This window comes from Gavia stellata, chromosome 16, assembly GCF_030936135.1.
Source record: "Gavia stellata isolate bGavSte3 chromosome 16, bGavSte3.hap2, whole genome shotgun sequence".
In the NCBI taxonomy this organism is placed as follows: domain Eukaryota; kingdom Metazoa; phylum Chordata; class Aves; order Gaviiformes; family Gaviidae; genus Gavia; species Gavia stellata.
In genome coordinates, this window is record NC_082609.1 from 20,357,778 (window position 1) to 20,428,514 (window position 70,737).

At 54.4% G+C, this 70,737-nt stretch overlaps 1 protein-coding gene across 1 annotated transcript; it reads right to left on the bottom strand.

Annotated features, from left to right (window-relative positions):
• Positions 1 to 4,260: 4,260 nt before the first annotated feature.
• PCDH1 (protocadherin 1) lies at positions 4,261 to 57,026 on the bottom strand. Its single transcript, XM_059825289.1, has 5 exons — positions 56,963 to 57,026; positions 50,133 to 50,947; positions 46,351 to 48,543; positions 29,105 to 29,324; positions 4,261 to 4,646 (listed from the first exon to the last, which is right to left on the bottom strand). Exons 1-5 carry the CDS (start codon positions 57,024 to 57,026, stop codon positions 4,261 to 4,263), a joined length of 3,678 nt encoding a protein of 1,225 aa, XP_059681272.1.
• Positions 57,027 to 70,737: the final 13,711 nt, after the last annotated feature.

Here is a 70,737-nt window from a genome sequence, read left to right on the forward strand (position 1 = left end):
CCGCAAATGTGCCCTGGTTTGAAGTAGCCCAGCTGTTTCCAAAGGGTCTAAACTACCTAAAAAAATTCAACCATGCATGGTAAAGGAGATGGCGAAATGGTGGGAAATGGCATCAGGTCTCCAAGGAGCAGTGATAGAGGTGGGGAGTCTGGAGCTGGTTTGGTGGGGCTTTCCCTGGTTCCCACCTTAGGTGGTACCAGGCAAAAGTGCAGGCAGCCATGGGGCTGAAGATGTCTTTTCACCAAAACATTTTGGTTTTAAATAAAGGAGACTGGTCTGTGGCAAACTGCTTTGTGGGATTATCTTACTCATACCTGTGCAGAAACATCCTTAAGCTGGAAAACAGGAGCAGGGAGACAAAAGCAGCATGCCAGGGCTCCTTGCACCTGGAGGAGGGCAGCAGGAGAAGGTATCTCCCCTCACAGCCACCAAGGCTCTTCACTGCCTCCATGCTCTTTCTTCCCTGAAGATGCCCCGGGCCGCCCCCAAGGATGCAACATGTGGGAAGAATCGGTCAGGTACAGGCACCCAGGTTTTCACACTTTTATTGTAAAGCTTTAGGAAGGGCTAATTACAATGGAGTTGGTCATCTGACAGCTTAGCAAACAAACAGAACAGGAGAGAACAGAAAGGGGATCACGACGGTGTCATGCTCACTGCTCTGAACAGAAAGAATTACAAGGGAATCAATTGTGCTCACAGCGCCCGGGGAAAACCAAACCCAAGGCCCAAAGCCTTCCCCGCACAGGGAAATGCATCACACATTGAGAGCAATACAACCTTAGCAAGAGGCATTGCTTTAGACATAGGTCACCATCTGAAAAATAGTTGGGTACTTTACTCTGCCATAGGATTTCTCCTTTAGAAAAGCTACACCTGCATGTACATAAAACTGTACAAAAAACAAGGCATCACAAGCAAGGAAATGAAATCTTGTATAAATAGAACCAACACTGAAGAGCTACAAAGGGGTCGCTTAGATCCTTCCCACGCAGCCCGCCTGCTCCCTGGCTCCCACCTTTGGTTTTACCCCTGGCTTGTCCTAGTGCAGTGTGAGATACAGTGAACCCCTCCACAGAGGCGTCGAACCCCCCTCCTCTTCCCTGTGCTTGTCTAGACTGGAGCCCGTGGGGAGCTTCCCCCCCCCTCCCCCCATGTGCACAGAGGCTTTATCCTTCTGGCTTATAATTGTGCAAATGAGCTTCTTTCCAACAGCACCTCTTCTTCGCCTTCCCCCAGGACTGATCCCCAGTGACACTGTCAACTTCACCCCGGGACAAATCCCCAGTGCCCCCTCTCCCAAAACTGATGTCCAGCGCCTTTTCCTCCCCAGGGACCCATTCCCGCTGCACCCCACATAGCCTCCCACCCCTTGGCACCCCACCGAGGACCCACACCCACTGCCCCCTCTGTTCTTCCCCACAGACCCACCCTCACCCCCGCCATGCTCCCCCTAGACACTCATCCCATCCCCCAGATACCCATGCCCTCTCCCCACTGTGCTCCCCTCCAAAGAACCAGCCCCACCATCCCTCTGTACACCCCCATGAGATTCATCCCCCCCACCCCCCTCCCCATGGCACGCATCCCCAGCACCCATCCCTCCCACCCCTCGGGGACCCCCTCTGCACTCACCCCCCCCTTGCACCATGTTCGCACTGAGAACACCGCCAAGTGCTCCAGGAGACAAGACAGTAATTCCAGCCACAGGGCTTCGAGCTTCAGGGTCCCTCTGGTGACCCCAAACAGAAGGTAGGGAGCCCACCCACAGGTGAGGGACCGGGGAAAGCTGGTCTTGGACAAGCACCCCTCAGATGTGGCTACGTCACTCTCCCAGGGGGTCCCCAAGAAGGGCACTGGACACTGCCACTGCCTGAGCCGAGGGGAGGCGTGAGCAGTCGAGTTGGCAGTGGAGTCAAAGATCCTGGCCAGCGCGGCCAAATTGCACATTCTGCCCAGTTTGGCCCTGAAACTACAGAGCTACAATAAAAACAAGTTCAGGAGCGTGACCTGCTCAGGCAGCCAGGCCAGGGGAACGTGGGCCCTACCGGGCAGCCGCTGTGGGCAGGGGTAGAGCAGGGATGCCCGGACGGGCGGGCAGACAGATATCCACCAAGAGCATCGCACCTGCCTCGAGGGACCCCCGGCCAGTTGGCCGGGAGCAGCAGCAGGAGGCTGGGAGGAGGGTCCTGCCTCCTCCGGGTGGCACCCCGAGGTGGTGGGGCCACGGGCGATGCGGTGTGGCACGGTGCCGCCCGGGGAAGGTGAGGAACAAGGCTGGGGCATGAGGAAGCGGGTGCAAGCAGGCGCCTTCTGCTGCCCTTCCCTTGTCACCCAGGCTCAGTTTGCACTGCGTCCCCTCAGGTCAACCGGAGCCACACCAGAGCCGCACCGGGGAGCTGGCCACATCTTGCCACCACCGCCGATGCAAAGGGAGAGGAGCTGCTCAGAGAGAGGGATGCTGGAGGGTGGAGGAGGCTGGGCAGGGGGGGCCCTGGCACGCTGCACCCCGACAGGCACTACAGCTATGGCAGGGCAGTCTCTGACCCGCAGCGGCTGGGGTGCCCTGTCCCTGCGGTGTCCCCGTGCCAGTCAAGCCTGGCAGAGCCATCCGCGAGCCCCGCAGTGATGGACCGCGTGGACCGAAGATGAGCCGCGGGGGGAACCGTCCTGCAGTTACCGCTGGCCTCGCTCCCTAAAGATCCCAGAGATGAAGACGATCGATGCATGCGCGAGTACGGGAAGAACAACGGTGCAGCACAGCCCCGCCCCATGTCCTGGCAGGGGAGGACCAGGAAGGGCTACCCAGGAATGAGGCGCAAGTCCCCTGGACCCCTCCTGCCAGGGGTGCATGTGGAGCCCCCAAAACAGGACTGTGCCCCGGCTCCCAAGGGAGCAGAGAGGCTCAGGAAGGCGCCCAGGCATCCCCCTCCAGGGAGTCCCTTGAGGGGCAAGGGGGTCCTCTCCCCGCCGTATGCGCAGCATTGCCCCGCTTGGGTACCCTGCAAGGGAGCCAAGGATGCTGGGGCAGCGGGGACCTGCCGGGGAGACCGGTCGACCTTTGACAATGGAAGAGAAAGCTGGATCCCGTGAGAGTGGCCCTGTGGCCTAAGGGCAGCGGGAGTCCAGCGGGCAGGGGCTCGGTGGCCCCCAGTGTGACCCTGAGACAAAGCTCCTCCTCACAAAGGCAATGGTGGCTTACAGGCGGACGGGACGGAGGTCGAAGGCATGGCACAGCCGGCCTCATGGGCACCCCCTGTCCCGGAGGAGGCACAAGGCGATGGGCTGAGATGCCACAGCCGATGACGACCTCCCTGCCAGCAGAGTCGGACTGAGGGCTTCTCCGGACCCAGCCGGTCCCTTGACTGGGGGCTTCCCCATCCTTCCTCCACCCGCCAGGCGCAGGACCACCACCAGGGAACCCCCCCGCAAAGCAGACCCCGCCTATGGCACCGGGCAGTCCCTAGGGACCCTGCAGCTTGTGGGCACAGTGACAACGTTCAGAAAGAGATCCAGGCTGAAAAATAGCAAAGTCCCTACAGTCCGGCTAGGATGCTGCCCCTCTCCTCCAGCTCCCCAGCTGCTGTTTCAGGGACTGGTCACATATCTATTTACAATATAGAACATGAGTGTGGGCCGGACGCTGCGCTCCCGCGGGCTCTTCCACGCAGCAAACCATTCAAAGCTGGAACTTGCTCCCTGTGGTTTGTTTATCTTTTTTTTTTTTTCTTTTCTTTTTGTGTTTTTTGTTTTTGTTTAAACGTCTTTTGTTTCAAGGACAATAAAAAGTTTCGATCAGGCAGGACTTGAATGTCATTCCTAAGATTCGTATTTACAGGAGTCTACAGCAAAGAGACAGGCAGCTCGCTCCCCGTGCACGGGGACACCCCTCGTCCTGTGCCCCAGGAACTCCACCAGCTCTGCGTGGACCTTTGGTACGTAAGCCCTTCTCCCCAGCTATGCCCTCCGCACCAGGAGCCTGCCCAGCCCTCCCCAGCGACGCAGCAGTTCGGAGACATGCACCCACAAGTGCTCGGAAATCAGGTTTCGGATGCTTTCATCCTTCCCACCCACCCCTGGCCCCAGGAGACAACGGGTTAAAAAGGCGCTCCTCTCATCCCTGCCTTGCCCTGCCCTGCTGTCCACCGAGCCCACTGCCTGGAGAACCGGCCGCCGGAGCGATAAAGCATTGAATTTTAAAATGTTCCTCTGGACACTGGCCTCAGAAGCGCGTCTGCTCCCTGCCCCTCACGCCCAGCCTCACAGGTATATCTCCCTCTTGGTGGTCTGGGATGAGGGGGTGGTGGCTGGCTGGAAGTCCGAGGTCTGGGTGAGAGGAATTTCCTCCATGGGAGAGTCCTTGCAGGGCTCATGGCTACTATTGGAGAAGGCACTGTACGTGGGGAGCAGGCGGAGGTTGGCCATTTTGGTGCTGCGCTCTTCTGAGAGTCTGGGGCTGCCATTCCCGACTTGCTCTTGACTCCCTCTGTCTTGGTAAGGCACAAAAGTAGAGAGTTTGAGGGCGTTCTTGGGCCTGCGGCTGGGGGAGGACTGGCCGGGCATCCAGCAGGTATCGGAGTGGCCGAACTCTGTGCACTCCCGGGTACAGGTCCCAGTCATGGCTACATCGGGCAGAGGCCGGAGATCTGCAGAGAAGCAAGCAAGAGCATCGTTAGACACAGCCAGGTACCACCAGCTCAGGACGTGAGGATGGAGCACAGGGACGAGCAGCAGAGCCTGGATGTCTCCATCCTACCCGCACCCTCCCACGGTGGGAGGGGACAGCCGCACCCACGGCCACCCAGGGAGCGAGGGCAGAGCTGGGAGGGGAACCCAAGGCTCCTGGCAGCCGATGCCTCCCGTCCAAGCTCACAGTCCCAGTTCCCCCTGGACAAGCATCCTCCCTGCAGCGGGTGCGTGCAGAGAAAAGGGAGGCAGAGCACGGGGCAGAGCTCACTGAGCCTACCCGCTTTGGAGACGAGCATTGCACAGGAGGGGCTCCACAGTCTGGATTTGCACAGCAGGAGACAGGCTGCCACCGGACCTGTCACCCCACAGCTGTGGGCACCACCTAGACCCTGCTAGGCTCCAGGAACTCCCTTGGTCCAGCACCTTTGGGCACCACTGACGGCTTCACCATGCAGAAACAGGGAACTGCCCTAAACACAGGCAGGCTCTTCACTGCCCTGAGGTACAACCATATTCCCTGAGCACCATCAGGCATGCCAGGCCACCTTCAAGCCTCCCCAGGCACCCATCAGTATGAGTCCCAAGCCCAGCCAGAAGTCCTCAGACATTGGCTGATCTCCCGCGGAGCCTGAAATCCTGCAGCACAGCAAAGCACACATGGGCAAACCCATGTCTACTCCCAGAGAGGCTGGACTTATTTGGTACTCATGAGTCCCTGCCCCAGGAGCACCCACGCCTCTCTGTGCACCAAACACCTGCCCCTGAGACAGCCAGGTATCTGAGGGCATCAACAGCTCCCTGCTCCTGGCATAGCCGGGAAACTCTGACCACCAGCTACACCAGTTTACGCTCTAGTGTCCTCACATACCAGCCACCCTCTACCCCAGACACTACAAGGCTTTCTTGAGCCTTGGCCATGCATCCTTTACACAGGGAGTACCTGTTACAAGTCTTCAGAGGCTGAAACTTGGCATTTCCATGCAGAGGTGAGTGTCCCTCCAAGAGCCATCCCAGACACAAGCCATTCCTTGCCATCTACTCCAACTTGGGGCAAAACATAGCCCCCTGCCACTGCCTGGGACACATCACTGCCCACTACCACAAGCACCTGCTGGCAGATCAAGCCTGGTGCTGATGCTGGGATGAAAGGGGGGGCTGCTCATGACCTTCAGACTGCTCTGACTTGCAGACGTCCCTCCTGGTTCCTCTCCATCTCTCCACCCAGGAGCTCATTCCACTGCATTGATGACAAACAGCCCTGCAGATTGATGGAGGGAGATACTAAGAAGCTCTGGGGACCTGAGACATATGGGTCTTTCACCAGCTCAGGGCATGCCCCTTCCCACCAGATACACACTGGTACACATAATCCCTTCCTCCCAAAAAAGGACAGAACCGCTGGCACTCTCTCAGCCCTGGAAAGAAGCAAACCAGAGCCATTCACACCATGCTAGGGGGTCTGCCCTCACCATCACATCACTCCTGCCACCAGTTTTGGGCTCTCGGACACAGGTGTCCCTGAGTCACCCTGGCACAGCTTTCACACATAGGCAACCCCCGGATGCGAGGAAGGTCTCTGGAGGAGAAGGCTCCATACAATGCCAGGAACGGTCGACAAGGGTCATAAGTGAGAACTAAAGAGATGGGCATGGAAGAAGGGGCAAAGTTAGCAGCAAACCAGTGCGTGGGCATATCTTAACCTAAAACAACCCCCAGTCACTGTATCCCAAATTCTCAGTTCCTCTGGGGGTTGAGGCACCCCAGTTTTTCCCTCTGGTTCCTGCGGAGGATCTGGCACCCACGCTGCTGCCCGTGCTGGGAGCCGCCTCCTGTGTCCCGTCCCCTGGTGCACACATAGGCTGTGATATCCTGGCAGAAGCCATAAGGACATACCTCAGCGCAGACCCCCTTCACAGCCTGCTCCGCTCAGGGGACTCTAATGAGGAGCAGAAAAAGGACGAGAGGGTCACATCATTGTACAGCCCCCAGTCTCTACACCCACCCTTAGGATCCTCCTGGACCCTTCAGCCTCTGCCAGCCCTCCCCACCACATTGCACGGAGCCCCACAGCATACTTCTGGTACCCACTGCCTTCAGGAGTCCCTTGGCCTCTCCTGGCCCTGCTCCAGCCTCCTTGAGGCTGCTTAGCCACCACTGCTGACCTCTCACTAGTTTCTCCAGCCTTATCCTAGCCTCCCTGGAGCCCACTGGCCCTTGCAGGACTCACATGGGAACCTGAGGCAAAGCTTGAAGCCACCTGGCTTGTGGCACCCCAAGCCCCTGTGTGCAGAGGGACTGGGGCTGTGCATCAGACGGCAATGTGCACACACACACACACACACACACGGAGACAGCCCAGCTGGATGCACGCTGACGTGCTCATGCGCTGCAAGCCGGCACATTCCAATGAACTCATGCGTGGGGGACAGCCATGCTCACGCTGCAGGGTGCAAAAGCAGGAGCCCAAGCATCACAGGGGACAAGATGCCTGCATAGGCCAGTGTGACAGCATAGCTTGCCAGTGCATGTCCTTGGGGTCATTCTCAGAGCTGGCCGCAGACCAACTGTCCTATTTCCTGAGCGTGTGGAAAGTTGCCTCGTTTCTCTCTCCTAGCTACAGATAGAAAGCAAGATACAAAACCAGAGGCAAGACAGCTCAGTTTTCATCTCTGCTCTGTGCCAATCAAAGCAGAGGATGGAGCCTGTGTCCTAGGTGATCCACCACATCTTCCTCTCAGGACAACAGGATGCCCCAGTGGCCACCGGCTTGGTCAGTTTGAGGACATGGTACATTGTCTTTCACTTCTTCTGTTCAACAGGCAATATTGCTGTCTATCTCTCATCTACTTTCCTACCGGTCAAATGAGATGGCTCATCATCATTTCCACTCCCAGAAATGCCTTGGTGCTGCGTGCTCCCAGGGTGGGGAGTGGATGAGTGCCATCATTTCTTGCTCTGGCAGAAGGTGCTTTGCTGAGTCTATGGAGGGTACTGGCAGGACTGAAATAAAAACTACCTCTCCAGTGAACAAAGCTATGGTGATTTCCTTGTGCCAATGGCAGCTTAGAAATCGCAGGATGAAGCAGGAACGCTGTGTTCAGGGTCTTTTATTCTGGTTTTCCTATTGTCTGTTTCTGGCACTAAAGTCTTTTTCCAGCATTGTCCCTTCGCTTGCAGTGAGATGCTGGCATCGGAGCTCTGCCGCTAAAGGAGCGTATTATGTGCCATGAGCACAACCCGCTCCGCTTTAAGAGTCCGGGAACAGGGCAGGGTGTAATTCCTGAATAGCTGTGATTTAGAGCAAACATGACCCTACGGCCTAATTCTCAGTGTATGCCGGTGGTTCAGAGACTTCGATGTGCCACTGCAGACAAGCAGAAATCTTTCTTTGGGGGTAAACACTGGTGGAAATTTTGCCCATAAAGTGCTAATTCTGGATGCCCTGCAGTTTGGTGAGGAGGCAGAGGCCAAACCTCACCTCGGGGCTGAGGTGCCTACTTCACCTTACGAAGTGTACTCGGGATTTCGGATCCCTCCTCCACCCCAGGAATGCAGTTTTGTGACTCTGAACCCCTGAAATTTGGTGAAGTTCCCAGGTGATGAAGAGGATGGCCATGCCCTCTCCAGAATCTCATTCCTCCACGGCATCCTGCCCATGCAAAGTAAAAGCTATGCCTGCGCAGCTGCCCTGTTTTCCTGAGCTTTGCCCTCTCCCTGTGCTCCTTTGGAGGGCTGGCTCATCCTGTTATCAGCATTTCCATGCCAGAAGGCTGTACTTCACAGCCAGGAAGGAGGGTTGCATGGTTGTTTGGGCATTCACAATCCTCAGAGTCTTCTGGCTCCCCTCATTCTATAGCTTTGCATTTCTCTGGTATCCTCTTGTTAGCTGCCTCAGGGCTGCTCTGCCTCAGCACATTGCATAGGAATGAATCGGGGTAGTAGAAGTCGCATCCCTTTGAACTTTTCAGATGAAAAGGGGGCACAGTTGGGGTTTTACACCGAGATGCATTCAGAGATGCATCTTAGGCCCTCTTTCTGGCTGGAGGAGGGGAAGCTCTCTCCAGTCGCCAGGGCTCTGTTCTCGATGCTGGCGTGGCTGTTCTCATCTCCTGACATACAGGGCACCTCTGCTCTTTGTGAAGGAGACTGTGCCAGGCTGTCTCCTCTGGGAAGAGGCACATATTGGTGCCGCTAATTATTTCTCTCTATATATCCCCATGCAGGGCAGGAACATATCCTGTTGCAGCCACTTGCAAGGGCTCCTCTAATAGTATTATTGCTCTTAGTGGGGGATTCAACAGTGCTCTCGAGTACTGTTAGACAGGAGACAAAAGCATGCAGCCTCATTCAGCAGGCACTTCCATCTCCTGCAGAGGTGCAGAGGTTCACTTGCCCACTGCAAGCCAGGTAGCTACAAGCAGAGGCTGAGAGCCAGCCTCAACCACTTTTTTTTTTGCCACCATCTGCAACGTCCGCAGCCTGGTTTGGTTCTCCCTGTCTTCCATTCATGTCAGACATCAGCACCATACACGTGGTGTGCCGTGCTGGGTGAGCAGGGATAATGCAGCACAGGAGGCCAGATCTTGCAGGTGAGGGGATGCAGTGGAGCAGCTCTGGGAGGGAAGACAATGGGAATGTGGGGACGTGACACAGCAGAGCAAGGCAGAGGATGCAGAGAAGCCCGGAAGGGAGGAGGAGGGAAGCACAGCATGCTAGGACGGACCAGAGAGGTTCAGTGGTACAGAGAAATGGGGAATATGACACTGTGGGAAGAGCAGCCTAGAGGCAAAGCAAGATGTTTTCCTGAAGCTTTGGATCAGAAAGACTCATCTTCCCTACCTGGCAGCACGGAGAACATCAGCCGCTAATTTCAACCAGCTACCCCCATTGAGAGCCCAAAAGCACAATACCTCTTCTAACCTCGCTTAGGGGATAGGAGGGTGGAGTACGCCCCACGCTGCAAACTGAGGACTGGTGTGCAGGGTATTTCTTTCAAAATGGCTGTCTTTCAGCCAGGGAAGGATGCAGTGTCTCCAGTACAGGCAGCTTTACCACCTCTACTGCCCTGGTGCGGACACCTGGAAATACCCCTTCTCCCACACTGAGCCCTCAGGGCTCTGCAGACCAATCCTGGGACATTCCTTATGGTGGTGACCTCCCATGACGTCATATCCCAGTAGCACTGTCCTCCCTGCCTGCCCCTACAGCATCTATGCAATGGAAACAGCCTTCCCGGTGCTGCTCTTTCCAATGACTCCCTTCCTACAGCACAGCTCCTGAGAGTGGGCACCATTCCTCTACTCTACCATAGCTTACTGGTGCTGTTCGTCTGCACCATCGCTCCCTTCAGGTACTGCTCCCTGGAGTGCTCACACCTACAGGTACTGTTGCCTACAGCGCTGTTCCCTACAGGCACCATTCCCCTACCATGGTACTACTGACAGGTACCATTCTCCCATGCCACTGTTCTCTATAGGTACCACTCCCCTACAGCGTGACTACCTACAGGTATCGTTCCCCTACAGCGCTGTTCCCTACAGGTACTGTCCCCCACGGCGCGGTTACCCAAGGTACCGCTCTCCCGCAGCGTTGCTCTCTACAGGTGCCGTTCCCCCGCAGCGCTGTTCCCAGGAAGCACCATTCCCCTACGGCGCTGCTGCCTACAGGTGCTGGTCCCCCACAGTGCCACGTCCTCCAGGTGCCATGTTCTGTGCTGCTGCTCCCTCTAGGTATTGCCTCCCCCCCCCACTGCTGTCTTCCCTCCAGGCTCTGCTGCTCTAATGGTGCCATTTCCGCCAGGTACCATGTTTTACAGTGCTGTTCCCTCCAGATACCACTCCCCTGGGGTGCTGCTTCCTCCAGGCACCATTGCTTTGTGGGCTGTTCCCTCTTCACTACACCCTAACAGTACAGCTATTTGGATAGTGTGCCCCAACATCCCATTTTCTTATACCAGCAGACCCATTGCTATTCTATTCCATTCTATTCCATTCTATTCCATTCTATTTCATTCTATTCTTCACATCTTTGGTGTACAGAAGCTTGCTGGCTCCTTCCCAACACGTCTTCACTTTGCAAAGGCTTTTGGGAGAGGGAAGCTGTGGAGCTGTGATCTCCTTTGCAAAGTCCAGACACCAAAGTCCCCCTTCGAGGTCCCCAGATGAGGCAGGCATGGCCAGTGCATTGTCCCCAGCAGGGAATGCCCACCCTCCGGACACATGGGACCAGAGCAGCAAGCTTGCCTTTGGCAGCTCCTCAGTCTGTCTCCTTTCTGGCCCCTGATTCCCACATCACTTGGGCATGACCACAGCCCTCTACCTCCAGAGCAGCACAAGCACAACACCAATTTCACTTTCCAGGCCTTGGGGAAGGCTGCTGGACTGCTGCCCATTTCCACAGCAATGCTCCAGAGATCAATGAGTACAGAAATATCGGAAGCTGAAAGCACAAGCGGAGAGCTCCCTGCAGTCCACATCAGTCCCTATTTTTCCTAGACCGAGCTAACATCATCCCTGCAACACCCAGGCAGACGGTTTGCAGGACCATTCCTAGCACTACAACACCCAGACAGACGGCTTCAGGGACCAATTCTAGCACTACAACACCCAGACAGATGGCTTTCCAAACTTAACACCGTCACTACAGCACGCAGACAGATGGCTTCTGGTATCTGAGACCGACCCGACGCTGCCCATAAAGGTGGTTACTGCAGTTCAATGCCACACCTACAGCTCTCAGGGCAATAATGAGCAACAACTGCTCTTACAATAAATACTGAGAAAGATCCTCAGACTGATGCCAGCACACAAATGGATTTCTCCTAGGCACCAAAGTCAAGAGCTATAATGTGCACAGCCATCTCCCCCAGACCCTGTAGCACTGAGCATCTCTCCCCTCACGCTAAACAATAGTATCTAAACACCAGTACCGACAGCTTGCTCCAAAGTTAATGGCCTGTCAGCCCCCAGATGCATGCGTGGATCAAACCATGGCCTCTGGAGTATATTACAACAGCACACACTAACTGCAGCACCAAAGCAAATGACTTCCCAGATCCTGCCAAGGGTATCACAGCAGAACCAGCACGTAATTAATGTGGACAGATGCACCCACCAGCCTCAGCCTCACCAACACAGGTAGTGCTAAACCACTTTGTCAGCAGCGAGGGCCTGAGCCCAGGCTCCCAGAGGACATGTTCTTCCCTTGCTCGCCATAGCTGGAGCTTGAGGGACCACCTCCCCACTGCCCTTACGCCTGCAAACTGCAGGCAGCTGTGCGACAGTGGCAGGCTGGCTGGGAAACACAGGCATCCCAGGGCCACATCGCCACAGCAACAGGAGGGGATCTGTACCCTGCACCAGCACCTGGACGGATGGCTCTGGACACTGACTCTGTTCCTGCAGGGACCAGGCAGGGCTCACAGGGCTCAGTGACAGACTACAGCACCCGCGGGACTCCCAAAAACACTATCTGCCCCGCAGCTTCACTGCAATCCCTGTGACACCCAGTGAAAGAAATTCAATTCCCCTATAACGGATTTTTTGCTTGTGGTGCCACTTATATGACCTCCTACCCTGGCACAGTGGCGCTTCAACCTTTGCTGGACTATAAAAAGCAGAATTATTACATTAAATTACTGAATAATTATGTTAAGAACCACCTTAATAGGATTACAGGGTTCAAAGGTTAGGAAATGCCAAAATTAGGATTGTCCATACAGTCTTAATTTGCTTCATGAAAGTCTGCTTCGTGATGCAGACCAGAATTACGCTCTGGTGGAAAATATTTTCCCTGGGGTCAGTTTGCACCTCCGGGGGAGAGGACAGAACCACCTGGGAGATATACCAGGCTTTTTGGCAAGAAGAGGCTTTGCCATGAGACTCTACCCCACAGCCTGCAGAAATTGGGGAAGGTACAATGAAAGGGTCAAGAGATCACAGAAAATGACTTCCCTAAAGCGTGGGGCCGGAGGATAGGGGGATTGCTTTACTATTGAGAAAAAAATAGCAATTTTCTTTCCTACCTCCTTTTGGAAGTGAAATATCTGGACAGATTTCACTGCCACTTTTCAAAATATTTGCCAAGTGGCATATGTCCGCTATGAAAAACTGTGTCCTTGCAGTTAAAGTTCACCAAAACTTCAAGCAACTGAAAACAAAGCCAGGTAATGAGCATTACTGGGCAATCCTCTTCACCCATGTTGTATAAAACACTGTAAAAAGTCTAGCTCCAGAATGAAATTCTGGTTCCTATAATATCCAAACACTGTCCTCTGGCCAACCAAGAACTTGTCATGACACCTACAGACAACAGACATTCAACAAATAACCACCAGAAAGGTCGAGGAGTCACGCAATAACCAAACCAAACCGTGCAATAACCAAACCATCTTCCCAGTCTCATTATTTGCTCCTGCAATATCCAGCCCAGGTGAGTAACAACTCCTGTAGTACCTTCAGGAGGGCACAAAGGTCTTGACAAGAAGTTGTGGGCAGCAGAGCAGCCGCCCTTCTTCCCCTGCTGCCCAAGGAGGAGGGGCAGGTCTGAGCACAGGGCTCTTTGAGTCCTCTCTTGCAAGGGCTAATGATGGTTATGTAAATACGCAGAGGAACACCACCTGCTATCCCCAGGGGCTGTCAGCTCATGCATGCCTTGTATGCACATTCCTGCTACCCAAATACCTACACAATTGCTCCTTCCACATTCCCACCTTGCCTTTGCCATGCCTCCCGTGCATAGGATTTCTCCCAGACCCTCCCGGTGGGGGTCCCAGCCTGGGTCTGTGAGGCTGACCTGTCCCCCTGTCCAGCCAGGGGCTCCCTGGGGACACATGGATGCATGGCCCAGAGCCTCCTGGCATGCCCCGGGTACCGGTATGCTGCCGGCTGATGGCAGGAGGGGTGACCAGAAGGGGCCAGGCCACCAGGGCCCGGAGCAGTGCCACCCATGCCAGTGAGAGCTCTGACTACCCGCCGACCTAGCTACAGGGTGCCTACAGCCGAGGTGCCCGTGCCCAGCCCTCCGGTGCAATGCACTCTCCAGCCGGGGTCTGCCACATCTGGGTGAATGGCAGGAGAGCTGAGGCTGTGGCCCTTGTGGCACCAGGACCAGGGGAGCTCCTGGTCCATATTATTATGGGTTGCTGACATACAGTGGTCTTCTTACCCCATCTCCCTCCTCCCCTCTCAGAGTATCATTAAGACACATCACGGCTTCTGGAGGGGACTAGAGACCTGTCCCATGGCTCCTGCCACTGCTCCAGAGGCTGGAGACACTCGTCTGCTGGCACTGAAAGCCTTGGGCAGGTCCTGCTTGCACTGAAAGCCTCGGGCGGGGGCAAGCGCAGCAACCCGCATGCCCCAGGCCACCCCACAGCTGCCAGGCATAGGATGTGTTAAAGCAACAAATGCTTCTTACAGGGGGAAACTCAGCGGCTAATCCTTGAGCTTTACCTTGTGCCTGAGACTGTGAAGGGCAGGGGTCTAATCCTCTCTGACCCAGCCCCTCTGCTCAGGCACGGGGCTCAGGGAGAGCGCACGGAGGGGTCCCCTCCAGCCCACATCCCACACACGCTTCCAGGTGACTTGCAGCCCCCCATCCCTGGGGCTGGCCTCAGCACCCTCCGTCTGCTGCAGCCCACCGCTCCAACCAGCCTCCCGCCAAGGGTTAATCTCCCTCTCTAGAGCTTCTCAAAGCTAATTAGAAAGAGCCTGGGCAAGTGTGGTGGCAGACAGCACTGCACTTATCTCCCCACTTCCGGGGCTCTGCCCTTATCATTTAATTAAAGCTGCAGTCGTGCTTCCCTTCCCGGCAGCAGCTAATCAGGGAGGGCACTGGAGCTTGAGGCAGCCTTTGCCAGTTTGCCAGGGAAGAAGCAGGAGAAGGGCGGGGAACATGTCCCAGGAAGGACAATAAAAGGGAGAAGAAGATAAAGAAAGAGTGCCTTTGTGCTGGCAGCCCGCGGACGGGGAGAGCAGAGAGGGACCGAGCCCCAGCCCCAGTGCTGGTCCTCCAGCCGCGGTGTGTGGGGAGACGCAGGGTCCTCTCAGCTCTGGATGGACCTCCGCGATGTCAGCCTGGGAGTGAGCCAAGAAATCTGCCTCCACCACAGGCAGGCTGGGAGGCATTACAGACTAGCTCCATCCCCCAGCAGGAACGGGACCCTGGACCCCCCACCCTGCCCCAAAGCAGCTCTCCCAGCAAGGCATGCTCAGATACACCCTAACACCAGAGCCCATGCATGCCACATGCCCCAGAGGCAGAACAAGCCACGCTCAATCCTCCCATAGGCAAGGAACAACCCATGCCATGCAGTACCCAGCACCCCGAAGAAAAATGGGGACCACCAGAGTACTGGGGAAGGGGCATGTCCAAGAGGGATGCCATCAAGCAACAGGAGGGATGCCCATCAAGCAACAGCAACTGCAGCAAGCTCCTGCACCAGGTCTCTGAGGGAGGGCAAGGATGCATAAGCCCTGAGAAATGCTGCTGTTTGCAGGCCACACAACGGTGTGTGGGCGCAGCGATACAGGGATGCGTGCTGGCATACACACAATGAGAGGCTCAGCCATTTTGGGGCAAACAATCCCCAACTGATGCTGACAGCTTCCGTGCCAAATTCCACACCTCTCTTCCGAAGCATGGTTAAGCTAATGGGTCTTGAAAGGAAATTCTTATAACCAGTTTGTTAGCCGGGCTGAGACAGCATGTCTTGTTCTCAAAAAACAGCTGGAACACCTCTGCTAAAACTTAAGAAAAAAAGAAAAATAAATCAACCTGAGGGAAACCCAGCATGGAAAATTTAAGCTTTAGTGCTGGAAATCTGCTGAAGTGATAAGCAATCGAAAATAAGTCTGTATAATACAAAATGTCAAGCAGCCTGAGGCTGCGCAGTCTATATAATGATCCTCATTGCAGGTTCCAAAAGCTGCTCTGAAGGCGCAGCCTGGTTGGGAGACGTATGTGTGTGCTTGGCATGCTCCGAGACGGTGGAATAGAGCAATTGTTTCAGCCTTATGCCAACACTGTACAGTCCTCTCACTGCTCCTGAAAAGGATGGTCCTCTCCCACCATTGCTCACCTGCTAGTTCCTCAATCCTAGTGTCCTAATCATATGAGCAAGAATTAATGCAAGATTTTTTTTTAATTAATTTTCACCAAGACCAGTTTTCTCACCTCACCTACAGGCTTGTGTCAGACGGGAGCGAACGGGTAGCCAGATGCACAGCCTAGGAGTGCATTGCAAGGTGCACCAGTTCATGTGCACAGGGACTTGGGGATACTGGTCTGGTTGATGAGCACTCTCTGTGTTTGCTCCTTGGTGGCTGCCTTTCATTGTATGCTTGTATTAAAGCTCTTGTGTCAAGGAGAAAAGAACTGGCATACGCATGTCTGCCTTTGAACAAAACCATTGTTAAGCTCCATCAACAATTTAATAATCTTTCACTAGCAGGACAATGAATCGGGGGAAATTATTCTTGCAGGGGGGCCGGTAGCCACACAGCAAAGCGCTGTTCAAGGCCTTTGAAGTCACATAGGTGTTTAACTGACAAAAGAAATCACAACTTTATGAAAAGGGCTTGCCTCAACAAGGGGATCTGGAAACAAAGAAAACCAAGACCGGAGAGGAGCAGAGCAGGGGAGAAGGAAGAGCCCTTGGAAGAGAGTCAGGCCAAACCCCAAGGAAACTGGGAGAGGAAATGACAGTATGGATTTGCACGCATACGCTTTGTTTTCTTTCCACAGATCCTTCCTGGGCTGCTTAAAAGTAAATTGAGCACATTCACTCGTAATTTCAGCTTTTTTACAGCCTGTTCTGACTGTAGAAATGCGCTGGTTGCCTGAACCATAATGCAGACACTGAGGAGGAAGAGGCCAGATCCTTGCCAGAATTTGCAGTAGATATTTGAAGGATGAGGGGATGGGCACTAAATCCAGGGCTGATGCTCTTGGGCTGCCCTGAGGAGGAAATGTCTGTCTGCTGATGGAGGATGCCCACATAGACCCGGATACCACACCCATCCACAGCGAACCAAATGCACGTGAAATCCAACATACAGCAGTTTTGTGAGCATTAGACCAGGGGTATGGTCATGAAAATTTGGAGGAATGATCTGACACCAAATGAGGGTGTCTGACTGCTGATTGCTCAAAGATCAAGAGCAGCTAATGGAGGAGAGCCTGAACCTCTGAACTACCCAGGCCATTTCTCTGCAGTGAAGAGATATGCCATAAACCAGCTGAAAATGCACGTTATTGATGCCTCAAACACCCACAGACTCAGAGGTTGAAAATCTGCCGTGGAAGCTAAATGGGGAGAGATTTTGTGACTGGCACATGGCAGAAGCAGCATATGCACTGGTCAAATCCTCCTGTGGTGCAGCCAAAATACATGCCAAGAAATCAACCCAGGTGGTTAACATTTCTGAATTGAACCACTTGCCATCTTGCTGGCATGATTCCCCACTGAGGCATTGAAAGGATTTGCAGCGCTGATGGCCATGGCCGGGGAGAAGTCACCTCCTCATGTAAAAACAGGAGGTACCGACACCAATGCAGCTTGCTAAAGGTGCAGCTCTGAGCAAACACGAGGATATCGGTGTGCTGATGCAAATGGGGAGGTTTAAGAATGGGGCAGACTGGTTATGGTTTGTTTGGGAAGACCCAGGAAAATAACCCAGATCCTGATGACTACTGCTCTGCCCTATGTTTGTTATTAAGCTGGCAGAAAGGCACTCTTGTGGGAGAACAGGAAAAAGAAGGATAATCGCTTCCGATAGGGAATATCAACCTCCAGCTACCCCTGGGTGCTGCAGTTTACAGACTGCTGGAGGTTAGATGCAATAAAGTTTGCACCACTCGAGGGAGACCTGCCAGAGGCAGTCCTAAAGGCGCAGAATGAATAAAACACGCTTTAAAGAACTAGCGAGGATTAAACCTGCTGCCTAACATCCTGGCAGAACAACGGGGATACATCATCACCTTGTATTAGAGGCAGATTGGCAAAGGGGATTTGCCAGCTCTGTCACCCCCAAAGCACAGCACAAGGCAACAGCAGGATGATCATGAGAAGATTTTGATTTCACGGTCCAACAGAGATGTATGAAAACTTCCAGAATTCATCCAAGGGCATAATTTTTACAGATTATTTTTCAAAAGGCAGAAGATGGTAATAGCAGGTCTGCTCCTTATGCATAGTCCATAGCAATAGAAAATATGTGTGTAGCATTGAGCAAAGCAGTGGTGTACCTGTTTGAAAAAGCAGCCCAGAACTGGACAGGTAGAGAGCTCAAAAGAATCTGTGATTTGAGAGGTCTAGGATCAGCAATTGACCCTTTGAAGGAAGCCATTAATCATCATTAAGGAGGTTTATGTCCCGAGGGACCAAGACACAAAACAACGTGAATCTTATGTCTTATGATGTGGGTTAGCAAAGAGAGAAAATGGGGATTGGAGAATGAAAAAATAAAAGACGTGTGGGCAGCAGGGTTTACCTGCCTGAACACGGGAAGGGTTCGGGATCCAGCTGCTGAGGGGAACTGATAGGGTGAACAATAACATTGAAGCAGCATTGTTTTCAGGAAAGGCAAGATATTTGCCTTCTCTCACTGATTTATCTGCATCTCTCTGGGTGCCCCTTCCTGTGTGGCTAATAAGCAGCAAGACGCTAGACACAGAATACACAATTTCTTTTGCTTTTATGCATTTTCTTTCCAGATATAATAAGTCTTGCTTTTGTCAAGATCCCCGTTGTCTAGGTAATTTCATCTAGAGATCCTCAAGGAACAAAGATCTCCGTATCCCTCAAAGTTTAATATCTTGGGTTTAGTTGGCATATTTTCAAGCAATAACTTACACAGCTGAAGGAGAAAAAAAACGATTACTTATGCCTAATTGGCATTATACTAATTACCAGCAAAATACATCAGGCAAATATCACATTCACTCACTCTCTGTCATTTTACATTCCCTATTCCATCTTCTCTTTCCTCAGCAGCTATAAAACAACACAACATGCTGTTCTGACACATCCCTGAACAAAGATCATATCCTAACCCTCTCCTCCTTTCTCCCGCTTCCTCCTTGTTTTTCACTTCCAAGCAAGGTCATTTTAAAACAGACATGGATATACAACTGATTGAGAACTGCTGGTTTTATGAACTTGTGCCCATGTACTCCAGCATCCTGTTCTTCTCTGCCAGATCCCTTCCCCAGCCTCTCCCAGTGTTTCTTGTACAGAGGGTTTATGGCCATCCATGTAAGAACGTTTTACCTTTTACATCTGAATAAATATATGAACACAGATAGACTAAAACAGAGGCACACATCCTCTCACACATGGGCCATCTGAGCTGATTTATTCCTGACTCACAGCATTTTTGCCTGTTTACCTCAAATGATTTTAAAAGTGAAAAAAGTTAAACCTGATAACGCCAGTCTTATGCTGGAGTAAGGGTCCTGAGTGTAAATTTAAGCATCTCCAAGACCCACCATGAGCACTGTCCTCATCGTCCGGCTCATTTTGAGGTTACCCTGCTTTCGCCTGTTTTGGAGCAGCTCTCTGCCAGACAAAGATTCCTGGCACAGTTTGGGGGTAAGCACTGTGGAGGAACCCTTCCCAATGGACAGGATGGATGAAGCAACCCTGACTGAAAGAGTTTAGCCTAGTAGGCATGAGCGGTGCTGAGGCAGTTGGCCTCAAAGCCCAAGAACAAGATCTGGCTCTTTGTTTTTAGTGATACAGTGGTGGAAGGAGTACCCATGTAGGACTCAGTGTCCATCAGATCCTGGGCAGTCCCGTTCTTCCATCTGTGAGGTGCAGCCCTCCTTTCCGATGAGAAGTGAGGCTGAAGCCCATCGCAGAGATTATCTGGGAAGCCTTGCACCCAGTGCAAAGGCACGGCCCCTTCTCCATCCCACTGTGGTCTCCAGTAGCAACAAACATGGACAGCTTGTCACTGCATGCCTCTGAGACCTGTCTAGATGTGCCTGCCTGGGAAAATGAAGCCTGCCAGTCACGAAGCACATAAGCTTCCCCCATTTCTACTTGTTGAAAGCATCTTGTCCTGATTAGACTGGATAGAGGGGTGAGGTGTTGGAAAGGGAGCCCAGGTCCAATCACACTGCCCAGGGAAGAAGGAGCCGACCACCTTGCAGTTTCTCTACACTGCTGTTGTGTCAGCACTGGCCCTAAGCAGACTGCATGGTTGCATCAGCTCACATGAAATGAGCCCTGGTTCCTGCAGGGGAACCTCAGTTCTCTGAAAGGAAAGGCAAACGCAGGGGCTGATACGGTTAGATAACCTCTGAGTCAAAGCAGCCTATCCTTGGTATCTCTCGCCAGATGCCATGACTAATGTTAGATTTATGGAGTGTCCTCTCTGCAAGTACAGCAAAGAGCTAGCGTTACAACCACTTAATGGAGGTGACTTCAAATCAGGATGGATGAGAGCTTGTGAGAAGGAGACAGGAAGAGAGATTCATTGATAGTGAGAGCACAAAGCATAAAGTCCTGGGGAAAAGCGAGCAACTGAGACTGACATTTGACCTGTCTCAATAGCAAAGCTCACATTGATTTCACTGGGGACAGGAATTAATCCCTTATCCTCTATCTCATGCCTACGAGAGGGATTTTCCACCTGAGGGATCTACACCTGACCGATCCTTCAAACTCAGTAACATGCCATTTTTATGAGAAAGAAAATGCAGTGTGAAGTCCTCAAGAAGCTCAAATAGGAGACTTCATAAGCTTCTCTAGCATTAAGTTTAAATCCCACACTAATGCAGGTCCCTTTACATGGGAAGAGGTACTGCCAAGCAGGAAGGTTTAGAGAGACAGTCAGGAGCATTCAGAGGCAGATAAAGGGGAAATAACAGACTTAGATCACACAGGAGCTGGAAATGGCATGTCAAATTACTTCAAAAGGAGCTTTCTAAGGAAGCAGGTCTTTGAAAACAACAAATAGTCTGGGACTGCTGAGGGATCCTAGTTGTCTATTGCTTTTACACTTGGTTGCTTTTTCTGGTTTAGACATATTCTAAACCTGAACGCCGACCTCATCTGGCTGCTCCTCTGCAAAATCCCTGCTTTCTGCAAGTTCAGCTCTTTGTGGAGCCACGGAGTAGTCAGGTTAGGAAAATTGCTCTGGCTGAAGAGTAATATGGCAAAAAAAAGTGATCCAGCAAAACTTCAGCCTGATCAGCTCCCCGATCCAGTTCGCCATGCAGCCAGACAAACAGCTGTGTTGGCACAACAGAGCACATGGCACAGGGACAGGGATGAGCAAACCAAGACAGAGCAGAGGGGAGCTGCTTATTTTGGCACTCCTGCTAACAAAGCACACTGGGTGCTGGCTGTGATTAACAGGTTCATCAACAGAAATGCTTATAACTCAGCTGCTGGCTGTCCCCCATGGATATCACATGGACCATCTGCAATTGCTCCAGAGCACCTGTCCAAAGGCAGGACACCAGGTCTCAAGCCCTGTTCAAATGCACATTTTAAAATGTTATATAAAACACAAAAGAAGAGTCTGAAGGACCTTCATCCAACCCCTCATTCTGAGGAAATGTCCTCTCTGGAGAGAAACGTGGTACAAACAAAGAAGGGACCTACCCTCTTGTTTCTGTTGCGGATCTAATTCTGAAAGCTTCTTCCTGAAACACAGTTTAGCGAACTTGAGTTGAACCCATGAATAGTTTGAGGATGACATAAACTGCACTTTGGAAAATAGACTTTATACCAAGGAAGGGATGTTTAGATTTGGTCCAGATAAGAATAGCTGTGCATGACCACTTGCATGAGCATTTGCATGGGCATTTGCAACCATTGCCAGGCAAAAGCAAAGAACCTAAGTCCTGTGTGGACTGAGTGGTAGTAACCTATATCTCACCTTGCAGTCACCTCATGAAGGTGAAGAGTTCCCTGTTTTAGTATCACTAAGGCTGCAGGAGTGCATGTCCTGCCAGGTGAGAGCTACAACCAAGCCCCAAGCCTGCTGAGATGAAATGGTGGTAGAAAGAGTTCCTGCCCTGGACTGGAGGAGGTACATGACATTGCTTGGTCTCCCTGGTCTGGGAGAATGGGAAATCCTCCTTTCCCTGGGAAGTAGAAGTTGTCTTCCCTGCATAAGGTCATTTATAGTTCTTAGACAAACATTATATGCTCCCACCTGTTTGCAGTTGGTTCCCATAAGAAAAGTCTCAAAGTTTGCCGTGGAGCTGACCAAGCCTAGTGAACAGGGAAGAGTGGTTCCAAAAAGCAAGGTGAGTTTAGGGCTAGCTCTCAGTGTATTCTCCAAGCCTGTGGTCTCTGCAGTATTGCCCAGTAAATCAGCAAATTTAGAGCAGGGTCACCTCCCTGAGATATGCACTCATCATAGTGCAGGGAGACTATCATGTTGGGTAGGGCTTCCAAATGGAACAAAGAATAAAAATTAAGAGAAATGGCAGGATTTTCTCCATCCAGTAGGTTCAGAGCGAGAAGAATGTGAAGGACATAAAAGAAGGGAGATGACATTCACTAATTTCCATCATCTTGCCACAGACAGCAAGAGGGAATGGAAGATGTCACAGCCCAGCCCAGTATTGCAAAGAATAGCAGAAAACTCAAAAAATCCAATCTTGAATGCAGGAGGCATGCATACAGCCATAGGGACCTATATATTCTACAAGAGAAGGCACCTTCCTACTGAAATACGAAGCGTTTTGTCTCTTGGGCATTGGCTCAGAACAACTGTCCTGCCTAGATTTTTCATAATCACATAATGCAACCACAGTTCAGGGACAGAAAGGGTGAAAAAAGTCATCAGAATCCAACAGGGAAATTTGGTTCCTTCAAATAACTCCTCTAGAGATGTCCAGGATCTGCCAAGGATCTTGGGAGAACTTGAGGACAATCTTACATGTGCACTACCACATAATCCTATGAGACAAGAAAGACACTGTCAAATAAATTATAAAAGCTATTTTAGACAACCTCTGAAGCAAGTAGCATCCTTCTTAGAAGGTCTTGAGAGGATTAAAGGCATTCTCTGTAGCTAGTAGCAATGTACTTGTTACTTAGTCTGCAGAAGAAAAAACAGCTGTACCCTGTTTACCCTGGGATCCTCGGTACAATTAAGGATGGTGACCCAGTTGACGTGGCACACCACGACTGCTCTGACCTGAATGGCTTTTTCATAAGAGAGAGTTTACCCAGACACGGGTGCTGGAAAATATGGAAAAGAAGAAATAGGGTGAGAACAAGTTTGAAATTACAGCTCAGACAGAAATGGCATGTTGAAACCAAGATGGTGTAATCTATGACCATTTGCAATCTGTCGGATGTTGTTTCTCGTGATAAGAATCTTTTCCCACATCTCTCTTCAGTAGTGATTAGGAAAATCAGAAGCTGTCTTTGGGAATGAACCAACATTAAGTGAAGAAAGTAGAGAAGCTCACGATTTCTTATGAGGAAATGCAGATGCCTGTAGAGCTGAAGATCACTGAGAAACCCAGACATAATTTGTAGAAGAGGCGAGATGCAGAAGACGGTCACAGAGTATGCATACCCTAAACAAGAGCAGGACTTGGAAACTACTAGTAATGACAAAACATCTACAATAAGTGATTCCAGCCCTGATGTCAATAGTCAGTGTTAAAAAGGAAAGGGCTGCAGATCAGTTAAAAAAAAATCCCACAATGTCTCAGATATAGAGGAGTCCAAGCACCAGTCAGACCCAAGACAACGGTCCTCAGCTAGTCAGATCTGTGACCTGCTGGTTCTCAGTCAGCAAAGGGGAGACAGGCACACAGTGCCAGCCAGAGACCATCCTTCTTTATTCCACGGACAGCAGCATTTATCCTATCCCACGCCATACCCTCAGTTTTCTCCCACAAGGTGTGAGATCTTTCAGTAACAGAAGAGGTCTGTGTACCAGACATCCTATCTGGGCTCACCAACATTTGACTGGGAACGGCACAGAGCTTGCTTGAATCCCACATCCCAGATGGGAGCCCAGTCAAAAGCATTCCTCAGCGCTCTGCAACAAAGAAAAAATGCTGCAGGGTACGTAAAAAAAAAAAAATCCACAGACTGAACATGTGCCTGGAACACTTTCTGCAAGACAAAAGGGACATTTAAAGATATAGCAAAAAAGGAAGAATAGGTTTTAAGATCTAGAGGCTTCACTCTGCCAGAGGAGGAGACAGAAAGTAATTTTTTTTGTCCCATCTGCCAGCTGGAAGGAACTGAACAGCAACAGCAGTGAAAACCTTAAAAAGAAGGTCATGACAGGACTGACACTAAGCAGAAGACAGGAGGTAGTGGCTGCCCAGTGCTACAAACCCATCTCATCACCATGAGCAGTGAGAAGGGACCACTGGCTTGGGAGTCCTCTTCTGAGCCACCCACCTTCTCAAGGTGCTGTGATATTGCAGGGTACAGGCACAGCCCAGCGCTAGCCAGAAGCAGCTCTGTTTGCGTGCGACAGACACACGTGCCTGTTGTGAGACTATGAAGACAAACACTAGCAGTCACATTATCTCTGTGCCTGGTGCTGCTATGGATGCCACTAAGTGCTGCTGGAGAGCTGCAGGCTATCATCTGGACACATCCACACCGCTAAAAGGTTGTTGGCAAATTGGCGATCATGCAGAGAAAAAATGATATGAAGGAACGGAAGATTTGAACTATAATCAGAAGTGTAGCAAAGGGGAGCAGGACGAAAAAAATCTCCCCAGGCTGCCTTTGCAAAGGTTGCCAAAAAGCAGCACATACATCCAAGATGTGCCAGATGTTGCTGCTGCCCAGGAATGGGGCTGCAGGTCTGTGGTGGCGTCATGAGCAGATGGCAATGGCTGGGAGGAGCCCAAGGAAGGGTGGGAGGAAAGGAAGAGAGACCCATCTGCCAAAATGTCTTGCCTTGGCTCTGCTCACAGTAAGGGACTTGACTCAGTTTTTGAGTGTATCAAAGAGAACTTTAAATGTTGACTTGCTTGGTTGTGGTCTACAAACACGCATGAAGTGAGGTGTCTTCTAATATCGTAAGATTCAATGGAAAGAAATGGGAGCTAGAGCAGCTCGAGCAGAATTTAAGAGTAGGCTTGTGAAACTGGGGGCAGAGAAAAGCTATGACTGTAAGGGTTCACTGGGGCTTTTGCATACTTGCCACCATTTGCAATCTGCTATCAAAATGGGATCTTTCCAAAGGAGCGCTGCCACCCAGCCATGGTGAGGCACAGAAATCATGGGGTGAAATTTTATGGCCTGTGTCACGCAGGGGTTAGACAAGCTGCTCCTTCTGACTTTACAATGCCTCAATCTACCTATCTTTCTCAAAACAAAGAAAAATCTGTACTGAAAGGGTTTTATTAAGTCCAGCAGTCAAACCCTGGAAATGGTATCTCGATTCATTTGGTCAAGCTGTGCTGAAGTGTACTGGAGAGGTAGGAGACCATGAAAAAAAGGCTGGTCTTGTCAGAAAAGCCTATGGCTGTGAACCAGGCGAGAGGGTTTTACATCTAGCTCTGCCACAAAGTCCCAAAGCCATGCTGCTCGCGCCTCGTACGTCAGCAGCTGCCCGGAGGCGGCCGATGCAGCCTCGGCTTCACCGTCCAAGAGCAGCTGGAGACCTGCCTCCTGGCTCAGGAGCACTGGGATCCTACAGCGGCTCTCACCTTCCAAAAAGAGCAGGGTGAGGAGCTGCCAGCTCATCCAGGGGGTCACCCAAAGCTAGCAGACATCTCAGAAATGCAGATTATGATTTTCTATTTCATTTCCCACCTATGGTGGAATTTCTTCCCTGGAAGGGGAGCTGTGAGGATAAACTCATTAACATCTGTGAAGTACAGATACTACTGCACTAAGTGCATTGCGAAAGCTCATGAGATGATTGCTAATTACGTATTCAGTGCGGGGTTGTAATGGCATGCATTAAAAATGGCATGGGGTCCCCACTTTAAATAATGGGGATAAAACCATTTAAATATTTGCCCCTGTTCTGTGGGATGAAGAACACAATTCAGAAATACTGCATCCAATATATTGTCATCTCAGGTATCTTTGTACCACACAGGGACAGAGTGAAACAGCCTTCATGTAACGTTTCCTAAATAGCACGTATTTGGTCCTGTAATCTTACTAAATTCTCTCCATCGTCAATGGAGAGAGACTGGCACTTTCATAATCCAAGCTCTGCATGCATTATGGCAGGGCAGATCCTCTGCAGAGCAGAATCACTCCCAGGCTCCTTCCAACTAAAGCAAATCTGTGATACAGGGACAGCAGATGTCTTTAGCGAAAGCAACGGGTGGCCAAGTGGGAGACTAAGCTCAGTTCCCAGCTCAGTGTACCCCACAGAAGTGGATAACAGCATGGCAAAATGTTGGGGAGGAAACAGTGGGCAGCTAGGTAAAATACCAGGGATGACAAATGCCTAGAATGACTGAGGAGCTGGCACATCAGTGCCAAGATACTGGAGAAGTCTTCATCAGAAACATCGTAATTCCTCCTGAAAAGGACCTGGCTCAGCCCCTGCAATACAGCATTTTACTGCAGTCTGCACAGTAAAAGGTGTCCAAAAAAGGAGGACACTGATATGTGTGTTAATCAAGTGAAGAACCATCTACAAAGAAAAGGCATGGATCTGTCTTCCAGTTGAAAAGCTATAAATAGCCTTGCATACTTGCTTATCAGATTGGTTCGGCTGCAGGGATAATCTCCTGGAGAAAGCAATGGAAGCCCTGTTATTTTGGATATTTATAACTAGATGAAAGCCTAGAAAATGCACAGTTGTGTCAGTCTTGTGCTCGTGCCGCGAGATAGGGTGTGTGGGATCCAATTAGTCTCTTCAGTTTAATATAAGGTCAAGAATGGCTTAGTCTTCCCAGCTTCACGAAGAAACAAAATCTGATCTCTCTGAGGGGCTGGTGCTGCTTGAGCAGCTACAGAAACCAAGACAAGGGCATGGTGAGACTGTCCTCCAAAAGGTCGTGATGGTCCCACATCACTGGAGACTCTTTGCAGGAAGCAAGACATGACCCTTCTCTGGACAAAGACAGAGAGGTCTTGTTTGCACCACAGAGAGGTCTGACGTGCCACGTCTCGGGCAGGCGGACCATGGGAAATGCAACTCTGATGAACTGATCTAACGCGACCAGTAACTCATTATCTCCAAATCACCTGGCCGGGTGCCAGGGTCCCCTAATAGTCTGCTTAACAGATCATGACCCTGACCCCAGTCCCCCAAGTTCATTGAACTGCCTTTGCCAGATTATCTGCAGAGCACCAGGAGTGACTACAGTTAATGCCGGCGGATTCCCCGGAGTCTTGGCCTACCATGGCTTCTGCACTGAACCGGGTTTATCCAGGTCAGAACAGCTGCAGGAGGCACCAGAGCCTGATTCCCAGCCACTACCACGTGAAAGGAGCCAAGCCAGGACAGGCTGGGGGACGGCGAGCAGAACAGGGTTACAGTTATCCCCTGGGAGCCTCTGCACATGTCTGTATCACATGTGGATTTGTTCGTGGATAGGTGTGTGGTGATTTCTGTCCTCCTGGGCTGTGAACATATGCAGGGTCTCTCGTGCAAAGGGAGGGAGCTGCCTAATTTATAGGAGACATTGGGTTTTGTGATGCTGTGGGCAGGGAGCCATGCCCAGGTGCTATGTCTCTGTGAGAGCCACTGCTCCGGGCAGTGTTCCCTGGCCTTCCTCGGGTCTGCTCATCCCCATCAGGCAGACAACAAACATCCCAGGGACTACAGGCAGACAACAAACATCCCAGGGACTACAGGCAGCCCTCTCTGCCCTCCATCTCCTGCTGCAGACCCTCCAGGTCCTCCTCCCTCTCTCTCCTCTTTCTGGTTTTAGCCCTGTTCCTCCCTCATCATCTCTGGGTTGCCTGTCACCTTCAGGGGCTCAGACTTTCCTCTTCCAGCCCCATCATCAGCACTGCCATGTGGCATCTCCTTGCCCACACGCCCTTCAAGCCTCTCTTGCAGGCCCCTGGCTGGTACTCGAGGGCACTTGGGAAGTCCAGTACTGTCGTCCTGTGCCAGGACTCCAGGAACCTCTCCACACTACTCTTCCCAGTTGACTGGCTGGTACCTTTGGGAAGAAAGTGATCTGCATGACAGTCCTAGACAGGAGGGTGCCTCATATCACAAGAGCAACAAATGGCTTTGGGAACCCTGCCTTGCTTCAATAGTGTAGCGAACTCCAGCGTTATCCCAGGAACTAACCCGGGAAGAAGGGAGAGAGATTCCACTGGACCTTCAAGACCACCCTGGGCCCCTTGTGCTCCTTGCTAGGGGGACCCAGCAGGTTTGCAGCTCTCTAGACCAGCTGAACACACTCTCAGTCATTTTCACACCACATAAAGACCTGTCCCAAAGTTAGGGTTGCTCCCAGAAGTAGGAGGAGACTTCAGGACAACCCTTTGCACCTCCTCTTTTTTCCTCCCAGAGGATTCTTTGAACTTGCCAGCTCCACTGCAACCTCCCCTCAGTACAAGAGCACAGAAGGCAGCAGGTACAGGAAAGTAGATGTTATGTGCACAGCCAGAGCCAAGTCCGAGAAAGCAACTTAAGCTGGCCAGAGAAGATAGCTTGGGGAGTGGGCTGGTTGAGGGTAGTCAGGCAGGCAGCACAGAGGCAGCACAAGGAGCAGAACTGGGGTTGAAGCTGCGCCAGGGCGGGGGAAAGCCAGCTCTCCTGCAGTGAGATTGCAGACACCTCTGGTGGGGTTCTCAGTAAAGGTGGACCCGAGCAGGAGGTGACCTGAAGGGCCCAATGAAGGCAGGACACGTCGCTCTCGGGTTTGCCACCGCCACGCTCTCTGATCCTCCACTCCACGTATCTCCTCACCCCATTCTGTGCCACTAAACCTGCTCTCCTCCTCTGCTCTCTGGGAAACTCCCTCCGCTCCAACACCCACCATAGCTTGGAGAGCTGCATCACACCCCAACCACCCCTACACCCCTGCCCTGCCACGGGGGCAGGCACCCATGGGACCACCTGACTGCGGCACACAAGCTCACCATCAGCTGGGCTACAATCCTCTCCGCATGCCACCTGTGCTGCCATCTTGGACCATCCTGTTGGACCCCCTGTCTGCATCATGCCAAACCCACCTGCTCCTGCCAAACCCATCTGCTTCCTCTGCTCTTCCCATTCCCACATGTCCTGGCCTTCCCCAGACCTCCTTCCCCTCATCCACCTCTCCCCTCCCCACCATGTCCTTGCTGCTCTCTTGCTTTGAGCCTCACCCCTCCTCCAGCCTCCCAGCCCCACCAGACTTGAGCGTGGCAAGCCTGTCCCAACCGAGATCCTCCCCCCATCTCCCCTGCACCAGGGGAGGTGCAGCATTGAGGATGAAGAGCTTCGGGCGCAGGGTCCCCAGGGAGGGGGCAGACACACATGCCGCGAGCACCTACCATTCTCAGGGTGCTCCATCTCCCCGATGCTGCCATCAGGCGTGGTGCGTTCGTAGTGATCCTCAGGCAGGGCTAGCGGCCCGATGCGGGGCCCCGACGATGATTTGCTGCTTGGGGTCTCTGACTCCTCCAGCCCGCTGTCGTAGTAGCTGTGCTGGGAGGGATCCTGCAGGTCCTGAGCCTGGCTGGCTGCAGAGAACGTCACTCGGCGATGAGGTAACTGGAAGACAAGAGAAAAGCTGTTGCATCAGCCACCCAGCAGATGAAGGCAAAGGCAGGGGTTATCAAACCTGACCCCTAAACAGAGGCAAAGTGCTCCTGCCCAGTGCTCCCGACACCAGCAGGGTCCATCATCAGCCCCCCACAGCCAGCCCGACAGACACAGTGCCGGGCTCCACTCCAGCCAAGAGCACCCCATCAGACACCACCCCATGCAGGGAGCACACCTTGCATGGTCCCTGCGCTCCCCTGACCCAGCAGCCACCTCCACGACTCATGCCCCAGCCTCCTCTTCCAGCCAGAGACAACCCTGCGCAGACGCCCTCCCCCATGACAGGCAGGCTCCAGAAAGGTCTCCCATTAGCACAGCATCCTGAACCATTGAACCCCACCCCACCCTTCATCTGGGGTCTCCACTTTGTGCTCAGACTCTGCATGCACCCTTGGTGCTCTCACAGACCCACCTGGCTGAGCCCACCTCACCCCCCGCCCCGAGAGCCTCTCTAATGGGATCACTGTTCAGCACAGAGCTACGGTGACATCATCCCTCACCTTCCAGCCTCTGGCCTGACACCATCTCTCATCCTAAGAGGTTCTCCATCAAGGGTCACCATCGCTTCTTTTGTCTGCTTGTTAAACATTTCAAAGAGCCTACTTCACACTTTCTCTCCCCAGCTTTGCCTCATGCTTGGGAGGAGCTCCCTGCAAACAGCCATTAAGCTACATCATTATCTTCCTCCAAATCCTTCCATGAAATCCTCCTTTGTCATGATTAGGGAGGAGTGGAAAGGGTAGCACAAGTTCATAGGGCAAGAGCAGGGTGATGAGCACAAAGAATGAAACACAAACACCAGGAGAGAGAAAAAAACACAAAATCCCCCATAAATGTAGGAAGGGGGCCAAGAAAGGGGCTATTTGATGGTTATCTGAAGGTGATCAGGAAAGATAGGAACCAACACACCATTTAGGCTCAATACCTTTTTTGCTGATGTCTTTACTACAACTGAGTGGCAATCAGGCATCCCACACAGCTAGCACCAACAAGGAAGGGGAAGCAATTGAGACTAACCGAGGGAAGGAACACACAGGGAGCATTTAGATGAGCTAGCTGCTTTTAGGTTGGTTGGACCTGATTAAATTCACCCCAGGTGCTTAGAGACCTGATTTAAGTAACTTCAGAGCTGTTAGGGCTTTTTTTTTTTTTTCTCCCTTTTTTTTTTTTTTTATACTTTTTTAAAAGAATTCGTAGAGAATCAGGGAGCTTCCAGAAGACTAGAAGTGAGCTAAAATAGTGCCTGTCTTTAAAGATGAGAAAAAAGAAGAGCTGGAGAATTATAAAACAGTTAGCTTAATTTCAGATCCTGGAAAAATACTGAAACAGATAAAAGAACTCTTTGTAAGTACCTACAAGATAACAAGGAAATGAGTAACAGCCACTGTAGGTTTGTCACAAACAAACATGTCAAGCCATTGAACGTCTTCCTTTGAAAAGACATCAGGCCTTGTGGATGGAGGAGGAGCAGTAAATGTTGTACCTTGACTTTAGAAAGTTTTTTGACACTATTTTAGACGATATTCTCATAAGTAATGCAGGAAAACAGTGTAGGTGCAGCATAGTACTTCTCTGCTTAGGTAATATAGTGCAATTCACTGCAGGGTGGATGCAAAGCATTTAGAGAGTTGTATTCAGAAAGTAATTACTGAAGACAGGCCTTTCAGCTGGGACGATGTATCAAATGAAATTCTTCAGGTTGTGTCCCGAGTCCATTGCTAGCCTGTATTTTCATTAACTGCTTGGATGACAGATGTGGAATATATCTGTCACATTTGCACACTTGGGAAAAATAATCATCGCGGAAGCAGCAGGCTGGCTGAAAGATTGGGGGTTACAACAGATCATGGGTTGACTATCCGCCAACGGTGTCAATCTCTCATCAAAAAATGCATCTATATTGGGATGTGTAAACAGGCGCTTTGTCTTAAGTCACACAGGGATCTGTCTGCTCTGCTGGGCTCAAGTAGGACTTCAGAGGCAGAGCTGTGTCCAGTCTGGGCACCACTTTCAAGAACACATGCACCAGTTAAGCAGAGAGGAACAGAAACAAGCAGCTGTTAGAAATCATGACAAAACATAAAAAGACTGAGGAGACTAGTTTGGGGAGGAGAGGGCTAAGGGTGGCAAAGGCAGCACTCTTCAAGCTCGTAAAAGCCTTCTGCAAAGAGAAAGCTGCTGCTTTTGACCATGGACAGACAAGAAGGAATGGCCTTCACCTGCAGCAGGGAAGACCAAGGTTAGCCCTTATGGAAAAAAATACAGTGGTAGGTTTAGTCAGGTGCGATAGATTTGCCATCTTTGTCATGAAGGGATAGGCAAGCACCTCTCAGGAGGTCTTCGTGTACAGCTCTGGAGGAGCTGAGGCCAAGGCAGCCCAGCCCGCAGCAGAACTGTCTGCAGATGTCCCTCCAGAGGTCATCTCCCAGCCCACCTTGTAGGCTGTGCAGCTGTGTAAAGCCTGCAAAAGCCTTCACTGCACAGACATCACTGCCCACCACACCAGGCAACGCTGTCCCACACCTTCCTCCCACACCCCGACCGCCTGTCTGAAACTGCTTTCCTCCACCACCGTGGCTCGTCCCTAGCTCGAAGCTTCTGCTTTCACTCTGTGCTTGTAAAACCCCAGACAAACAACTAGGGCTCCTTGGGGTGCCTGCAATAATACAAACAAACAGACTCAGAAACCCAGCCTGTGACAGCTACTATCCCTCCCCTGAGGGGTCTCCTTCCAAATAACATCACTTTTACCTAAAAAACACCTCCTTTAAATGTCAGATCCTGCCTGGCAGCCCTTGAAAGGGCTCTTTACCTCACTGCAGGGCAAAGGCAACCCACAGTCAACACCACTCCCCTCCAACCAGCCCTGCACGGCAGTATGGCACTGACGGGTGTTAGTGTCCCCCTCATACTCTGCGCGGTCCCCACCATGCTGTGACCAATACACTTCAAAAATAATAGTAGCTTGTGTCTGGCTGAAGGTCTCCACCCGGAGAGTGTTGTTCTGGAGTCACGGAAAGACACTGCATCCATTTGTCTGGCACTGACTTACAGAAATTGGGTTTTGTTTGACCTTTCTCTGCTAGGTTAAAGAGCCTTTCAGCACGCAGTGTTTTCTTCACAAGAAGTTGCTTGTACCGTGCAATCACGGCACCCCTCAATCTTCTTTTTGAGAAGTTAAACAAACTGGGTTCCTTAAGTCTCAACCTGCAAGCCAGCAAATCAGTCCTGTGGCCCCCGTCTTTACTTGCCCCATTTTTCCCCATTCCTCATCAGAGGGGATCCCTGCAGCAGTGCTGGTGCCATCTCACCAGGCATTGCTGCAGAGCCTTGCTTCTCCTCCTGCCTCTCAGGTTTTTTCATTTGAGGACTGTATTAGCCCTTTGGCGGGAGCACTGCAAGCGCTCACGCTGAGCTACTCATGCAGTGTGACCCTTAAATCCATTTTAAAGCCACTGCTTTCCAGGATATAAACCAGCATTCCCTATTTCTCAATGTACAGCTTTGCATTTGGCTGTGTTAAAATGCACTTTGTTTAAATGGGCCTAGTTTACCAAGCAATCTGGATTGCTCTGCATGACTGCTTTATCCTCATCATGATCTCCCACTCCACCAATCTCTGTGTCAGCTGCAAATTTTATCAGTGGTGATTTTATATTTACTTCCAGATCGTTGATTACAACGTTGCACGGCAGCGGGCACAGTACTGCTGCCGAAGAGCTCCTCCAGGAGAACCTCGTTCCACGAGGACTCCCAACCAACAAGTGCTTTTCTTTGCTAAGCTGTTGATAAACCAGATCTTCATCTATCTAACAATGCTTTACTTACAATGAGTAGTGCTAATTCAAAATAATAATAATAATAATAATAGAATGCATTATCAACTCGGCGTCTGCATCAAACTCCAAGTTGATCAGCTGCACACTGTAATCTCACACCAATCAACTGCTTCAGACCCACAGGTATGCCTAGAGCAGATCCTGCTCCTCGCAGTGGCCAGGAGCAGATGCTTCAGGAAAGGTTTAAGAGCTGGACCTGTCATGTAATGACACTGCCCAGTATCCCTTCCATCAAACTGCATTGACTGACGTCAATGCTATTTCCATCATTGAGCTTCCTGCCTTAGCTATTAATCCAGATGTTCCCTGGGGCTGGTGAGGATGGTGTGCAGTGCACACAGCGTCCCCATTATTATTATAGCTGGCTCACAGCACCACTGCCCTCCCACTCCTCCTGGCCCATCCTGGGGTCCCCAGCTGCATTAACACCCCTGGATCAGAGAGCTCCTACTCCAGACCTTTGAAGACTTTTTGGCGCAAATTATTCTATTAGATTATTTCAAATATCCCTATTTCAAGGAGATGATATTTTGAATGTCTTTGCTAGTTACCAACACATTGGCAGGTACCGCATCCTACGTTGTTATGTCTCAGTCCAAATTACTACAACTATTTATTGAATACTTTTGCATTTTTCTACATAATTAACAATTTTGCAATCTCCATTTGGAAATGACAATTACTGGATTCCACCTCTTCCTAACTCATTTTTTAAAGTACTCCTTATTGTGTTTAGCTTGTCAAAATTGATTTTCCCCCAATGTTTTTGGCTTTCCTTGTCAATTTTCTACACTCCATAACTACTCATTTCAACTAATTGCTATACACTCCCTCCCTTTTCCCTTTTTCCCCCCACAGTATTTATTGTTTTTCTATTTCTAACTGCTGTCTCCACTTTGCCACTGCACTAGAATGGGATTTGCAGCAAAGCTGTCTATTTTCTTAGCTGAGGAATTGTGGCTCTGAAAAAACTCCTTTCAAGGGCTCCCCAGCGCTCGCTCTTATATTCCGGTTGGCGAGACCTGCCTGTGCCAGCCTGTACATCTGAGGAGCAAACTGAGCCCCAGTCCCCCACTTCCCACAGGGAGCACCGGCACCGGCGGCTGCCTCCAGCAACAGCGGATGCTCTGAAGAAGACATTCATCGCCTGGTAAATCCTGCGGGTTTCCGTTGTGCCGCAGCTCAGGGTTTTTTCTGAGCAAGGAAGCATTTGCAGCTCATACATTTAATGACCCCCATCCTCTGCGAAGTGCTTTCATGCCTTTTTTGAGTCCACGCCTGCTTTTGGCCTCCGTGGCATCCTGCAGCAATGAACTCTCTGCCCATGTGCTATGCGGAAAAGCACTTCCCTTTGGTTTTACATCTGCTGCCTGGTAGTTTTTCCTTGAAATTCTCCTACCTGCGGCGTTATGAGAAAACATGAGTAATTGCTCCTCGCTCTACCCCTTTCCAATTTCACAGATCCGCGCTGCATCTTGCTCCGCTGTGTCCTCTGTGAGCTGCAGCGCGCGAGTACGTGCAGCCTGTCCTCCTGCAGACGCCGGGCAGGTCGGGCCAGCCTTGCTGCCTTTCTCTGTGCCTGTCCCCACTCTGCCACAGCCTTTCTGCAATGGGGAAGCCAGGGTCACACCCACAGTTCCAGTTTTGGGGCTTTTCTGGCAGTAGCACGGACTTGTTTTGATGAGAAATTTTCTTGGGCTCTCCCCGACAGCCTTCCCCAGCCTGCCTGGTCCTGGCTGCACATCCCAAAACCCCCCAACACCAGTCCCAGCCAAGGGGCTCCTCTGTCCTGATGCCCTCTACCATGAGGGTCCCCACTTACGGATGCTGGAGGGGGACTAAGGGGACCCCCTCCCTCCTCAGCCCCACTCTGCTCCCTCCTGCCTCTTCCCTTCATCGCAAACATCTCCACCTCTCACCAGGACCCGCACCAAGCTGATTCTCCTTGCTAAACCCAGGGAGAACAAACTCAGCCAAAATGAGAGCAGTGCTAGGAGGGAACAGGGCGGCAGGGTGTCGCACTGGCTCCCCCCAAACGCACGGCATCACCCCCTGCGCAGACAGCATGGACCGAGCTGCAGGAAATGTGGTCCTGTCTGACGGACCAGAAATTGCGCTGTTCACAAAGGAAACCTTAAAATCCGCCCCGGGCACCCTTTTCCTGCCGACAGGAATGCTGCGGTGTAACAGCCCCCATGGAGGTGAGCCGCCCTGCTCCCCCCGCCCCGAGCACCGATTAACACTGGCATGGTGGAAATATCAAAATTGTTAACTACCTCGCTGCTGATCCGAAAGCAGGATCCGCGGCTAATGGGCTCATCTGGCAGCCTCCAATTGCTCCTGCGCCTCCCCACATGCCAGAAGCCTCAACGGCCTTTCAGCCAGCTGCCAAAGGAGCTTGCTTCCCCAACAGCCACCACAATGCAGCAACTCACAGGGCTGAAAGTGAAAGGCAATGTCAGACCCAATGCCCAGAATATAAAAATAAGTGACAAGGGAGCCATTGTAGCACATGAGTTAGTCAACTTCAGATTAATTCATGAACCCCTCTCTTTTACAAACCAACTTGGAGCTATGCAACATCCTTGGTTACTGAAAAAAAAAAAAGATAAGCCCAGGGACCATGCCCCAAACTACACAGATCCAGCTTCTCATGTATGGAGGTTTCGCTGCATGTGGGAATTAATTATTTTATTTGTTGTGTCTGTAGAGGAGCACGGCTCCAGCGCAATGCAACATAGGCTTTGGAGCAGGAGGCCGAGGGGAACACTATGCCCATGGAAACCAGGGCAAGCCTCAAGGAAAGCTGGACCTGAATTGCCAAGAAACGTCCAGGGCAACACTCTAGCTCTAGGAAACAGGACATAAGCTCAGCTCATGGCCATAAACGGTCGACCATTTTACAGCTCATCTGAGCAACAGCATGTGCTTCTGCCGGTGTTTTGGGGTGAGGACAGAGTCAGAGCAGATAACTTTTCCCATCCTTTCCAGTGTTTCCCCAGCAGCACACTGTCTGGCCGCTGCACTGACTTTTGAAGAAACTCCCCAAGAGCATTACCCACTCCCCCTGCACCGACCTTCATGCGCGGGGCTGCCGTACCTGCACGTGATGTGAAGAGCTCACAATGTTACGTGGCACCAGGTAGAGCAGCACGATGAGAGAGAGTGTTTCCATATGAGCTGCGAAGGCAAATGCTGCCCTGACTTGGTGTCAGCCTCCTGGCACCTACGGTAACTCTCTGCTCCTCAAGGACTGTGCTTCTCCCTCCTGCGTCCCTCCAGTCCCCTTCATGGTCTGGGGATCCTGTCTGCCCCAGAGGTTCCTCCCTGCCCTGCCACAGCATCTCCAGGTCTAGATTTTCAGAGGCACAAGGGCTAACTATCACTTTGAAAAGTGGAGCAAACCACACCAGAGCTGCAGTTCCCAGCAGTGCTGGATTGCTCCCTTTTAGCACAACATGAAGGAATTGCGGAAAGAGCTGGTGCAGAGCAAGGAAACAGGTCCCAGGGGCTCTGCGTGCTTTGGACAAGGGAGGGATGGAGCAACCAGGCAGGACAACTGCCTGCCTGGAACTCCAGCCAGCACAAACAAGGCAGGGAGATAGATGGACCCAGCTCTATGCAAAGGTGTGGTCTATGCACCCCTGTAAGACCCCTCCTGCATTCAAAAAAACCGTTCAGGCCTTCCCAAAATTTTGCCATTGAAAGTGGTGTCTCCAAACGAGCACTGACAATTCTGGGCAGGACTACTAGCAGACTTAAAGGCTCAGTTTTCTGATCTACCAGTCTGATGATTTGCTGGGGTCACATCCATCACAGCTACTGTGCACAAAGCACATTAGCAATGGGGCTGGCAGTTCTGGTCCATCTGATGTTCATGAGGTCTTGTTTGGTGGCTGTGCTCCACCCACAAATCCTTGTGTCCATCACCATCCCAGTGTCTGAAGTGAGGGTTGTTCCCAACAACACTTTAGCTCTTTCACTGTTGACAAGCGAAGCTACAGAAGGAATCCACAACTGGAGGAAAGACGCACAGGAATCGATGTGAATCACACCTCCCAAAACCAGGTATTATCTGAAAAGCAACTGCTCACTCTTCTAAGTGGCTGTTCGCATGGCTTCCATTGCTGACAATTAGCAAGTGCTGACCTTGCAGTCAGAAGAGAGGTGCTACAAGTCCTGCTGAAATAATGATACCAGAAGAGTCATCCTAAAATGGACATCAGATCCTGAGGCACTATTTAATGAATAAATCTGGGTAAAATGTGGGCTGACTCCACATAGGTGCCCTGAAGCCTCCTGAAATTTGCATGATCCTCAAAGAAGCCGCCAAAGCCTGGTGCCAACCTGCCCGGTCAGATCGAATTTATCTAACTCATAGCAAGATCTAACACAATTAGAAACCCATTTAGACAGCCTCAGGACAGAGATTGCCTAACCTTTCAGCCTATCAGAGCTCTGAGCCCATCAAGGATGTGCAATTTGGCTTGTCTTTGGTTGAAATGAAGACTGGAAAGGAAAATATGGAAATAAATCATCTGAAGGGTGAATCATAAAATCTAAAGGGGTCATAATCTTTATGGAATAATGTCTAAATTGGGCTGACCGTGGTGTCCTGAAATGTCTATCACCTTCAAGCTGATAATAGAGCCATTTTGTCGATAGTTGGTATAGAGCGGAAATTGCTCGGGACACAGAAGGAGGTCTCATAATCACGTTAAAACCATCTGAAGATCCCAGGGAGAAAAAGGTTCCAGGACTGGGAGTAACACTTGAATAAAGCCCTCAAGGAATCCAACAGCTGTAGAGTGGGAAAATAATGCTGGGAAAATAATGAGCTAATCTGGCTCCCCGTTGCACCCAGTGGAGCTGACAGATAGTATTGAAAGCTCTGGGGAGAGCAGGGGGTCCCAAGAGTAGACTCAGAACTCTAAAAATGAGAGATAACCAGGAATGCTTCAACGGAAGATTTTGCATGGAAAAGATGTCGATTTGTTGAAATCAGATCATTTTTCAAGTGAGTTTCTGGTTTCAAAGTTGGGGCAGGGGGGATGTCTTTGCTGAAATGTAAAAATGAAAAAATGATGCTCTTGCAAAAGTAACTTTCACTTCAGAATTCCAGCCAAGTATTAATTATGAAGCTAAATTCAAAAAGGTCAGTCAGAATCGTGTCTTCAGAAATTATCAGGAAAAAAAATACATATTTATACATCTATATCCGTTGATTGACTTGAGCCAAAATAGAAAAAAAAATTGTCAATTCTTGCCGATTTGTTTCCAAATCGAAAATTTTCCTCTGATGGCAAGCCTGTTTTCTAACCACCTCTATTTCCATAGGCACAGGGCAGAAGCTATTCCTGCTTGGTCAAGGAATTGTGTCTATTCCATAAGTCTGTGCAACAACACTCTCTAGACATCGACAGAGCCCTCACTTCAGTGGTCTGCAACCAACCTGCACCTAATGAATGACGATACTGGGTAAGACAAGCCTTCATTTGGAGAGATCAAACGGGTAAGACAAGTAATATTGCAAGGCTTGTTAAGGCCACTTATCTTGTCTGCACTGGTCTGGCATTACCACTCTTACTGGCACAGGACCTCTGGTATGGATGAGCTGAGGAAAGCTTTCTTTTACCCTGTCCTCAAATCCTGGGTGAGCTGTCAAGTCCTTGGGCCAGACCTTGCAGATCGTGGCTCAAGAAAAATTGCGTGAACATTAGAGGAGGTTTCTCTTGAGCTCTCTTGTCTGGGCAAGACACATCCTGACAGTCCCTAATAAACTGTGATCTACTTGAAATCCTTGGAAAAAACAGCCCAAGCTCCTTCAGGCACGCCCAGGGCCTTGAATCACAACACCCCAAAAGGTCTTGCCCAGCCTGAATAATAACGAAGGGCTCTTCAAAATCTGAAATACTGATTTTGCTTTCTACTCGGCTTGAGTGCTTTTGATGAAGAAGCAGAAAGATTAACAGATTAGTGTAAGAGGAACATCAGACATCACATTAACAAGGCATTTACAGCCCGATCTCAGTCCCGAGCTCAGACAAGAAGTTCCCCCCACAGCAGGGATGGATATCTGTCAGAATCTCCCTGGCAGCAGCTTCGCAGCTGCTCAAGAGCATCAGGGAGCTTGGAGTATGCGAAAACCAGGCCACTCGGGAGTTAAATAGCTCCAGGCTCTCAAGTTGCTCAGGCCTTTGGACATGTCTCAGAGGAGCTGAATCAAGGCACTCTGCTCCAACAACTTCACTACAGAGCAGGATCAGTTCCAAGGGAGAGGTGGTGATTTGCTGCCCTCCCAAAGTGATGGCTCTAAAGGCAGCTTTGATGAAACCTGCCAAGATCATGGCTGCCATGTTTAGATAGTAGATCAGGAGGCAGGTATCTTGCAAGTGAAGAGGTGCTGCATCCCAGAAGGATGTTTACCTTCTGGGGCAGGGGCATCTTTAGGGATCTTTGGGCAGGATCAACAAGGCATGGCTGTGAATGCCAAAATGGATGTAAATGATGAGATAATGTACGAGCTTTCTCCTGCCCTCCTAGCAGGTCACTGCCACACACCTACTCTCCCACCCATTCTTGCCTGTGAGCATCTGAAGGACTGAGGCAGTAAACAGCTTACACCACGGGAAGACATTGATGCAAAACAACTAGGAGATGTTTTTAAGGGATCTTGGGAGTTGTTTCCTTTCTGTTCCTTTGTCTGACCTCCTCTTCCTCTTGTGCTCTCAACCACAGGGTTGAGTCGGGAACCCCACTAGGAAAAGAAACCTATACTGCTGGTGGGATATGGAACGCAGGTCCTCAAGGGTGCAGACTGAGACCTCCAGAAAAGTCCAGAAAGTCAGACAGAAGACAAGGTCAACAGAGGACTTACTGGTGGGAGGCTGAGTGGGTCTGAGTCGCAGGTGACCCTGGCTCCCAGACGTGAAACCAAGACCGAGCTTCATCCAGGTTGGACTGATGGACGCTGCAGCTAGCATCAGAGGTGACAAGAAGAGAGCGACCAAGGTGCCAGAGGTGGCCTGTGCCCTTGCAGCCAGGCTCCTCCTCACCCGTGTTCAATCCTTCTCTACCTCAGCCGAGCAGGCTGTGTGCTTCCTAGGGCACCGAAGGAGCAGGGAACTGTGGGAAGAGTCCCTTTTGGAGTAATCTTCATCGACCATCTTGGTTTCTCCCAAGAGCATAGCTTGGGTTGTGTAACTGCAGCTTGGATGGACCGGCTTGGAGGGCAGTACGTAGGAGCACAGCTCTCCCATGGAGATGGGCTGTGCCCGGGGTTTCATGGGCAGGTGCTCTCACATGACAGGTATGCATGGGGATGGCAGGTGGAGGGGGAGGAAGGTGCTTTGGGCTTGGCACAAGGCTCAGCTGCAGGGGCAGCCTTCAAAAGAACATGCCGGCAAGAGAGAGATTTGGCAGGGTACTGCAAGAGCCAAATGTCCAAGACCCCAGAAACCATGAAGGGGAGCTCCTGCTCTTTGCGACCCACCCCAGCACAGCCCCACATGAGTCAGCCCGGGCACAGCTGCGCGTCTCTTGCACATGATTCATGCCGGGGGTCCCGGGCGGACGCCAGCTCTGGGGACACAAGCGCATGGTATCCACCCCTTCGCTGCTGCCCCACGGCCTCCTGGGGCTGCCGTCCCCATCTTGAGCTGACACAGTTCCCAGGGGCAGAGCAGCTCTGTGCCCCTTTCCTCCAGGCATCCTTTAGCCCTCACTCTCCCCCGCGACACCCCACCCCATCCTGCCCTACATCACGCACCCTCTCATTACCCCAGCCTCCTCTCCATCAATCCCACAACATCCCAGCACTGTCCTCACCTGGGAGCACCCCACCCTCCACCCCCTCCAGCTGCATCCCACCCTCCGCCCTTCACCCCATCCATGGCCTCCTGGCTGCTCTCTGGGTGGAGGGAGAGTGCCTGGGGACACACCCCGTTGCAGCATCGGGTTTTGCCCCAGGATTTGGGTGACTGATTAATCGGGCTGCAGGGCTGGGCCCCACTCCAGGCTGGTCTGTGCACGCCGGGAACAGCACTGCAGCTGAGAGCCCGGCCGAGCGGGCAGAGCAGTGCTGGGAATATCAATCAGCGCGGCTTGGACCGGGCGGCTGCCCACACAGCCAGCGCTTTCATCGCACAGAGGATCCACAGCTCTGCTGTCGGAGCCAGCCGGGGACTCAGCCCTGCGCTGCAGAGGGCTCAGCATCCCTCTGTACCCCGGCCAGCAGACAGCCGGTCAGGAGAGACTGCTGGGGAGGAGAAAGCGACAGGGAAGGGGGAGGTCACTGCCCGAGCTGAGCAGGGGGAGAGATCAGGAGAGAGGGATGGAGAGGAGCAGATACAATTGTGAAAGGAAAGAGGGAATGGGGGGGGGGGGGGGGGAAGGAGAAGTCCCCCAGATATAAGCTAGGGAAGCCCATGGTCACCACAGACCAACGCTGTCTCCAAGGGCATCAGGCAGGGGAGAGCCTGGGGGTCTGAGAAGCGAGAGGAAGAGGAGGGCAGGGAGGAATGAACAGCACCTGGCTCAGCGGGGTGGGAAAAGGGGAACTGGCCAGAGCTGCAAGTCACCTAGGCAGCCCAGCCCGATGTGAGGAGCCCCAGGCAGATAGCACAGGCTGGGCAAGACTTCAAGGGAGCAAAGGACGAGGTCCTAAGTGATGGTGGGGCCAGGGACTGTCAGGCAGGAGAGACCCGATGCTCTCCCCTATGGGATAGAGACAGTAAGTGCCACTGCCTCCTTGCAGACGTGCTGCTTACAGAAGAGTCATCACCTGCCCAAGGCTGCACGCTATGTACACCCTACTGTCACCTCCCACCGCGTATAGGCTGCGTACACCCAACTGCCACCACTCCACATGGTACAGCTTGCACATAACCCTGTGCCACCTCTTCCTGTGGTACCAGCTGTGTACCCCCTATGCCTCCTCCCACTGCACTACAGGCTGCATGCACCCTGCTGCCACCTCCTCCAAGGACAGGGATTGTACCCCTCTTTGTGCCACCTCCTCCAGGAGGAGACACAGGCTACACCCCCTCCCCCGCATCATCTACCCCCACCGCACAGCCCATGCACGTGCCTCTGCCACTCCCTGCCACAGAGGCCGTGCACACCTCCGTGCCACCCCTCCGTGGGGTACAGGCTGTGAGCACCCCGCTGTCACCTCCCACACACGGAGCGCAGGCTGAGTACACCCCGCTGTCACCTGCCCCTGCAGCACAGCCTGCACACATCCACGCTGTCTCTGGCTGTACAGGCCAGGCTGTACCATGGGGCTGCTCATCTCCAGTGGCTGAAGCTCTTCATTTTGAGATCCCAAACACCCCACGGTGCTCTCGCAGGCATAGGCACCCCTCCCTGCCATAAGCTGAAGTCACCCAGCACAGACCTGCCAAGAGCCACTGCACGTTCCTGCCTTGCTCATGGGGCTCTCAGCATCCTCACCAACTCCCCAGAAGCCAGCAGTGTACGAGCCACTGCTCGCCCCCTCTTGTGCTCCCCCGGCTCCCACAAGCACCCCACTGATGCTCATAAGCCGCTGTGCATTCACAGATGTTTTGCAGGGCCCAGCCACTCTTCCCAGCACAGCTAGGGCTCAGTCCCCACACTGCAGCCCTCTGGACCTCAACGACACACTCCATCATTTGGTCTCTGCACACCAGAGCCAAATCTGAACCAAGTGCAGCTGATCCTGGGAGCAGGAGCTGATTTGCAGTGTCTGGGAACTGCTCCCAGCACAGTGTCTTTCTGAAACTGGGGAAAAACAGGGCAGGTCCCCCATGAACCCTCAGCTCCATCAGCAGCTCATTGCTGGATCCATTTATCAGCTCATTCCACGTGAACGACCTTGAGAAAATCCACTGACCCAGGACAGTAGGAGACTTTCCCAGACATCTGCCAACACCTAAACCTGCAATTTATGGAGACTGTAAGCTAAATTCTAAAACAAGACAATTTCATTTCTGTCCATTACAGTTACAATATTCCTCTTATCCCCCTCTGCAGAAGGTAATTAATACTGCACCGTGCTCCTGAGCCTGCGGGCAGGTGCAGGCACCTCTGCTGAGCTTGCAGTAGCACACTGAAGTTAACACCGCTCCAGCCAGCTTCTCAGATAGTGGGGGGCTGTAAGGATCTGGGGCAGTCTTGGGTTTGTGCAGCTGGGCAAGGATGTAGCATAGACACCACCCCACCCACCCCCACCCCCCATAAAAATCCCCAAAGGATGGTGCCTGGGAGACGGGCAGAAGAAAGAGACACTCCCCGCGCCAGCGTCTGAGAGGTTTTGTTCTCGCCTCAGGTTCATCAAAGAGCTGCGGAGGACAAGGAAGGAAGGGAAGCTTCTCTCAGAAAGTTCCCAAAGGGAAGCAGATAGCAATGCTGAGCCAAGCCCCCAGACTGCCCTGCCCAGCCCTGCAGGGACTAGTTATTTAGGTGGTTGCTGGTGTCTCCTTTCCTCCTCTGCAGCCATCGCATCTCCCCGCAGGTCCCAGCCCTGCCTGCCTAGGAGGCCCAGACACTTCCTGGACGGTTCAAGATAAAACCTTATGCTGTTAGCAAAACAAACTAGAAGGCTGTGAGAGCCAAGGCTGGCACAGGGCTGAAACCTCCGAAGCCAGAACCACTGGTTTCCCCGGATGATCTAATCTCTCCGAGCGCCAGAGCTCCTCTTCTGCAGCAGCCTGGTGTGGCCGGTTGGGGCCCCTGGGGAAGAGGTGAAGCTGATGGGCGCAGGGATGTCTGCCCCAGTTTGGAAGAAGAACCCTGAGAAAGAGGAAGGGGTGGCCAGGGAGGGGGTCCCTGAGATGTGATACTTGGCTGGAGGGAGGGGAGTGTAGGATGGCCCCATCCAGGGCCTGCGGAAAGGGTCCTGTGCTGCTCCTGCCTACCAGGATCCATCCTCTCTCCAGCCCGTGGGAGAAAAGAGCCTGAGCAAGCCCCACAGCAGCAGCATCACCCCCAACCTGCCTGCCAGGAGGGGCAGAGCCATCTTCATGGGGAGCATGTCTGCCTGGCTCCACCACCCTCCTGCAGCCCTGCCGCTGCCAGCAAGCCTGCCTGGGAGGACATCTCCTTCGCTTCAAGGGTGCCCATCGCATCCCGGGGTGGGGGGAGCACCTTGCTTCAGGTGCTTCCCCCCGGTGCTGCTGATGCACCAAGGCTCCATCTGCAACCGCGTGCATCCTCATTCCAGTACTGCGGCAGGCGAGAGGCAGGCATCTTCCAGCCCTCGCTGGCAAGATTTGGGTCATGCTGCCAGGCACTGCGTGGCAGGGATCTGCTCCTCCATGTGCTGGCTTTGGGACATGGGTGGGTCTCAAAAGGACATGGGGATGAACTGGGAGAAGCTATGCAGGATGATGTTGGGGTGGAATAAAGCTGGGCTGGCTGGTCCATGGCTCAGACTGACTCCACGTCCACACATGTACATATATGTATGTATGTACATGTATATGTTGTGAACCACGTCCTGGAGGAAGTTGTCTCCTTAGAGGGCTAGGCAGTGACTGGAGATGGGAGATGTTGACCTGGGGAGGGGTATCAGTACCACAAGGCCTCTGGACTGGCCACGCTGGGGCACAGTGGAGGGCTTGTGAAGATGGCCGGCCCATGTGAGCATCACTTCTGGGCACTGCGGGGCCTGGGTGCTCCGGTGGCTGAGGATGTGGAAAATATGCCTGGGAAATTGCTGGGAGCAAGAGCATCTTCGGGGGCATCAGGGAAAATAAGGCACAACCGGTCAAAAATAGAAAACTTTATTGAAGTCAAATCCAACAGGGCAGCTGAGCTCAGCCCCACGGCAGGAGCCCAGCCTGCCGCTCACCGGGGTACAAAGAAGGGAGCAAGGGTCTCCATAAGGCAAAGAGGGTACAGCATGGTGGGGGAGAGGGTGGTCCTCACCCACAGGGCCCCAGGAAGAAGGCAAAGCCACAGGTACTCATCCCCCCTCTCCCTCCCTAGCTAGTTAAGGATAGACCCGACAGGCGCCAAAGCAGAAACGTGGTGCAAGCTAACTGGCCAGACAGCCTGAGGAAAGAGGGTCCTGCAAGCTCCGGGCTCATCCCACAACCTCCTGGGACAGCTCCAAGCTCCAGTGCACACCAGCGAGCAGCCCTTCCCAGTCCGCAGCCAAGACCTACCTCCGCCCTGCCCCGCACGCAGCAGAAACCCCCGACTAGACCAAGAGCAGTGACCCGACCGCAGCACGCAGCAGAGACCCCAGTGCCCTGCTCCTCCAGCCCTGAGCACGAGATCCAGCCCCAGCCCCAGCCCCAGCACACGGCCGGAGCCATGCCACCTGGAGAAAGCGCCCTGGCTGCCGGGATCCGCTCTCCTCCTCCACAGCGGCTGCAGCACGGCTCCCGCAGAGCCGTAGCTCCAGGCCCGATGCTCACGTTAAGGGAAGCTCGGTTTTCACCACACCAGCTATGGCAAAGGGCCCAAGCCTGGGGGAAGCCAGAGCCCGAGCCTGGGAAAAAGGCAGAGCTTTGCTCCTCCACCCAGCCCCACCTGCCTGGGCAGCCACAGCGGGTGCAAAACTCCCTTTCAGGCGGCTTTGCGCAGGGATGGTGAAAGGATCAGCTGCACCAGCAGAGCCGGGCTGGCAACAGCAAGACTACCGCCTTCCTTGCTGCTCCCCAGACAGGGGCAGGGCTGGAAATTGGCTGCCGAGAGCTGTGGCAGGAGCAGGACCAGTCTCTCCTCCCCACGCGTCAGCCCAAGCGGAGGGATGGATGGAAGGGTGGGCATTGCTCTCCTTGGTGCTCTTAGACCTGGTCCCCAAAGGAGACTCAGGCGGGTGGGATTCCCTCCCTGGAGCTCCACATGCAGAGGCACACGCATGCAGCACCCTTCGCATCACCATCACCCAGGCAGCGCCCCCAGGACCCAGCCCCGGGCACTCTGACAAGGGCTCCGACAGTTTTTGTCCTCCCCCCCATCAACCCCATCCCCTCCCTGCCCCACAACCAGGCTCCATGGCTCGGCTCCAGGGTAGTCCTCTGCCAGCCCCCCAGGCCATGCATGCAGGGCTGGGGGCCAGTCCACGCTCACTCCCACACCTCTGTCCAGATGGCTCCCCGGTGCAGGGGGGGGGCCGCTGCCGGCCTCAGGATGAGCTCTCCTACCTGCTTGTTGGTGTATTTCTGGGGATTGGTGCGGTAGCTGTAGTCCGAGTACTGCTCGGAGCCCGTCGAGTTGTTGTCCCCGGTTCCAACAAAGGTGTTGGTGGCCGGCAGGTCCTGCACCACTTGGTGCTTCTTGGAGGCAGAGGGTGACTGAGGCTGGAGCTGGATGGAGGGCAGCGGCGAGTTGGAGCGGTAGTGGCGACCCAGGTCTGGGCTGCCTGGCGGGTAGTTGAGGGGCAGATGGATTCGGGGGCTGTCACTGACAGAGTCATTCATGAGGTTGAACTTGAGTGATTTCTGCAGCCCCGTCTCCTCCTCATCCTCTGTGGGCTTGGGCGGCTTCGGGGACTTGCTCTTCTTCACCTTGCTTTTGCTCTTACTGCTCTTGCTGGCCTGCTTGGGTGCATACAGGTCCTTGGTCTCCTTCTTGCCTGCCTGGTAGCCACTCTTGGCTTCCCGCTGCCGGCAGTAGCGCACCAGGACAACCAGCACGATGACCAGGGTGACAGCCACGATGCCGGCAATGACTCCGAAGAGGATGTTGCTTCGCTGCTTGCTGCGCTCATATTCGGGGTCTCCGGCGATGTCTATGTCAAGTGGTGTGTCCAGGCTGTGCCCCACCAGCGTGTCCAGCAGCGTGCGGTTGGCCAGCGTCTCATTGACGTAGAAGTGAACCAGCGCCGTGCCGTGCCGCGAGGGCTTGCCCTTGTCATTGACACGCACTACCAAGCGGTGTAGGCCATGGTGCTTGCGCAGGATCTCCTTCTCCAGGGTGATGTCTCCACTGTGCGGGGAGATCTGGAAAAGCTCAAAGGGGTTGCCTCCTGTGATGCTGTAGGTCAGCTCTGCATTGACGCCAGAGTCAATGTCCTCTGCCTTGACCTTGCTCACCTGCTGGCCAGGGCTGGTGTGGGGCAGGATGTGTTTGTAGGTGGCATTGGAGGGTGAAGTGATGAAGGGGGCATTATCATTCTCATCCAAGACGTTGATGGTCACCCCCACGTAGGCAGACCTGGGAGGATCCCCACCATCCACCGCCTTGAGTCGGAAGGTGTATGTGCTCTGCTGCTCCCGGTCAAAAGAGATGCTGGAGAGGATGGTGCCAGTGCCATTCTGGATGACAAAATCCCCATTGTCTTGCTCCACCGACAGCTGGATGCGGGCGTTTTCTCCTTTGTCAGCATCGATCACCGTCACCATGCCCACAGGGCTGAGGGGCGGCATGTTCTCCATCACTGAGAAGTTGTAGCCGCTCAGCATGAACTTGGGGTCATTGTCATTCCTGTCCATGACGTTGATGGCCACAGACGCTGTGCCCTTGAGGCTGGGGCTGCCCTTGTCTGCCGCCACCACCAAGAACTCATAGCGCTCCCGCTGCTCTCGGTCCAGCACCGCCTTCACCCGGATTTCCCCAGAGTCAGGGTCAATGGTGAAGGAGCCCTTGGAGGAGGGGTCCATCACCAGGGAGTAAACCAGCTTGGCGTTGGAGCCACTGTCAGCATCGCTGGCGCTCACCTCCATCACCAGGTCGTCGGGCTCGTTGTTCTCAGGGAAGGCCACCTCGGTGAAGCTCTGGCTGAAGACGGGCGCATTGTCATTCACGTCCACCACCTGCACCTTCAAAGAGTTAGTGCTGGAGAGGGGTGGGTTCCCCGAGTCCACTGCCACAATCTCAATCGTGTACTCCTTCACCGACTCGTAGTCCAGTGGCGTGGTGGTCTGCAGGAAGTATTTCTTCTTGCTGTCACTCCCTGTTTCACTAGCCTGCCGCAGCTGGAATGGGACGTCACCAGCCACCACACAGGTCACCACGGCATTTTCGCCCTCATCTCGGTCAGACACCTGCACCAGAGCCACTGCTGTCTCTACTGGCACGTCCTCCGAGATGTTTGCCATGCCATCCTGGTGGGTCACGAGCCCAATGCCCCGTATCTCTATGGAGGGCGCATTGTCATTCATGTCTTTGATGGTGACCACCACCTGGGTGCGGGCGCTCTTGGGGTTGGCCCCCTTGTCCTTGGCCATGACAGAGAACTTGAGGATGTTGACATCCTCGCGATCGATGGGCCCCTGCACGGTGATGAGCCCCGTGGTGCGGTCCAAGCGCAGCAGCCGGCGCACCATGTCCGAGGCTTGGTGGAAGGAGTAGTCAATTTCGGCGTTGGCACCCTGGTCCGAGTCGTTGGCTTTCACCTATGGGATGGAGGGAGAAACGGTGAGCAGGAGGGCAAGGCAGTGCGAGCCCCTCCGTAAATTGCTGCGCTGCCCGCCATGGCCTCCTTTTGGGATGGCAGGTGGGGGAAAAACCAGGATTTCCTCTTCTGAGGCCAAGGACTATGGGGCAAAGAGCCTGGGACCGGCAGAGCAGCTGGGAGCGGCCCTCCGGCACAGAGGCTTTTCCTTGCTCTTCCAGCAAAACCGGTTGGGCCGGTCGGCCACGCTCCCCTCCCGGCCAGCTCTGGCACGCAGGGAATCCTCTGGGAACCCTCGCCGTCACAACCCAGGCAGCAGCGTGGAGGGATGGCTCCGGCTGCACCCGTTCTGCAAAACCCTCCCCGAACAGGGGCTAGAAGCGAGGATAAGGAGGGAGGAGAGGATGTGCAGAGCCACAGCAACTCCGTCCCAGCATTCAGGGATGCAGCCAAGCAGTGACCGGGGCTGCCTAAGCTCTGCATGGCACCAGCCATCCCTGCCTGCCCGTCAGGAGCACTGCATTCACATAAACCTGCCTCTGCGCCTATTATTTGCTTTCTAAAGAAGATGAGGTTTGTCTAACATTTGCCTCCCTAATCGGCTCTCCGAGCAGCCTCTTCTCTGCACCATTTGCTGCTCTGCCGTTATCTTGCTCAGCAGATTTGGATGGAGAACGAAAGTTGTTAAATGTAAATTCCACCTTTTACCTCCACTCACAAAAAAGGCGGAAGTCATTTTCCCCCTGAAAGATAAAAGCTGAGCAATGGCAGCAGCAGCGTCTCAGCCCATTCTCCTCCCGGCCGTGCGGCTCCCTTATCTGCTTCCAACTTCCATTCTCTTAACAGTGAAAAATGAATTCTTAAAAAATTCACATCAGAATTAGCAAGCAGATGAGAGCTGGCCGCGCTCCGCTTATTAAGATGGCAGCTGCAGATAAACAGATGTCGGCTACTATCATCTCAATGCCCCCTCCAAGCCAAATCCACTGAGATCCACCCCCTCAGGCTCCCTGGGCCAGTTTGCGCGGCTGCCTGAGAGCGGGCAGAGCCCCTGGCCCCTGCAGACAGCAAGGCACCCCTGGAGTCACAGGCAGCCCCCCCAGAGGGGCAGCAGGGATGCTGCCTGCCCCCCACCTCCTGTGCAAGCCTGAGTTTCCATGGAGCGGCCAAGGAAATGCAACTTATGAAAGGGTCTATGTCTTGTCTGTGGGCAGCATTGAGACCAGTCTGGCATGAAGCCAGGCTCCCCGTGGACCTTGGGTCCCAGCCCTCCCCATAACCTGGAGCCTTGCTCGCGCATGCCTGGCAGCCCTGCTGCTGCCCCTCAGTCCTGTCCTGCAGTCCCCACCCTGGCTGCACCTTCATGCGCGTCCTTTCTGACCTCGTTTTATGACATGCAATTTCCCAGGGACCTGCCTGCCCGCTGGCCCTGGGTGACGCTGAGGGTTCCTATGGCTTGCAGCCCTTCTAGGCCCCCTCCTCCCTTGAGGAACCATGGCAGCAAGCGGCTGTATAAATTCTCCCCGGGTTGTCCCTGCTGCAGCCAGGCAGGAGGGGAGCTGGGGAGGAGAAGAAAGCCCCCGCACTGACCTGGAGGACAGAGTGCCCCATGGGGCTGTTTTCGGAGAGCTCCGCTTCATACAGGGCCTTCTCAAACTTGGGTGCATTGTCGTTCATGTCCAGGATGGTGATGCGAAGCAGGGCGCTGCTCGCCCGTGGTGGGTTGCCTCCATCCTGCACCTTGATGGTCAGGTCATAGGAGTCCCACTGCTCCCGGTCCAGGTTCCCCATGACGATCAGCTGCGGCTGCTTCTCGTCCTGATCCTCTGCCACCTGCAGCCCAAAGAGCTCCTGCGCCTCCGGACCAGCCGTCAGCTCATAGGAGGCAACGCCGTTGGGGCCCGAGTCCCGGTCCATGGCCAGGGGGATGGGGAAGAGCGCCCCAATGTTGGTGTTTTCGGGGATGGACAGGGTGAGAACGGGCGAGGCAAAGTTGGGGGTGTTGTCATTGATATCGAGCACCTCTATCTGCCCCTCGAGCAGGCGTGGGCTGCTGTTCAAGATCAGGTCAGTGATGGACACTTCGAACTCCAGGAAGCAGGGCTCTCCAGGCAGGAGGTGCTGGCACTCACGCAAGCTCTCCCGGTCGATGGAGGTCTCTGTGGTGTAGATGTCCCCAGTCTTGCCGTCCACACGTAGGTACGGGGCCCCCACTTCCAGCTTGTAGAGGTGCCCCACATCCGGGAAGCCGTAGTCAGAGGCCAGGCTCCCTATGAGGGTGTTGGGGGGTTGTTCCTCCTGCACTTTGTAGACCACACGCGTCCCACAGACCAGGGCAGGGAGCTGGAAGAGGAGCCACAGGCCCAGGCAGGATGCCAGTGGTTTCATCCTGCACTGCAGGGGAGCTGGAAGGAGACACAGACACCGGAGGTTAGGCAGCCCCAGGCCCCCGGGAGTGCTCCGCCCCAGCCCACTTCGGTGGTGTATCCTTTTGGGTGCACCCCCTACGCCATGCAGGACTGCACGTGGTCCCAAAGCAGCGCCCTGAAGGGAAGGGGCTTCAAGGGCTCGCCTGGCAGAACTGGCCCCAGCCGTGGTCACTTGGCAGCCTCCGCAAGCAAGTACCCGGGAGGACCAGTCCCGGCTTGCAAAGTTCCTGCAACACCCTGCTCAAGTGAGCAACCCAGTCATTGAAACCTCAGCCCTGGCTTCCTGTCACTTGCAGGAAGCCACTCCTGCCACTGTCCACCCTCTTCGTCAGCATGCAAACTGTAATTAGACCCAACGAGGCACACTAACAGGGTGGACTGCACGCAGCCTGCTGCCAGCAACCCGATGGGAGCCGGCCAGGCTCAGAGACAGCTTCTCACCACAGAAACACAGGAGCATTGTGTGCCACGCACTGCAGGGGCACTGCCTGCCACGCACAGCGGGGACACAGAGGCACTGCATGCGTCTGCCAGCCCTGCAGAAAGAGGAGCACCAAAAGGGGGGCAGGGGCTCTGCCTGCTCTGCAGGGATGCAGGGCTGCTACCCACCCAGCACTGCAGGGACATGGAGCACTGCAGGGATGCAGGGCTGCCACCCACCTGGCACTGCAGGGACATGGGGCACTGCAGGGACATGGGGCACTGCAGGGATGCAGGGCTGCCACCCACCCGGCACTGCAGGGACATGGGGCACTGCAGGGATGCAGGGCTGCCATCCACCCGGCACTGCAGGGACATGGGGCACTGCCAGGATACACAGCTACCTCCCATCCATCATTGCAGGGTCATGGGGCACTGCCTGCACTGCAGGAATACCACCCATGCATCACTGCAGGGACACAGGGCACTGCCACGGCAGGGACGGGGCAGCACGGCCCTCCCTGCACTGCCGACACAGCAGCACTGCCAGCCTCGCACTGCGAGATGCGAAGGCACCACCCATCCGTCACTGCAGGGATGCAGGAGCCCCGAGCATCTTCCATCCTGCACTGCATGTGGGGCACTGCACCCCTTGCAGAAAGACGTGCACTGCCCACCCCTGAATTAGAGGGACACAGACTCACTGCACACCCTGCACTGCAGGGCAGACATACCCCATAGGGCAGGCAGCGAGCCTCCCCACGGAGCAGCAGCACTGCACAGCCCCAGCACACTGCAATGGTAGGCACAGCATCTCCCCTCCGCTGCACAGTCACTAGGCAACCCCACACCCTGCGCCAGCAAATACTGTTCCCTTCGCTCACTGCAGACACACTGTTCCTTCCCATTCCCTCCCACTCCAGACTGGAACACTGCACGCATGGACTGGGTGCCCACTCTGCCCCGCAGGGACAGCCCCTCGCTGCCCACCCAGTGCCAATGTCCACCCTACCCGCTGCAGAGGCAGTGACAGAAGTACTGCCCCCCTGCATTGCAGAGAAGCACACTGCACACGCTGCACCGCAGGCACCCAGCCACTGGAAACCTCCTCCCAGTATGCACACGCTGCAGAGGCAGTGCCAGGCGCACCGCCAGCCCCACAGAGACTATCCCCTTCCGTGCCAAGCCACATGCCCTGTCACCAAACCTCTGCCTAGTGCTGTGCCTGGCCACTAGCTTTCCCGTCTCCCGCTTTCCACTCTGGGAACACGCCTTCCTCCAGGGTCCAGGTGCACCCACGCAGCTTGTGCTGAGCCGTGAGCGTGAAGGGGTGCAGCCCAGCTCACCAGCACCCAGAAAGCCCAGTGGTTGGATGTCCTAAAATCAACAGCCACAAACATCTGCCATGGCCCCACAGCAGCAGCCCTCTCTTGCCACTCCCATCACTCGCTCTCTCCATACTCTGCACCCAGCCTGTGGCATGGGTGAGCACTCCTCCACCATCTGCCCTCCACTGTGCTGCACAGCAAGTGCCTAATTCCCGGTTACCCCAGCGTCGTACAGATCCTCAACAAGTGGAGCATCCCTTACTGTCCACCCTGGTACTTCCCGCAAGCCAGCAGCTCCCAGTCCCTCCACCCCTCCACTTCCCCGTGGACAAGTGCCTCATCGGTGGCATGGAAGAGAGGAGCTCTCCCTGCGCAGGTGAAAATACATCTGTTTCTGGTGACGAAACTATGAAGCTTAGCTTGCCTCTGCTCCCTTGTCCTGTAAGCACCCTTCATGCAAAGAAGAGGTATTTCCACCTTGCTGAGGGCATGCATAACTGTCCAGAGCAGCGCTGTGTGCAGACACCTCTGAGATGTATGTCCCCAGGAGGAAGGGAAGAGGCAAACAACCCTTCTTCCATCCCTGCACAGGGCTGAGGATGGAGGAGGTAAGAAGCTGAGCAGAAACACAACGCATCTCTGCATCAATACAGGCAAAACCCAGCAATGCGTGTATGTGCACACGCATGTGTCTGCACTGAGTGTGCATGTATCCGTCTGTGCACTACGAGCGTTTGGGGGTGTGTGCACCTGCCCAGAGCATGACTGCGTGTCTGTCGGAAAAAGCGTACATATGCACACATGTGCACTAGCAGGGTGTGCAGGCGTGCCACGCGTGTGCACGCACAGGGAGGAGTACATCTGTGCTTGCACCAGGAGAGCCTGTGCACCAGACACGAGTTTGCACTCCTGCACTGAGCGCACGTGTGTGTGCGCCGAGCAACGCATGTGCCTGCGCAGGGGGAACATGTACGCATGCCCCTGTCACCACCGGCTGTGCATTCATGTGATGTCACCCTGTGTGGGGGTACTTGCACCGTGTGCGTGTGCACACCCCAGCTGGGTCACGCATGTGTCTGCCCACAGCATGCGTGTGCACTCACACTGGCTCCCTGCCACACGTTCACCTGCCTTCACAGGGTGTCCAAACCCACACTGAGCTTCATCATCCCATTGCCCTGCACTCCCTTCGGAAATGGCTGTGCGGCAAGGAGGGGGAGAAGAGGAAGTCGGGCAGCCCCGGCTGCTGGGAAGGTGCTCCCGGAGGATGCCCCAGCTGGCAGAGGCACCCGCGCCTGCTGCCGGACTGTTTGCACAAGCCTGTTTACACTAGGCTGGGACGCGACTGCCGATGACGTAGCGCCGTCCTGACTAAGCCTTGATGTGAGGTGGAAGAAGGCAGGTAAAGGTGAAAGTCCCAACACGGGGCGATGCCTCACATGGCCCTGACTGAGCTGGGAGGGAGGGCTCCAGGAGCTGGAAACACAGGAGCCCTGTGCCAGCCTGGAGGAGGAAGGGAGTCACCCAAGGGTGCCCAGCACCCATGCTTTCTGCTCCGAAAAAGGGGCTGGAGCCTGAACCCAAGCCTCGTTCCCACAGGTGAAGGAAACCTCCGAGGCAGGGAGGCTGGAGGAAGAGAGGGGCTGGGAACCCGAGTGGGACCATTGCCCCTCAAGGGACTGCCGGCGGGCGTGAGGGGCCCCGGGTTGGCCGGGGTAAAGAATCCTGCCTGGCGCCTAAGGGTGCGAATGACACAGCGCAGACGTGAGAGCCCAGGGCTGGGCATGAGGAGGAGGAGGAGGAGGCGGCGGAAGCCTCCACCACCCGGGAAAAGCACGTCTGTGCAGGAGACAGAGACTTCCCAGGGGCTAGTCCAAGGCATCAGGCTATTTTCCCATGGGATCTAAGGACCATCCCACACTTTCTTCTCCAGTGCCAGGCACCATTTTCCGACCTGCTGGCAGAGCACAGAGTACTTAAAAATAAAAACCCCTCCCAAAACAACTATTCCTCCGCACACACAATTCTCCCTACGGGGAGAGTGTGAGAGAGACTGAACCACATGAGAGAGGCGTTAGTCACGCTGCTTAAAGCATGACTGGGAAGCTCTCGGAGGACAGTGGCATGCAAAATCCTACAGAATTCAGCCCCCCCCCCCAAAAAAAAAACCCCAAGCCCTAACGAGAGAGAGGTTATAAAGTGCTGAGAATTTAAGCAACTGCTTGAACAAGCCTGTGCTCCCTGTGATTCCCACAGCCCCTTGGCCCTGTTCCACAGAAGGCAGCACCGCTCCGGGAACGGGCACCAAAGTCCACCCTCTTATTGCTCCCAACGGCTGATTGCGTGGCTCGGAGCCATGCTTACAAGTCTATCCAAACCCCGCACTGAGCACACAAGTACTAATCCCCCCCACACCCCCCCAAGCTCTGAGCTGGAGCAACATTCGAGCGAGCAGCAAATGCTAATCATGGCCCCACGGGCTCCACTCCACTCCACGCAAGGGGCTGAGATCAAGGACCATATTGTGCAAAAAACGGCCACTGGTGTTCAGTCCTGCATCGAAGGCACGGATGGGCTGAATCCTGGGCATTTTATGGCACATCCCATGGTTTCCTTCGGCTCCAGCTGCCGCTGCGGCTGCTCGGCGTTTATACAGGCTGGGCCCAAGCGCTCCGAGCTGGAGCACCCCGTGACGAGGAACCCCACTCGCCTGTGAACAGCTTTACCCCAAAATCACCTCTTAGGAGCTGCACAGTGATGAAAAGAGGGTGAAGCCCGGGGCCCTCCCTCCTTCTCCACATCCTTTCCAACTCCGGCAGCCAGCGAGGCAGAGACCTGTCAGAGCCTCCCCAGGGCGGCAGCCCCCATCCTTCCACCCCGGGGGTCCCCCACAGCCCCACCGGGATCCTGCGGGCTCCTGCCTCCCCCCCCCCCCCCCCCCCCCCGCCAGCATCCCACTCGCCACGCCGGCCTGAAGGGAAGTCCTGGGGGAAGGCAAAAATGTGGCGGGCCTGAAACACCCCGGCAGGGCCGCAGAGAGCCGGCAGCAGCGAGAGCAGCTCTTCGCCAGGACCGCAGCCCGGAGGGGCAGGGGGGGCTTGGGGAGGGGGGACAGGGGACCCCCTACCTCGCAGGGAGCCGGGGAGAGCCGCGGCTCCTGGCCCCCAGCCGGCCCCGCCGGCTGGGAGGGAGGATGGAGGCCGGGCTCCGCTCCCCGGCCACTGCGGCCGAGGCTCCCCGGCCCCCGGCGGGGCTGCCCGGGCTGAGGCTCCCGCAGCCGGCGGCGCCCCGGCGGTGCCGGTTCCGGGCACGGAGCATCCCGCTCCGCCGCTCCCCGGCGAGCCCCGGGGGATGAACGGGGCGCGTCCCGCCAGCCCCGCACACACACACGGGCTGCACACACACGCAGACACCCGCGGAAAACACACGGGAGCCGCTCTCCCGGCACCGGCTTCACGCTCAGCCTCGCGTACAGGCAGGGAAACAGGGATTTCCCCAGGAGCAGGCACGCACACCCCGCTGACACACTCACCCGCACACACACCCCGCTCCTGTAACGCACACCAGCACCCCCTCCCCGCACACACACGCAGCCCGCTCCTCGACACGCACACCACTCCCGTAACCCACACCCCCGTAGCACACGCAGAGACACGCAGAGACACCCCGCCACGGACACGGCCGTGCACACCTGCCAGACCCCTTCACCCCGCTCCTCTCGCACACGAACACGCACAAACACGGACACGCACAGCCCCGCTCCCAGCACCCAGCGCTCGCCCCGGCTCCCAGTTCACCCGCAACTTCTCTCGCTCCCACGCACCGAGCCGCGCTCACACCGCGGGCGCACACACCCAGGGGTGGACGGGGGACACACACCCAGGGCCACCCCCGACGGGAAAGAATAACACGCGCTCACCCCGACACAGCCGCACACCCACAGCCACCCCACGCCACCCACCCTGCCCAGCCCGGGGCTGGTCCCGCTCCGCGCCGCACAACAAGTGGCAGCGCCGGGCGGGACCGGTAAGCGGGAGCCGCCCGCGGAGCCCCGCGCCCCGCTGCCGCCGCCCGCGCACCCCGGCGCGGAGAGGCGCGGACGGGAGCGGGATGCTCGCCAGCGCCGCTCCCGCCGCCGCCCGGCCCCGCGCTCCCGCACAGCGGCGGGCTCCCGCCCGGGGCATCCCGCACCGCTCCGCAGCTCGCCGCGGGCGGGGGCTCCCGGCCCTGCCGCAGCTCTTACTTGGGTGCGGACGGCGCCGCGCTCCGTGCCGGCCCCTTGCGCGCTGATCCAGCGGCGTCTGCATCGCCTCCTCCCCGCCGGGATCGGGCTCCCCCCACCCCCCCGGCTCCTCTCGATGGTTATCCACGGATGAAAACCAAATTTAAAAATAAAAAAATAAAAAGGGGGGGGGGCAAAAAAAAAAAATCTCCCGTGGGAACCGCCCCCCTCCCCCGGGCCGGGGCTGCGGCTCCTCCGGCGGAGCGGCGGCGGCAGGGCTGGCGGCAGCCCCGGTGGGCAGCTCCGTCCGTGCCCGCCTCCGTCCCTCGGTGTGTGTGAGGATGTGCAAGGGAAGCGCAGCGCAGGCACGGCCCCTTTCCCCCCCCCCCCCGCTGCCTCCGCCTCTCGCCGCCACCACGGGGAGGTGGAGCTCCGGCTCCTTATCAGATCCCGGGACGAGCCGGGCACCGGCTGCCGGGCAGAGTCGCCCGCCCGTCGCACCGCGCACCGCCCGGCTCCCGGCTGCGGGCACCGCGCCAAGCCCCGTGGCGGTGGAGGGGGGGGGGTGCAGCCCTTCGGGACCCCCTCACCCCGGGGACCCCTTCGCTCACGTGTGGGACAGGTCTGCCCTGTTGCTCCCTTCCCCGTGCTCTTTATTTATTTAGTCAATCATTTATTTTTACACCCAGCGCTTCACACCCCGTGCAGCGGGGAAAGGGGGCCCGGCCGGCAGTGCACCCCACTGCGCTAAGGGGAGGGCCCCTCTGTGGGAGCGAGCCCACCGCAGGGGGGCTGTGCCCACCCCTCCTCAGATCCCCCCAGCCAAGGAGGGCTCCTGGCAGGCTGCAAGCAACGGCTCCTGCAGGCAGGTGAGGTAGTGGGGCCTGGAAAAGCAACTGTCCCCTCCCGTCAGACCTCGGTGAATCATGCTTTTATTGCAGGGAGTTGGGACTCGGGAGCAGAGAGCAGCCACGAGGTCCCAAAAGCACCTGCAAGCTCCTGGCTCCCCTTGCGACGCCTTCACAAGCTGTGCTACCTCAGCTGGGTCCTCACTCGCCTGCTTGGCCCCTGTGGGACCTCAGACGGGCGAGCGCAAGTCCCAGGTGGCCTGGGGACAGCGTGCTCCAGGGGTGCCCCTTCCCTCGATGCCTCCGCTGGCCTCTGTGTTCCCGCGAGCAGAGCCAGTGCTCCCTGCCACAGGGCTGGATCCGCATCCTGGCCCTGCCAAAGGCCTCAGAGCTCTCAGCTGGAGATGCTGCGGTGGTTCTCAGCACCCTGCAAGGGCCAGGCACCCCACGGGGCTGCAGGGCCCCTCACCAAGCACCACCTGCCTTCTCGGCCCGTTGCAGTGCAGGGATTTCTTGCCGGGATGCCGGAGAGTCCTTTCTGTTTCGCCGCAACGCAAGGATGGGAGCATTGCTTCCCGCTGAGCTACGCCAACCTGTTGCGCAGCTCCCTTCGCTGCACACATGCTCAGCTCGGCTGCGATGACTGCACCATCTAGAGGCTGTGCTGGCCTGCTTGGAGGAGCCCTGGCTCTGTCTCAGCCCAAATTGCCCCGCTTTTCCCCCCACAAGAAGGGACCTCAGCCCCTGGCAGGGCTTATTCCTGCTGGGCAGGAGAAAGGGCATAGAGAGTCATCCCCTCTGGGTGTAAAACCCTGCTCTCCTCCAAGACCTTCCTGTAGCGGGGCCAGCTCTGCTCCTGCAGAGATACCAGCTTCTCCGTGTCTGTATGTTGAGTTTTTTTTCTGGGTGTCAATTCTCATGAAGCCAATTTAGCAGAAGATGTGAAGTGAGAACCCAGGGAAGGTCAAAGCCCACTGTGGAAGGGCAGGGAAAGGAGCTGCGGGGTTTGTCAGGGCTTACCCTGCTGATACAGCATGAGCCGGGGATCTGGACAGAGAGAGGGAATTAAACTCTCTGGAGACAACGTGAGATTTAATTTATCAGTCACTGGCAGCGCTGCTTGGAGGGCTGGAGAGCCGCAGCAAAGGGAAAAACTGAGCAAGTGACCCTGTGGATCCAAGGCTGTCTGTGGAGCGGTGAAGGTAAACTTGAGAGATAGCTGGTGACCAAAGGTTTCCATTTCACAAGAGGCACAGGTAGTCAGTCAACAGGCATGCACTGCGCCCCTTGCCATGCAGGGAGCTGACAGGGAAGCTGTGCATGCACACAGTTTACTAGATGCCACCTATTTGTGGGGGACCAGTGCCTGCCGTCTGCAGCCTCTGCTCAGGCACGTTTCTGAGAGTCAGGTGCAGGCCCTAAGAGCGTGGGGGGAAAAAGTGTCCCGGCCTCAGGAGCCACCTCTCTGCAGCCCAGCGGAGCCGCCTGGCAAAGCCATCTGCAGTGCCAGCAGCACCTGATGGCCAGAGGAGCTGGCGGGATGCCGTGGCCAGGCCACTGGCAGCCTGGCATCCCAGGAGCGATTTCTCCGTCTCTACCTTCATCCTCTGCCCACTGCCTTTGAAAGCTGCCAGGCTCCTCCCAGAGCGCTCCTTGCCCTCTGACAGCAAGGAAAGCCTGTTTCTGGCATTGCCGTTCCCTGTCCTCCCTTTGCTTGGGTGTGACAGTATGAGTCACTGGTCCTTACCTTGTCTTCACCATTTCCCGGAGAGCAGGGCTAATCTAAGCAACGGGAAAACACCAAACAGTAGCTTTGGCCACAGAGTTATTTCGTGAGACCCTCCAGACCCTTCCCCCCCACCTGCCCCGGTGCCGGCAGTGCCACCGACCCTGGAGATGCTGCTGGAGATGCTGCTGGAGGCACTGGCTTGCCCCGTGCAGCGGGTACCCCGTGCCGGGATGCTCTGGCATCATGCAAAGACAGCTGCTTCGTGGTGCCGGTGGGGCCTTGTCAGAAGAACAAAGCCTGTGAGGGAAGAGCATCCAGCTAAATCTCTGGGAAAGCGAGAAGAAAGGGAAACACGGATAGCAAATGAACCTTACAAGAGAATAAATACCCCCTCCCCAACACACACACGCAGCAACCTGGCTGCCGTCTGCTGCAAGGAGTTCAAAGGCTCTTCTGTTCTCTCTCTCATCAGCTCTGGGCTCCACAGGAGAAGCAGCAGCGCGGATTTGGGCAGCAAATGCTAATAACACAGATGTTCTGACAATTCGCTTGTTTCTACAATTAAAAACAAAAAGATCCTCAAAACCCAAATGTAAGGAAATGAGCACATTAAAGAACTTCTCCTCTGCATGCCTACTGCGTAATGAAGGGCTGCAGGTTTGCGGGGGAAGGGGCCGGGCGGTTTCAGCCCGATCCGGAGCGTAAGCAGGATGCTGCAGGAGAGGTGCATCCGTCGGACCACGCCGTGCTGGCGAGCGCAGCCAGGAGATGCTTTAGCTGTGGGATGCAGGCGGCCGACCCCTGCACCAGGATCTATGGAGGGGCTGAACGGCTCGGATGGTCACTGCCTGTCTTGTCTGTGGGATGCTCGCTGCCGAATTATTGGGAAATTGTTTTTATTACTGTTTTAACTCTTTTTTTAACCTTGTTTTTCTCTCGGTTGCACTTTCACTCACTCATTAATTTTGGTATTTTTCTCACGGTATATAACCCCTGTCATGGCTGCCATGGCAACAGGAGGGAATGTGCTCAGCGCTAAAATATCCTCTCAAAAATAACAAAAATAAGACAACAGAGGCAGCTTCTGTGGGCTGCTGCAAATGCAGATCTGGCCGGGCTTTGTGGTGACGGAGGATGAAAGATCCTGCAAGCCGGGGAAGCCCCTGAGCTCTTGTCCTCCCACAGTGCTCAGCCCACCTCGCATCTTGGGGCCGCACGGGCTCCACTATTGCCACGCTGGAAACTCCTCCTGGGATGGACCCTTGGGGCTGAGGACCACAGATCTCCTTGTCCAGCCTCAAAAACTCATCCCTTTCCTCGGGGACCACCTTCCCCCAAATATCACTGCGAATGAGGAGGAAACATGGGTATGAGCTAGGAGAAGGGGGTGAAGGTATTGCTCAGGGTGGTTTGCTGGTCTCTGGTCGGTTTTTGGTTCACAGGTGGAATCCTGGGTAGAGAAACAAATGGTGATGTGAGGTGCCCAAAATCAGGAGCCGCAGCCAGCGTGGTGGCACGGATGGCAGGGCTTGTCACATAAACCTGTTGTCTTTTTCTGACAGGATTACCGGTCTGGTTGAGAAAGGCAATTGTGTTGATATAGTACACTCGGATCTCTCCGAGGCATTTGACTTACTTCCACCTGACATTTTGATTAAAACTTGCATTATAAGGAATTAACAGGGCACATATTAGATGGATTAAAACTGCTTCCCTGGCAGATCTCAGAGGTAGTTGCTAATGGGTAGATATCAGTAAGTAGCACTATTTCTACCTACCTCCCCCCGGGGAGTTCTTCGTCCACTGCTATTAAACATTTTTATCAATGATGTAGATGAAGATATGAAATCTTTGCTGGTAAGCCTTGAAAATGACACCGAGAGTGATGAGCTAGAAAGGAACTAGGACGGTTTCATGCTGAATCACCTGGTTAAATGGTCAGGGCGCATTTGAATACAGATAAACACAGGAATATATCTGGAAACGAAGCTTGCATGTTAAGCCTGCAGGCTAGATCTTGGAAAGCAATGACTCTAGGCATGCCTATACAGCGTGGAGATACGAACACTGGCTTTTAAACAGCAACCAGAAGAGCTCATCTGAAGCCCTCCCAGGAGTATCTGCCTCATCCAGCGATGCAGATTTGGCCATGGAAGAGGAATTAGGCATCAGAGTGAGCAGTTACCCCAAAATTAACTCGGTGTGCCCTGCTGTGGGTGTCTGAAAGGGGAGCACTGGTAAATAGCTCACTGCTGGAGCGCTGCGTCTGGCACCCGTATTTGGAGGAAGGCAGGGAAATACCAGGAGAGGTTGAAGGATCACTGCAGACCTGACCACAGGCTGGAAAGCCAGGTGTAGTGATGTGATGCTCGTTAAAAAAAGTATGTTGTCAGGTGATCTGAGGACCTGGCCTATGTCCTCCCACATGGAAAAGATAGTGGGGAACCGTTAAATCCCAAAGAAAAGTGTAACAAGAGCAGGGCTGGAGCTGAAGAGAGGCAGATTCAGCCTTGAATTGAAAGCCAGTGTCCTAGTGGTGAAAGCATTTGAAGGTTGGAAGAGCTTTTCTCAGGGAGATGATGGGCTCACAGCATTGCTCAAGCTTTTGTAAAGAGATTAGATCTCTTTTTAAAAAAGAAACCATTTAATCTAGCTTCTGGGAGCAACTCTGAGGCTGACGTGCGATTGGGCCAGGGTGAGTAACCTTCCCTGGCCTCGCAGGGGGCCAGTCGTCCACCTCATCCCTTCCCTTCACAGGCCGTTGGGAACAGATTGTCTGCAGTGCCCTGCAATTATTCAAGCAATGATTAATCAATCTCTTGCTTCAGGGTTCAGGCGGAGTTCTGCAGAGAACAGGAAGGTTTCTCCAATCTCCACCCAACCTCTGCGGCACCGGAGATTTCTTCAAGTAGAAACAGCAGAGCACCAAAAATGAAACTCTGCTGGCAAATCTAGCTTGGTGCTCAAAGCCCGAGCTGATCTTGGGATGCAGACTTGAGAGGAGCTTCCCAGAGACTATCAGTCTATATCAAGAGCCTGCGGGGATGCTCAGCTTCCCCGGGGCTGGGAGCCACCCCCAAGGGGCAGCTCCTGCTGTTCCCAGCACCATGCCCATTCCAGGGACTTGGGCTGTGGTTGCCCCCCATCTGTCCCCTGCCTCTGGCACTCTGTTTATTCCCCTACAGACTCAAATTCTTGCTCAGGGGGCTTAGCACGAGGACTCCTGGACAGGAAGCAGCGAGCTGTGCTATGCATGAGGTGTGGGGGTTCCTTTGGCCCCCTTTGCTGCCTCCCCACCCCTACAGCCCCAGACCTGGCAGGGTGCAGGTTTAGGAACAGGCACCCCAGAGGTTTCTTTTACTGCCTGCATAGGCCCTTAGCCATGTCCTGGCCAGGACATGGGTGGGTTCATGTCCTGCCAGTGCAGGGGCTGCTGAGGGTCTGGCAGAGCTGGCCCAAAGGGAGGAGAGGCTTGAGAGGAGCGGGAAGAGGGAAGCTCTCCGGAAGCACAGCTTTGCAAGGAATCAGCTGAATCTACCAGGTCCCTGCTGTTTTCTAAGCTGGCCTCACCTCCTCTGGGGGATCTGCTATTCATACCTCCTCTGCAAGGAGAATTACACCCGTTTCCTGCTTTTGATAGGATCCAATGGTCTCCTGCTTGTAAGCCCACCTCTATCCAGCCTCCAGCTGCTGCTGGGAGATGGTCCAGCCCTGGAGACAGTCTCTGCAAGCAGGCATCAGTGAAAGGAGGTATCTGCGTCCTCAGAGCAGGAGTTGTCGGCTGTCGGGCAGCCATGACCTCTCCCCACAAGATCCTGCCTTTTGCCTGCAGTCTAAGGGAGGCAGGAGGAAACCCGGGGAGAGGAGACCAGATCAGACCTGCCCTGCCTGGCGTGACTTACATGGGGGACGGGAGACACAACAGCAGGGAACTCAGCTCACGCTCTGACTTGCCTGCAGAGACTGGGCTGGGCAGGAGAGGAGCTGCTCTGCGTACGGAGGAAGGGAGAGGCTGGGCTCCCCTCACCCCTGCTCCTGGCAAGGCAGACACATCTCGGGGAGCCCTGGCCAGCCGTGCTGTCAAGCGTGCTTCTGTAGGGCTCAGGGTTGCATCACAAACAGGCATCAGGGCAGGGAGGGTGCTGGGTACCGACCGTGGGGCAGGGACCATGGCGGGGGCAGACAGACCATGCGCATGGACACCAGAAGGTGGAGAGCTCAGGGACAGCATGGACTTGGCAGGCGATGGCAGAGACAGGCTGAGATGTGGGGGCCCAAGGCAAGGTTAGTGGATGGAGACAGCAAAGGAGAAGGGAGGTGGAGGACAGGGACCCCAAGGTGCCGTGAGCATCAGCAGGGTAGAAACAAGATCACTGCGGGCACAGGGGGCAGGAACAGGCAGCCCTGGCATGGGACCTCATGGACGTGGGAGACCAGGGCAGCACAGGCTGGGGATGGAGAAGCACTGAGGCCATGTGGGCAGTATCGGGTGGGAGGTCAGTGTGCTGCCTGCTGAGGCTGGCATGTGGCCTCCTTGCCCACCAGGCAGGAGCACAGGCAGAGGCTTGGGGTCAGCAAGGGGCTGGGGTGGGAGGTGATGGCAGTGGTGGACCTGTGTGGCCTTTGCAGTCGCTGGGATGGAGGTTGGAGAGTTGTGTTTGCTCTGACAGGATCATGCTGTCCCTTTATCTCTGCTCTTTGTTTGCCCTGCAATATCCCAGAGCCAACACTCTTCCAGGGCAAAATCCAGAGACACTTGAGTGAGACGCCAAGGGGAATGCAGTGCTAAACAAGTGACAAACAAGCTGGGCTCTGCTGAAAAAGTCTAACCGAGACCCTCTCACAAGGGATGCAGTTCCCAGCAGTGTAAGCCCTGCAGAGCAGGGCTGGCCACAGAGGGCCTGATCCAGCCCCATGCAGAAATAGCATATCCCTGGGGAGAGAACAAGCCTGAAGTAGGAGGTCTGCAGGTCTGGAGTGTGTGATACTTGTGTTGGGATCTTCATGTGGGACTGGGGCACATGGGGATGGTGGCAGTGCCAGGGTGCCTGTGCTGGTGTGGGGATCCGCTGGACCTGGGATGCGGTGCGTGGCATACTGGGGATGGGATGCATGCAGTGAGCATCGCTATGGTCTGTAGCGGGACCCACCATTTACACTCCCTGCTTGTGCCCAGGTGCCAGGATGATGGATGCACTGCTGACACAGAGCACACAGCACATGCCCACCCTGCTTCCCCTTGTCCCTCAGCATCATTACCCCAGGCTGGGATTCAGCCTTCGTCCCTCTTCCCCCTTAACAAAGTACTTCTGTCCCCAAAGCCCAGGAGACCCCCTGGCCCGTGCAGCAGCATGTCAGCCGGTTTGCTTGGTGCCGCACAGATGAGTGTGCTCTCCCCACAAGCAGGAAGGCCAAGGAGGCAGAGGCAAGGTGGCAGGGCTGTGTGGGCAGGGTGGTGAGACAGCTTTGGGGCAGGTTCATGAGGAGCTGTGAGCAAGATGTGTCCAGGGAGACTAGACTTTGCCCATCCTGGTAAACAAATAGCATCGATTGCTCCAAAGCAATAACTGACTCAGTCATCCGTTTCTCTTGCTAACAGACACAACCTGCAGGGCCCTGAACTTTTGTATATTTATTTTAGGACAAAAGCATTAAAGGGAAAATATCAAACAACAAATAATCTACATGCATACTGGCTTCCCAGGCATTCTCTGCTCTCCAGGGCATGCTGGCAGGTACAGCCTGTGCTGGTGAGTCCCAAATCACATAAGCATGTCTGCCTGTCCCCAGGCCCACAGCAAGATTGTCTCTAGTCCCTCCACATGCACCATTCATCCAGCATCTCAAAGCAGAACAACCTAGTCTGGGTAGTTTCCTCCAGGAGGTGAGGCTTTCTTCAGACTCATTTGCTGCACTGGCCCTTGCGTTTATTTTTCCCCTCCAGATGGGCCCTGTGGGTCCTGGGGACTTGAGGATTTGTGCAGCACCTTATTGCGCAGGGTGCCCTTTGAACATCTATAGCATCTCCACGTAATCCTCTAAAACATTCCTTTGCTGGTTGTCTTTCGTGCCACACAATTGCCAGCATGCAGCCAGTTAGAAATGAATTAGAAAAACCCTGTGTTGGTGGGCTTTGACTGAGGGGGGAAGTTTCAGCCTGGAGGATGGCTCCTTTGGCCTCAAGCCTGCTGGAAGCCTGCTGAGGTCACCAAAGTGCCCAGCTTAGGGTAGCCCCAGGACCACTGACCTGGTCCCGTGCTCACCAGCAGCCCAGTCACTGTCCCACCAGGAGCTCCAGCTTCAGCAGTGATCATTCACACTTGCAAACAGTCTTATTTCATCTCCAGAGGAAACTCTTCAAAGACACCCAAGCACTTTGATTTGGGAAAGGTTTTCATTCCTGTGAAGATAAGAAAAGCTCCCTTGGCATGGTGCAAGGGCCCCCAAGGAGCACTGCAACCCACGTGCATGTGAGCCTGGCAAGCAAGGGGGTGAGAGAGCAAGGCAGGCAAACAAGTCCACGGCCACCGCCTGCAGTGTGCATCACTGGTGGCCTGGCACAGGACAGGAGCTGGCCCTGCATTGCTGGAACTGGACCCTGCCCTCTGCCAGAGCCAGCGATGATGTGGGGTGACCCAGGGACAGGCTGTCTCAGCCCCTGGGAAATGGGGTGGCCACCTCCAGGCACTCGGGACAGTGTTTGCGATGGGTGACAGGGAGGTGTCTCCTTGCCGGGGTCTGGGAGGGAGGCGAGCAGTGCGCCCAGCATGGCCTCCCGCAGGGATGATGATGTGGTGGTCCAGGTGCTGCGCCCAGCTCTGGGCTCCGCTGCCCAGGAGCTTGTTTTGGAAACAGGCGAAGTGTGTCTGGGTTTGGGAGCTGTGAAATGAGAAAGTGCAAGAAGGACAGGTTGATGGGATGGACTGAGAGCGGGGAGTGATGGTGTGTAAAGAGGCACGTGGAGAGGATAGGGACCAGGCTCTTGGAGCAGTCTGTCTGTTTCTAGGGAATGATGGGGACAGTCACCACGATGGGGGGACATTCTTCCTGTTACCCCTGCTGTGGCCAGAGCCTTGCCCTGGCCCTCCAACCTCATCCTGTCCCAGAGCAATCAAGGCTTTAATCACAGGAGGCTTTGAGCTGCAGGATCTAGGGGCCAAGAAGAAAAAGCAGTCTTAGTGTCAGGGTCTTCTCCATAGCAAGAAGTAAAACTAATGTCCTTAGACAACTTGGAGGGGAGGTTTGGATAATGAGATCCCATCCATCCAGCTGAGGACAGTGGCAAAACCACCATGACTCGTCCAACAGGCAGCAAGGAGAGCCTTTTGGAAATCAAGGCATCCCAAGCCTGAGTATGGAGACAGCTCTGTGAGTCGGAAGGCTGTCAAAGGGAGCTGCAGCCTTTCATAAGAGCTGGAGGAAAGTGAATTTGGTGCTGTGTGGCAAGAAAGCATGGTCTTTCCCACCCAGCAAATTCAACAGCACTGTGCATGAGACGTAAAAGCAACGCAAGTGGAGCCAAGGGTGGGAAGTGCCACTGGGGTTAGAGAGGGCTGTGTGTGCCAGATAGACGTTTTCAAGCAAAGGGAGCAGAGAAAAGAAAAACATTGGAGAGTGATGGCCTGGCTCGCAGGGAGACATTTTTAATGAACCTGATCGCATTACGTTTTGGTCACAATTAAATCTCTTGGCCTGATTACAGCAGTGTCACTTGGGCCTGGAGTGGGCTGAGGAGCTGCATGCAAAGAGCGTTGTGAAGCGGTGCAGAGAGCTGCCCGGCCCCTCGTGAGTGGTGAGGAAGGGGAAGGGGGCAGCGTTCCAGTGTCACCGGGGTGCTCCGCGATGGGAAGTGGCAGCACGGGGTGGGAGGATGCAAGGAACAGACAGCATACAGGCTGCTGAAATGGAAGGGAAAGGGGACCCTGTGCTCCCCCCCTACTCCCCTACTCCTTGCAGGGTCTGCCCTGTGGGTTCAAAGCCCGTCAAGCTGAAGCAGGGCTGGTCCCAAGTGAAAGCTCAGCTGTTGGCCCACGTACGAAACCCACTCGACTTCAGTGTGGCCCCACAGACGGTTGTGACGGTGCAACTATGGAAGGTATAGGAGGTACAGGGAGGTCAGGGCAATTGTAACACCATCGCTCCACCACATCAGCCCTGCACGGACACCAGCACCAGATCCTCCAGTGATATGCATGGTGCTCATCACCTTCTGGTCTATCTTGGGGGTACAAGACAGTGCAAGTGCCTCATCGAGGACCAAGAGGCTCCTCAGCTGCCTGCAGTGGCAGTTTTAGCTGGGCTGAAGGGGCAGTTCCCAGGCTGGGCAATGTGTTCCTCTTCCTTGCCCTTCTTTTGCTCTTTGTGACTCCATGCCTGCAGTATTAGTGTCCTGTGAGACACCAGACAGGCCCAGCTCAAAGGGGGTGCAGTTAAATTGGGGACACTGTTGAGTTTGAGGATTACACTGGTGTGGCAAGAGAGGGCAGGATCAGGAGAAAGTGAACTGGAGAGATGCTGGGAGTGATGGAAGGAGCACAGGAGAGCCTGGGAGACCTGTCCTACTTTTTCAACAGTTAAGAGCTGGGGGGGGTGGTGGGGTGGTGTCCCTCCTGATTTCTTGTCCTCAGGCCCCTTGGCAGATGCTGTGGGAAGCTACAGTGGGGATTTCCAGATCAGCGTCCCTCCAGACCAGCCTGCGGTCTCTGCGGTGCCCCGTGCAAATGCCCTAGAGAAAGGTGCGTGAACACCTCGGGGCACAAGGCAGGCAGAAGAGGCCCTTGAGGGAGGTGCTTGCTCTTCTTTCTGCCAAGAAAAGCCCAGGGGGGCTCAGCGGGGCTGGTCTGGGGGCACAGCGAGCTCCAAAGGACTGGAGCAGGCAAAGAAGTACTCTCCGAGCGTCAGGACCTCTGCTGATGGGTCCCAAGGGCCTGAGGTTCCTTGCAGGGGGCTTTGTCCCTAAAGGTATTATACAAAAGTCTTTCTCAGCTGTTTTTTTGGTTGTTTTTTTCAGTCTGAGTCAGGTATTTAAAACCCTGTGGACCTTTACATGCTCCTCCACCTATTTAGGAAAGTGGGAGGGGAGGAAGTGATACAACAGATCCCATAATACATTTTTGTTTTGCAATCCTACTGTTAGCACTGAAAAAATATAACCTGAAACAGCATCGATGAAAGGCAGCACACCCAATCCCTGTGGGTGAAACCAGCCCGCTCGGAGACACCCTGGCTGGCTGCAGGGGACTGATGGCTATTCGGTCATTTGGGTGTTTGGTTCATGTTCCTTATATTTCAGTCTGGTTTTCTCAGGAAATGAGGCCATTTTACCTCTTGGCTGATTTCACCAATGGGGGTGAGCTCTGCAGGATTTACCTTCCTTGAGGTGTCCCTAGAATCGGTGGCTGGATATGGGGAGGTGCAAAAGGTACCCTGAAGGAGGAAAAGACACAACATGAACAAATCCTGTGTTCAGTTTTGGGCCCCTCACTACAAGAAGGACATTGAGGTGCTGGAGCGTGTCCAGAGAAGGGCGACGGAGCTGGTGAGGGGTCTGGAGCACAAGTCTGATGAGGAGCGGCCGAGGGAGCTGGGGTTGTTCAGTCTGGAGAAGAGGAGGCTGAGGGGAGACTTCATCGCTCTCTTCAACTACCTGAAAGGGGGTTGCAGAGAGGTGGGTGTTGGTCTCTTCTCCTAAGTGACAAGTGATAGGACAAGAGGAAATGGCCTCAAGATGTGCCAGGGGAGGTTTAGGCTGGATATTAGGAAAAATGTCTTTCCTGAGAGAGTGGTGAAGCACTGGAAGAGGCTGCCCAGGGAGGTGGTGGAGTCACCATCCCTGGAGGTGTTCAAGGAACGTCTGGACATGGCCCTGCGGGACGTGGTTTAGTGGGCATGGTGGGGTTGGGGTGATAGTTGGACTTGATGATCTTGCAGGTCTTTTCCAACCTTAGTGATTCTGTGATTCTGTGATTCTGTGATTCGGTGAAATGGCAACCTCCTGCATGGCTGCCAGCATTTTCCCGGCACTGCAGTACCCCTGAGCCACGGTGCTGGCAGCAGGGGACAGTTCTCAGTCAGGGGCCAGATCCTGATGTGCAGACGTGCAGAAACTCTGGGGATGGAGCTGCTCAGTGCTCCCATGGCCTCTTCCGTGTCTGCATGAACAGCAGGTTCCCTTCCGTGCTTGAATGTGCTCCTTCCTCCCAGCAATCGCTCTCTTGTTTGTGTAGAGCATCTGCACTGGGTGCAGCATCTTGGGGGATATGAAGAAGTAAGGAAAAGCTGCATTCCCTGGGCTATACTGGGTCTGACCTGCTGCTGTTAGCATGCCAGCAGCTTGGCAGAGTCTAAACCCCTCTGTCTGATAGGGGTCCTGCTGGCCCCAAGGCCCTGCGGTCTGTTCTCAGCTTCGGTGGCAGCTCTGCTTGCTGCCAGCCCCTCCACCCTGGTCCCAAACTGTGCCTCCTGTTGCATGGGTACCACTTGTATGTCCATGCAGGGACCAGACCTACGAATAACCTGGCCTAGAAAAGAGGAGTTGCTCAGGCAATGTGCACTTGTTTGAAGTGGCTGGATACAGCAGCTCAGGAACCCCTGCTCTACGAGATTTCTAATTACGTTTCTGCATAATTGTTTCAACCATTTCCTCGTGCTGAAGCAAAGCTTATTGGTTTGTAATCCCTAGCACACCCCAGGGCCTTCTTTAAAATGTAGGCCCAGCATTTACTGCCCCCGGTCCAATAGTTGGAGGATGTGAATTTGTGTTATTGCTAAGAGCTTAGTCACTTGGTTTTTAGCTCTTTGAGGACTCCAGATGTGTCATCTGGGCTCAGGGATTTGCTACCTTTTGTGTGTTCCAGCATCGCAGCTTGAATCCTCCATCTCTGCCTTTTGCTTCCCCACCTGAGGAGGATGAGTTTGGGAACATGGCTCCCCGCTCCTTCATGAGGATTTCATTTCAGGATGCCCCCCTGTTTGGCAGGGTGGTCCCGCAGCTCTACCACGTTTCCTCCGTGCCCCGGTCCCCAGCAGGCTCCCTGTGTGTGCGTTGCATTGGCTGTGTGTGCTCTCAGCCATCTCTGCCTCCCAATTTCCATCCCACGTTTTACCCGCTGCACTTTCTCTTTCTTTCTGTTAGCTCTCTGGAGGTTAATATCTATTTTCTCAACAGCATTTGGCTCAATCCCTTGCATTTGCCATAAGAGCACTATGAACCTTCGTTG

What these genes read in the sequence shown, in the direction of transcription:
- PCDH1 (XM_059825289.1), bottom strand. Translation starts at nt 57,026, where the DNA reads ATGCAGACGCCGCTGGATCAGCGCGCAAGGGGCCGGCACGGAGCGCGG. An exon ending in TGGGGCACTCTGTCCTCCAG is followed by an intron (nt 48,544 to 50,132) that starts GTCAGTGCGGGG and finishes TCCATCCCATAG; the next exon opens with GTGAAAGCCAACGACTCGGA. An exon ending in AGAAATACACCAACAAGCAG is followed by an intron (nt 29,325 to 46,350) that starts GTAGGAGAGCTC and finishes CTTGTCTTCCAG; the next exon opens with TTACCTCATCGCCGAGTGAC.